This window comes from Loxodonta africana, chromosome 7 (genome assembly GCF_030014295.1).
Source record: "Loxodonta africana isolate mLoxAfr1 chromosome 7, mLoxAfr1.hap2, whole genome shotgun sequence".
Taxonomy (NCBI): Eukaryota; Metazoa; Chordata; class Mammalia; order Proboscidea; family Elephantidae; genus Loxodonta; species Loxodonta africana.
In genome coordinates, this window is record NC_087348.1 from 14419987 (window position 1) to 14492075 (window position 72089).

The window sequence follows — 72089 nt, forward strand, 5'->3', positions numbered from 1 at the left end:
CTTATTTCATTTCTGATGTCTTGAAGCATTGTGTAAATTAGTTTTTTATTTTCTGTATCTGATAATTCCAGGATTGTATCTTCATTTGGGAAAGATTTTGATTCTTTTGTTTGGGGGGTTGTAGAATCTGTCATGGTCTGCTTCTTTATGTGATTTGATATGGACTGCTGTCTCGGAGCCATCACTGACTGGGACGCTGGCTCCAGGCTCCGAAAACAGTTGCTGCTTCCCCATATTTGCTCTTTCTCTGTCTCTAAATCTGTGTTTGTTGTTCAGGTTTCATAGATTGTTATGTGTGTGATCGATTCACTTGTTTTTCCGAGTCTTTGTTGCAAGAGGGATCCGAGGTAGCATCTACCTAGTCCGCCATCTTGGCCCCGCCTCCCGGTGTTTTTTTTTTTTTAGCTTGCCTTTAAGTCATAAATACTCCAGCTCCCCACAACCCTATGCATCTTACCTTGTAAATAAAAAGAAAAAGAAAGAATCTCTTGTAAATAGCTAGTTTAAATGTTTGTTGTTGTGTGCCCTTGAGTCAGTTCTGATTCATACTGTTGCTATAAAACTGCCCTATAGGGTTTCCTAGGCTGAAATCTTTATGGGAGCAGATATTTTTCTTTTGTCCTGTGGAGCAGCTGGTAGGTTCAAACCACTGGCTTTTTTGTTGGCAGTTGAACATTTAACCATTGTGCCAACAGGCCTCCTTCGGTTCACACATTAACTTTTCCTTATTGGTTCCAAAACATATTTGATTTTGTCAACTCCAGGCCTAAACTCATCAAAGAAAGGGAAGGTAAGGAAGAGAATGCCTTTGAAAAGCTGAGAAAGAAAAGTGGGATTCCCGGAGACTAGAAAAATAATGCTGGATCCTGGCGGCAATGGGAGCTTCTGACTTGCTCCTTAGCAGCCCCCATACCTCCTGTGGGGTGGAAAGACAACACAGGGTATGGTTTCTTACATTCTCACATTGTAAATCTAGACCCTAGGCTCTGAATTCTTGTAATTTTGGAAAAATTCCTGTGTTCCAAGTGTGGTACCAGTTCAGCAAGAAGCAGCCAGTTCGCAGGACATATAGGGGCTATGTGAACTGGGACAACAGATTTCTCAGTGGTTACTGTTGTGGGCTGATAACAGGGAATAGCCTCTCCCTTGGTGCTATCTAAGACCCTAGGACCCTTGTGCATGTGTGCATGTAAGTGTAGGTGTTTATGTTGGTTGGACATGGAGCGTGAATGGGCAATAATGACTGAGTGGATTGGACTCTCAAAGAGAGATTTTGATGAAAAATTGTGAATATATACTTCTTGAACACCTGAGTTTGCGGACTGAACATTAAATCCATTTTACACGTTATACACGTTAAACCGTACAAACAGGTGCTGATCTAGCTGAAGCAAAGAGCAAGTATTATTAGTATTATTCCGGACAAGTTGAGTACAAAGTGATATCCCTTCAGGAACCAGAGGCCAACATAAATAATGATCTTACCAAGATTGAGGTGCTTTGGCAAACTCAGGAAGCTAATCCTTACTAGAGCAAAGGCAACAAAAAGCATATAGCCTGTCTCTCCAGCACTGTAATTCGTTATTCTACTACCTGTAACTACTTCACTCACCTCTAGGTGGACAGCCCAGGCTCCCATTTGCACTTTTAAAATGATTTATCGAATACCTAGTAGAGGCGAACCTTTGTGCTGAATTATGTAGAAAACACAAACATGGCAAGAATCTGGGGTTATTCCCACGTAGGTGAAAGAACTACAAAAGTGTGATTTCTAAAGTGAAGGAAGTTGGGGAGAGATTCCTGGGAAACACCTATGTTTAGGACACTGAAGGAGTAAAAGGAATTTTTGAAACAAGCAGAGAAAAATGCAGAAGCCAATGGGAGTGATGAAGACTACAGAAAGAAGGGACAGCCAACAATCCCAAGTGTATCAAAGAGATCAAGGAGAAGGAAGGTGAGTAGGCTTGGAGGGTGGAAGGTAACCGATGGCTTTTAACACAATTTCCTTTGAACTCTGAGGATGAAATTATGTGTCATAAAGTTTGAGAAATCACGGGCAGTGAGTAGAGACATATAGAAGGCAGCTAGAGTTACACTCAACACATTACAGTTTTGTTATTCTTCCTGACAATTACATCTCCACTCTCCCCTGCCTCATACTTCATTCCCTGTCTGTCTCTAAAACCAAAAACATTGCCATCTAGTTAATTCTGACTCATGAGGTGACCCCATGAGCAGTAGAGGTGCTCCCATTGGGTAGGTTCGAACTGCCAACTTTTAGGTTAGTAGTCCAGTGCAAACTGTTTGCACCACCCAAGGACCTCTAAAACCAAAACCAAACCTGTTGCCATCTAGTTGCAACCCTATAGGACAGGGTAAAACTGCCTCGTAGAGTTTCCAAGGAGAGCCTGGTGGATTTGAACTGCTGACCTTTTGGTTAGCAGCCATAGCTTTTAACCACTACACCACCAGGGTTTCCCAAGGACCTCTAGGCATGTTTTATTCTCCCTCCACCCACCTCATTAATAACTGACACAAACTTAGTGTACACGTCCTGAACACATGGATTTGCTGGGAGGAGCAGGGAGCAGATGAGGAGTAAATGGGTGGGCTGGAAACAACAAAACAGGGGACTGGTGAGAGTGATTTTTATTCCTTGCTGACTCTTTTGATTCTTGAGACCTTAGAGAGCCTTCATAGAAGACTTCTTCCTGGTTGACTTACTGAATGAACCCCTACAATATACAAAAGAGGAGGCAAAAAATGTTAGCACCATAGAAAAATTGGTCCATGACATATTGTAAAATGAACTGGTGATCATAAACTGAAACACTAACATTGACGACATAAAGAGTTTAAATGTGACTTACTCTGCCACCCCTAGAAAGTTGTGAAACAGTGTTAACATTTGGTTTGTTGTCATTTTATTTTAATTAAGGACAAATCCTTTGAGTGTTCTGCATGCCTTTCATTTGCTGGTGAGTGAGTAAGGTAGCAACCACAGTTGAGAACATAGGTTGGAGGAGACCATATTGTTTTTCCCTAATTTGGTTCCATTACTGGGGAACAGTGTGGTATTTGGGTATATTCTGCATGTTAGTCAGAGTCTTCTGATTGCTGATCTTTTAGGTAACACGAAGTAGAAGTTAAATCCAGATCTTCTTTGTATAAAGTTGAACACACTGAAGCATTTCGTTGCACATCTTGTTCTGAACTTAAGTTGGACGAATAGGAGAAATATGGGTCTTGTTCAGAGTTTTGGCAGGAGAAAGAAAGAAAATTTGACCGCACATTTTCTGACTGCAAGTCCCTTGGTCTTTGGCCTCTAAATTCCATGTATCCTGGTTTGATGTCTCTTGTTGGCACACTGTCTACTTGCATATGTTCTTTTTGTGTAACTTTGCATTGAAGGTCTTGTTGGAGCTTATCTTGACATTGACTGTCTTGAATTAGACCTTCTTGTAATTGGTGATCCAGGTTATGTCGGGCTAGGGTGTGCTGGGTTTGGGATTCTTGGTATAAAGCTCTCTGCCTTAGAGCTTCTTTCTCGAATAGATCTTGGGATTGCCAATTTAGAGAATTCTGCATTTCAGATTGCCATTCTTTTGCTTTCCAATCTTTGTTTCTCCAGCCTTGAGTTATCCAGTCTTGGGATTGCTGGCAGAAAGTTTGCCAGCCTTGGGTTTTCCAATGTGGAGATTGACTTTTTGAGGATTGCCAGTCTTGGGATTCACGGCTTTGTGATTTCCAATCTTTGCATAGATTTTTTGGAGCTTTCTTCTGTTGAGCTTTCTGTCCTTTGGCTTGCCAGTCTTCGGGCTTTTCCTTTGGGGATTGTTCCCCATCAGCCTGCTGACATTTATCTTGTCGCGTCAGGGATTGTTGATCTTCACCTTGCCCATTTTGGGATTGTTGCTTTGGGGATTGTTCCTCTTGGGCCTGCTGGTCTTCAGCCTGATGATCTGGAGGTTGTTGCATTGTCATTTGCTTATCTATGGCTTGCCCATTTGAAGATTGCTTCCTTGGGGATTGCCAGCCTTTCCTTTGTGGGTCTAGGGATTTCCGCTTTGGGAATAGCCAATTTTTGATTTGCTGGTCTATGGATTTCTGCCTTGGGGATTTCTGGCCTTGGCTTTCCTGGTCTAGGGATTTATGCTTTGGGGATTTCTGGCATTGGTGTTGCAGGCCTAATGATCTCCTCTTTGGGGATTCCAAGCCTTTTTTTTGTTTTCCCAGGGAATGCCACTTTGAGGATTTCCTGACATGGAATTCCTCCTCAAATTTCCATTGTTGAGTCAGTAACATGACTTCTGATCTAATGTCTTGATATAGTAAGTCTTTAAATTGCTGATCCGTGGACTGTACAGCATGGGATGTTGGGGCTTGTACTGAAAGCTCTTGGGATGGCGTGTCTTTGGATGATGTATCTTGGGATAGTGTGTCTTGGGATGGTATGTTTTGGGATGTTGTGTATTGGGATGGAGTGTGTTGGGATGTGGACTCTTCAGATGGTGTGTCTTGGATTGGCATGTATTGGGATGCCAGAATATGGGGCTCCAGGACATGAAATGTTGGGCCTTTATATGGCAAGGCTTGGACTGGCAGAGTTTGGGATAGTGTGTCTTGGAAAAACAAAACTCGCATTGTAGGAACAAGGGGTCTTTCAAATTTCAGGGCTTGGGATTCTGGGACTTGATATGGCAGAGCGTGGGATGGCAAATCTTGAAAAAGCAAAACTTGTGTTGTGGGAACAAGGGGTGCTTCAATTACCCGGGCTTGGGATTCTTGAATTCGAATTGGCAGGGAACGGGATCCCCACTCTTGGAAAAGGAAAACTTGTGTTGTAGGGACAAGGGGCCCTTCAATTTTTAGCATTTGGGATTCTGGGACTTGATAATGCAGGGTATAGCCTGGCAAGTCTTGGAAAAACAAAACTTGGGTTGTGGGAACAAGGGGCCCTTCCATTACCCGGGCTTGGGGTTCTGGGACTCGATACGGCAGGGCATGGGATGGCAAGTCTTGGAAAAGCAAAACTTGTGTTGTGGGAACAAGAGGCCCTTCAATTACCTGGGCCTGAGATTCTTGGATTCGAGTTGACAGGGAAAGGGATGGCATATCTTGAATAAACAAAACTTGTGTTGTAGGGACAAGGGGCCCTTTAATTTTCAGGGCTTGGGATTCTAGGAATCGAGATGACAGGGCATAAGTTGGAAAGCCTTGGGGTGGTAAAACTCGGATTTTTTGGAAATAGGACCGTACAGATTGGGATGGGAAAACTTGGAGCGGCAAAGTTTGGGCCTGGAGCAATTTGATTTGCATTTTTAGGGGTTGTACTATAGCAGGTTGTAGGTCTTTAGCTTCCAGATGTTTAACTGTATAGCTTGGTTGAACATACATAATATTTTCTGCGGGTTTTTTCTCCAATGTGGAAGGCAGAGATCTCAGCTCAGTATCTTCCTCTAAAAGTCCAGAAGGTGGTGATATATTTTCCTGGTGTTCATCTGGCATAGGTGCAGGTGTGTAGCCAATTTCCCTGCCTCCGCTCTCTGGCTGTGACCTGGGTTGAGAGGCTAAAGGACTTCCTGAGACTCTTAACTTGAAGAAAGCATAGCCTCCAAAGAAAAAAGCATGTGTGTTTGTTGTATCATCACTGGAAGACTCTTCTTGAAGCTCAAATTTTAATCGGGCATTTGCTTCTGGGGCAGGCAGTTCATTATTTTGAGTAACATCCGAAGGTAAGAAAAACACAGTCTATAAAACCAAGGAGGAGGGGAGTAAACATTAATATGACAAAATCATCTTCGATGTTCTTTTCTTCTTGTGTTCCTAAATTATTTTTCATCTCTGCCTTAAGACAGTAGATTGAAAATAACATCTAGATTAGGAGGCAGGAAATAAATATCACTTCTGCCCTTACCATCAGCCCATTAGTTTTATTTTAAACATGTTATCACCCCTCATTATCTAAAACATTCAGGACGTGAATTTAAATATGATTATCTGAAATATTTTTTCCATACTCAATATTATACAGCTTCTAAGACATTTTTAAATCCTCCACTCAATATTCACATATTTAGTCTTAATGTATATTTTTTTATTACTTACTAGATAAGCTAGAGGCTGCGTATCAAGGATAATTAGATGTGTGTCTTGCCTATATAGTGCTCACAATTATGGGTGGACCAACATATAGAAAACAGCAATACGATTCAGCAAATGCTATTACAGAAATAGGTACTAAGTATTTTATAGGAACATAGATGATGACATAACTCTGAGAGAGCCAGGAAATGCTTCATAGAGAGGTGACATTTGACCTCCATCTTGATGCATGATGAGGCATTTTTCAGGCAGAAAAGGTAACATGAAGTAAATTAGGAGTCAAAATCAAGGTCCAGGAAACAGTGGAAGCAATGAGTACAAAAAACTACAAGTTTGTGATACGCCATGGTATGATGGCAGATGGTAAGCAGTTAAATATTGTTAGATGGTTTGCTAGGCTAGGAAGTTCAGGTTTTCCCTTGTGGATAAAATGGACCTATCAGAGTTTTTTAAACAGCTAAATGACAGTATCAGGTACAACCTTTAGTCAATCCCTCCAATCCCCCACCCCCTTTTTTTGGAAGGAGTTATTTACAACCCAACCTGCTAATTTTTGACAGCCTGTGCCCTTGATGGGGTCATTTATAGTCAGAATAGACTACCTGCTCCATTTGATGAAGTGATCAGAACTCTGAGTGTTTAAGATTTAATTATGATTACCTAGTTGGTTGGAAAATTCTCACAACTGGACTGATAAACATTATGATAAACAGAGAAAAAAATTGAAGTTATTAATGATTTCATTCTTCTTGGATCAACAATCAGTGCCCATGGAGGCAGCAGACAAGAAATTAAGTGTGTACGGCATTGGTCAAATCTTCTGCAAAAGGCTCGTTTAAAGTTTTAGAAAGCAAAGATATCACTTTGATGACTTAGGTGTGCTTGACCCAAGCCAATTGCATCATATGCATGCAAAAGCTTGACAATGAAAAAGGGAGACAAAAGAAGAAATGATGCATTTGAACTGTGGTGTTGGTAAAGATTATTAAGTATACTTTGGACTGCCAGAATAATGAACAAATGAGCCTTAGAAGAAATACAGCCAACATACACCTTAGAAGCAAGGGTTGTGAGACTTCATCTCACTTACTTTGGACATGTCATCAGCAGGGACCGAGGTGCCATGACAATGGGGAAAGTATTGCATTTTCAACAAATAGTGCTGAAACAACTAGATACGTCTATGGGGAGAGGGGCACACAAAAATGAACTCCATATATACCAGAGATGTAAACATTAAAGCTAAGACTCTAAAACTATTAGAAGAAAATACAAGAGACAATTTTTGTGATTTTGGGGTATGTATAACTTTTTTAGAACACAGAAAGGGCTAACCAAAAAAGGAAAAAATGATAAATTGCACTTCATCAGAATTAAAAACCTCTGCTCTTCGAAAGACACTATTAAGAAATTGAAAAGGCAAGCCATGAACTGGAAAGATATTAGCAATACTTATATCTGAAAAAGTAATACTTATATCTTTGATGAAGATCAAAGATCATAGCCTTCAGTATGGATTATACCTCAACATAAAACAAAAATCGTCACAACTGGACTAATAAGGAACATCATGATAAACAGAGAAAAGATTGAGGTTGTCAAGGATTTCATTTTACTTACATCCATAATCGACACCCCTAGAAGGAGCAGTCAAGAAATCAACTGCCAGAGATCTCTTTAAAGTGTTAAAAAGCAAAGATGTCACCTTGAAGACTAAGGTGTGCCTGACCCAAGCCATGGTGTTTTCAATCGCCTCATATGCGTGTGAAAGCTGGACAATGAATAAGAAAGACCGAAGAAGAATTGATGCCTTTGAATTGTGGTGTTGGCAAAGAATATTGAATATACCATGGACTGCTAAAAGAATGAACCAATCTGTTTTGAAAGAATTACAACCAGAATGCTCCTTAGAAGCAGGGATGGCAAGACAGCATCTTACATACTTTGAAACATGTTGTCAGGAGGGATTGGTGCCTGGAGAAGGACATCGTGCTTGGTAAAGTAGAGGGTCATCGAAAAAGAGGAAGACCCTGAACGAGATGGATCGATATAGTGGCTGCAACGTTGGGCTTAAGCATAGCAACAATTGTGAGGATGGTGCAGAACCAGGCAGTGTTTTCGTTCTGTTGTGCGTATGGTCACTATGAGTCGGAAGTGACCCCATGGCACCTAACAACAACAGTAATATATCTGAAAAAGGGCTTACATTAAGAATCAATTAGGCTGTTACAATTCAATAATGAGAAGATAAACAATCCAATAAAAACTGGCTAAAGCTTTGAACAGGCACATCTCAAAAAAAGATGGACAGTAAACACATGGAAAGATTCTCATCATCATTAGTAATAAGGAAAAGGCAAAGTAAAACTGAGTGAGATACCACTACTCATTCACTAGAATGGCTGAATTAATATGACTGACAATTCCAGGTACTGAGGACAGTATAGAGCAACTGGAACCCTCATATATTGCTGATGAGAATGCAAAATGGTACAGCCACTTTGGAGAACTGTTTACATTTGCTTACAAAGTTAAACATACACTTAGCATATAGCTTAGCAACTGAATCCTAATTACTACACTTTCAGAGAAATGAACACATATATCTACAAAAAGACTTGTATTTAAATGTTCCTAGCAACTGTAATGATAGTAGTCAGAACTGGAAATGTTCCAAATGCCCATTAAGAGGTGAATGTATAAACAAATTGTGGTGGACCCATAAAATGGATGCTATTCAACAATTAAACGGAATGAATTACTGATGGATGAATCTCAAAACCATGTTGCTGAGTAAAAGAAGCCAGACACAGAAGAGGACTTACTTAGGAGTTCAGGTATATGAAATTTCAGGAAGTCAAAACTGATCTATGGTGACACATGATATTGACTGCAAAAGGGCTTAAGGGAACTTTTTGAAGCCGTGGGAATATGCTATATCTTGGTTGTGATGTAGCTAAACAGGTGTATACAATTAGTAAAACGTATTGAACCGTACACTTAAATGAGTGCATTTTATGGTTTGTAAGTTATACTTCAATAAAGTTGTTTGTAAATTTATACTAAGGTGCCCTGGTGGCACAATGGTTAAACGGTTGGCTGGTTACCACAAGGCTAACAATTTGAACCCACCAGCCACTTTCTGCAGATGAAAAGACCTGGTGATCTGCTCTCATAAAGATTACAGCCTAGGAAACCCTGCGAGAAAGCTCTACTCTGTCCTATAGGATTTCTATGAGTCAGAAATGACTCACCAACACATGACAAAGACAACAAGTTTATACTTCAATAATAATAAAAAAGCCTGAAACAGGGCCTGGAACTGGTATTGTGTGAGACTAAACCAAAACCAAACCCATTGTCGTCGAGTCGATTCCAACTCATATAGACCCTGTAGGACAGAGTAGAACAGCCCCATAGAGTTTCCAGGGAGCGCCTGGTGGATTCGAACTGTCGACCTTTTGGTTAGCAGATGTAGGGCTTAATCACTATGCCACCAGGGTTTCTAATGTGAGACTAGAGAGGTTATTTAACCTCTCTGTGCCTTAGTTCCATCATATGTAACACAAAGGTGCTATAAGAGTTTTGTTAAGATTAAGGGAGCCCATGCTAAGTGCTTAGAACAGTGACTGACATACTAAGCATTCAGTAAATATAAGCTCTAACTATTCATTATCGTAAACTGTATTAGTATCACTGTTAATATTTCTTCTTCCTTCTTTTTCTCTGGTGAGGGAATGGTTCCACACTCTCTGATGATACAGATTGAAGTTTCCCATGTCACAGTAACTCAGGTTCCCCTTAAGTCTAGTCTCCTATGTATTTTGGCCAGGAGATAAGGAGCTAAGTCTGAACAGAGATGGCTGTGGATGGCATATAGGGCAAGAAAGGGAAGCATAATGGCCTCTAAAAGCAGGGAGAGCCTTCAATCTTAAGGTCACCCCTCCTTCACTTTCCTGAATTTAGAAGTTCCAATTCAGTGTTGGAGCATGCTTCCCTGCCCATTGATAGGTCAGAGGTCCCTTGGAGTGTCCCAATGGGAATCTACTCTCATATGAACATTGAACGCACCTCAGTTGACTTTGTCCAGTACTTGTTTCTGAAGGTTGTGATGGTCACAGAGATGCTGAACTCTGCTATGCTGGCAATCAGTAAGACTGACAAAATTCCCTGTGAATAATGAAGAGAAAGAAATGGTATTTGGCACGAAAACTGTATCATTTTAAAGGTATATACCAAGGACCCCTACACTCTATGACTAAGTATGGGGAGACCCATACTTCAGATGCTTCTGTAGCCATGAGAGGTTGCATACTTTCCATCACTGTCTTTATAATAAAGCAGGGATAACAAACTCCATGCATATAAGGGCCAGACAATTATCCAAAATGAGTGAAACAGTTGGCAGGCCAGGGAGAGGGAGTAGAGAATAAAGGCATTCATAGGAGACATCCATTACTCAGTTCCAGCTGATCGCTGCCATGTAGGCGTACAGGCCACGGGATAGCTGCTCTTCCCACCCCCCCAGGAAGTTGGATATACGTATTTTTTAATGTGGAAATTTCCAATTATTTATTCACCTGTGTGAGCCCAATAGCACGTATCTACAGACTGGATTTAGCCCACAGATTGCCATTTTTCATGCTCTGCTTTACAGCAATGCTTAGATTAAGAAATCGCCTGGTATAGCAGGGCGTTCAAAAAGTTTAGACTCTAGCAGAAAAAACTGGCTGCAACTTACTGGTTAAGTGTGGCCTTAGGGAAATGTCTGACTCTCTGAATCTCGGTTTCTCCTTTTGTAAAAAAAAAAGACTAATAATATCCAACATGATAGGTTTGCTGTGTGGATTATATCTCTTTAAAAGCATAACACTATGTCTGGCAATAAGAGGCATTGAATAAATGTTAGTTTCTCTCCCTTCATAGATGTTAATGAGATTTCAGCTATCTGGTGGCTTTGCCCTTGTAACACATCCCATACTTGCATATTCCCAATTATTGGTTAAACTGAAATATATGAAGTGCCTACTGCATGCAATTTACTGGCTTCAACCATTGAACAAGATAGAGCTGGTCTCGGTCTTTGTGGCGCTCACATTCACAGTAAGGGAGACGGTCCAAAAAACAAAAAAAACCAAACCAATTGCCGTCGAGTCGATTCCGACTCGTGGCGACCCTATAGGACAGAGTAGAACTGTCCCATGGGGTTTCCAAAGAGTGCCTAGTGGATTCAAACTACCAACCTTTTGGTTAGCAGCCGTAGCCCTTAACCACTATGCTACCAGGGTTTCCAGGTAACAAATAATTGACAGTAACGAATAATTAGGTAATTATTTACTTAATTAAATTTGTTGTAAGCAGTACTATAACAGGGATCTGACTAGGTCTGGGTGGGAAAGGGGAGAGGTGTGGTCAGGAAGGTTCTCCTTAAACAAGTGATGTTTGATCTGAGATTAAAACATCAGGAGGAGTTAATTAGGTAGGTAGGAAGGGGTGGGTGCTGGACTGGGGAGCCTTCCAAGCAGGAGGAAGCTGGCCTTATGATCCTGGGGCAGTGGGTACTGGACACATGTAGAAATTCCAGGAAGTGGCTGGAGTGGGGAGTAAGAAAAATAAGGGCCTGTGATAACAGTAGAAAGATAGGTGCTATAGGGTTTTGCCAAGTCTTTTAAGATCTGGATCTTATGCCTATATTTAACAGAAGCCATTGAGTAATGTGCTCAGATTTGCACTTTTAAATGCAATACACTCTAGCTGCAGTTTAGACAATGAGGATTGATTCTTTGGAACAAAGGTTAGTCCAAGGGACGTCTAAAGCCCACTGCTCTGGCTTTATCATCTTATCTATGACTTTTGGGTTATGACAGGGAATCATGGAGTTATACACGTAAAGTCTAAGAGCAGATTCTCTGATTCTATATACAAGGAACTAATCCTACAACACTCATTCATGGCATGAAGCAGATAAACAGAGTTTCTTATGTCTGGAGATTTAACCCTTCCAGTATACCAGTTTCTTCCTGAGTAAAAATTATAATGCAGCATTGTGCTCTTCTGTCCTGTTTAATTAGGGCAGAATTTTGTCCTTCATATCGGTTTCTGGGTTTTCTTAGCAACCCTTTGTGAGTCTAGAATTCTGAAATTTATCTCAGAACACGAGAGGATTTGAGGCCATCTTCAATGCGTGAGTGTGTGGATTAAACAAGATCACGTATGAAATAACTGATAACTGTTTTCCCTTTCCTCCTTATTGAGGGAGATGATTTCCCAAGATTCCACATCATTTTCATCCAAATAGGCTCCAATCTTCTTAAAATTCTAGGACTCAAGCTTTCAAGACACAGTTGATCGAAATGGAATAAAAGCCCAGGACCTGCTTGGGGAACTAGAGGGAAAGAACTACTGGAATCACTGACATACTTAAACACAATGGCATTGGTTACTTACTAGACAACTGCCTAAAGTCACATCTATAATTATATTTCCTGGTAAAGAATAGATCTTATCTGGTTGAATGAATAAAACTGCTGAATTTATATAAAATGACTTATGTCCTAAATTATTAAAATATTTTACTTTATTAAGTGGCTTAAACACCTCACACTGTATTTTCTATTTATTTAAGTTTTAATTGAACAAGGTTTTGAAATTATTCTGTTCCTCATTAATACAGAAAAGGTAATACTTAATCCAACCAACATCAATAATAACTAATAGCTCAAATCTATTGACTGGTTACACTATGCCAGGTGCTGTTCTTATTCAATCCTCACAACAGCCCAGTGAGGTAGATATTCTTATTATCTCCCTTTTCCAGAAAAGGAAAACTGAGGCCCAGAAAATATTCACCCAAGGTCACAAGCTTATAAGCGACAGAACCAAGATTCAAACCCAGGCGATATGACTCCTGAGTCATCTTAACCGTCCTCTCACGACATGCTTCTCAAATGTCAGGTCAAATACTGAAATAGGCTTAACTGTTGGAACAAAAATTTAGGAGTCATTGCATCACGAACCCAGTTCAGGTTAGATCATACAGATTCATCCCACAAAATAAGACCACTTACAGTCAAAAGTGTTCTACCTATAACGCATATTCCTTCAAGGGAAGGCATCTGGCAGAAATTGTGTCGATCTTTATAGCTGATAATTGTGAGAGTAATCCCAGCTATCGCGACAAAGGAACTGATAACGTTGGTGACCATGGCACCTCGCCCCTGGAAAATAGTTATAAACAAACAAACAAACAAATAAATATCAAACACCTTGTAAGAAATTCCTAGTGCCTTCAAGTCGGAGCCTTGGTGGTACGGTGGTTAAGAGCTTGGCTGCTAACCAAAAGGTCAGCAGTTAGAATCCACCAGCCACTCCTTGGGCCCTATAAGGGCAGTTCTACTCTGTCCTGTAGGGTTGTTATGAGTTGGACTCAACTCAATGGCAACTTTTTTTTTTTTTTTTTAATGGTTCCAGACACCTCTTAGGGATGAATTGCTCTATCAAGTCAATATGCTTGGAAGGCTTGGTGGGTTATGTCATGATTCACCAAAGCCAGGACACAAATCAAGTTTTAGGATGGACCAGAGTACCAAGAAAGGGAGTGAGTAGAGAAGGGAGTTCTCTACAGTTAATACTAAGGAAAGTGTTCAGCCTACCCTGATGTGTTATTGTTCATAAGCTATAAGCAGAATGAGATGGATTGCTACAGTGGCTGCAAACACTGGGCTCAAACAGCAATCGTTATGAGGATGGTGCAGGACTGGGCAACATTTCGTTCCGTTATACATAAGGTCATAGGAGTGACAGCTGACTTCATGGCACCTAACAACAACATCAACAACAAGAAGCAGAATTGTGTGGCAGAAAACATTTTAGCTTTGAAATTAGACCTGATTTCGAGTCCTGGCTTTACTAAGACCTTGTGCAAGTTAACAAAACTCTCGGGATCTCAGTTTCTACCTTTTAAAAATGAGAGTGCAGCTCCTGTCCGGAGGCAGGATAAGAAGTCAGGAAGGGAAAGGAACTGGTTGAATGGACACAAGGAACCCGGAGTAGAAAGGGGGAATGTGCTGTCACATTGTGGGGGCTACAACTAATGTCATAAAACGATACTGTACAAATTTTTGTATGAAAAATTAACTTAAGCTGTAAACTTCCACCTAAAACACAATTAAAAAAACTAAAAAAACAGACAAAAAACCCAATCAAACAAAAAATAAATGAGAGCGATGGCATCTTACTTTAGAAACCAAAAAACAAACAAGCAAGCAAGCAAACAAACAAACCCATTGCTGTGGAGTCAATTCTGACTCACAGTGACCCTATAAAAAAAAAAAAAAAAAGACCCTATAGGACAGATTAAAACTGTCCCATAGGGTTTCCAAGGAGAAGCTGGTGGATTCGAACTGCTGACCTTTTGGTTAACAGCTAAATTCTTAAATTAATAGGGTTTCCAAGGAGAAGCTGGTGGATTCGAACTGCTGACCTTTTGGTTAACAGCTAAATTCTTAAATTTTTTTTATAACTTTAGGTTAGCATCTGTTTATTCATTTGTTTCATAAACATTCAGTGCATACTATGTGTCAGGCAGAAACTGTGGTGGCATAGTAGTTAAGAGCAACAGCTGCTAACCAAGAGGTCTTCAGTTTGAATCTACCAGGTGTTTCTTGGAAACCCTGTGGGGCAGTTCTACTCTGTCGTATAGAGTCGCTATGAGTCAGAATGGACCCAATGGCAACAGGTTTTTTTTTTTTTTTTTTTTTTAATGTGTCAGGCAATGTGCTAGGCCACAGGGACACAAAGATGAACAAGATGGGTGATGTCTGGTCTCCACATGCCTTACATTCTCCAGGAGGACTGAAATAATAACTGAAGAAATCACTAACCTATTTCCAGATGGTAACACATTTGAACTGGGTTTTAAAGATTTCCTTTTTTGACTTCAGTATTCCAATGTAGAAAGTATAAGAACTTCAGATTGTCCCATCCCATTTTCTTTACCTACTCTTACTGTTTTTTTTATTTTGTATGCCTGAGTTCCTTCAAAGGAAGGGGGGAATTTTATTCATTTCTTCATATCCACTCCCAGAATTGCTACTGCTCTTTTAAAGGAAAAACAAAGAAAACCTCACATCTCAATTCAGTGGTTATTTACTCTCCATTTATTGACTGCAGAATGTCTGTCGTGGTGGGAAAAGCAATGATGCATTTACACATCCTGTCCTGTCCAGGAGCAGCTTGAGACTTAGTGTGGCAGGCCTTGGAAGCCCACCTCTAACTTAATGCTTACTCCAAGCGTAGGTCTTTACTGCAAACAGGTATTTTAGCAGAAAATGTACAGGGGTATACAGATACACCATCTCTCTTGATATTCAGTCCTTTGCTCTCTCAAGGCTCTGTTTTGGCTCCACAGGAGCATCATGTTAGCTAGAGTGTCCAGGTCTAATGGCTGATTTTATGTGTCAACTTGGCTAGGCTATGGTTCCCAGTGGTTTTGCCAAACACTAGACTACTTGCTGTTCCATAATGTAATTGAATGCAGTGTAATGTAATTGAATGCAGTGTAATGTAATCATCTTCCATAAAGTAATCTAACGTAATGTGATCAATCAGTTGAAAAGGGAATTGCTTAGGGTGTAGTTTGCCTTTAGACTATAAATTGGTATTTTGGCAAAACTAGCTCTCTTAGCTCTGAGCTTTTCCCATCACCTGACCTACAGATCTTGGGACACAAGCCTGCAAAAGTCTCTAGCCTGCTGACTGACCTACAGATTTTGGATTTTCGAGCCACCACAATTGTGCGAGCCAATCCCTTGAAGTGAATCTCTCTCTCTCTCTCTCTCTATACACATCTCATTGGTTCTGTTTCTCTAGAGAACCCTGACTAAGCACTAGGTAAGCAACCTCTCACGTGTATCATGCTTTGCAATTTACGAAGAACATGCTCAGCCTAAGTCTCAGCAGATTCTCACTACAGTTTTGTGATGTAGACAGGGCACTTTTTATCCCTACTTTGTAGATGAAAGAGGTTTTGGAATTAAACAGTAGTGAGAAATCCTGCAGTTAATGGAAGAACTGTGTCTCCAAGCCAGGACTTCTGATGCTCAGTTCAGCATTCCTGCCACTCTGCATCCTGACTGCCTCCAACTGCATAGCTCTCATGGAGTCAGGGAGAAGCCCACTTTGACTTAGTGTACTTATCATCTCTGAAAGGAAGTCAACACAGAGAAAAGAGCCTTTGGGTCTTCATATGCGCTGTCTGCATTTATTGCACAGGTTGAGAGAGAGATGGGTGCATTCTTCCCCTGAGAGCTTCACTATGGCTTGTAGCTGTGCCCTGAGGACATTCATTGGAAGGGGTCAGGAGGACAGAGTTAAAATGGCTTTGAGAAAAAGCACAATTCTCCAGGGCCTTAAAAAAAATTAGAGTTGTTAGAGGGGAGTACTAACATTTAAGTGTCATCATGCCTTTTACATATGTTCTCATGAAATCCTTAAAATAACCACTAGAAGGAGGTACTTTCCCCTTCAACTTGCCATAGCAATGAGTGGTAGCCCTGATTCAACCTTAGATTCATCTTTCCTTTATACCTTGGGTAGGCCCCAAAGGAAAGCCTCTGCTGGTGAGGGTGGGGGGTCACTGGGATCCCAGGATGAGTTTTCATTAGAGCAGGGCTTCTTAACCTTGGAACTGTAGCCATTTTGAGCCAGATACTTATTTGTTGTGGGGGTTGTCCTGTGCACTGTGGGATGTTTAGAAGCATCTCTGGTTGTGACAACCAAAAATGTCTTCAGGCCTTGTTGAACATTCCTTAAGGGGAAAAATCACCCCCATTGATTTAGAAGGATGTAGAGTGTTTCCAATAAGGAAGTATTTCACTCTACTTGGCCAGGGAAATGGGAACAAGTAAAACGTATTGGGGCTAAGGAGATGGTGATCTTGACAAATACAGATGGCTTCGATTGCAAATTTGATGAATAAAGCTTTTCCTGGGAGACCTTTTATTAATAAAGGCTTTACACACAGAGTTGATCTAAAGCAAGTGGATTTTAAATTATGCAGACATCACACATGTGACTTACCAGCCATTTTTGTGTCTTCCTGATTCCAGTGAAAGATCCTGCCAGAATAAACTGTCAAGAAGACAAGAGATTAAAGTTAATGAGTGATGTGTTTGATTATCTTGCAACAACAACATAAAGTGCCTAGTATCACCCACAGTAAATGAGAACCCTGTCACCCAAAGCAGAGTTACTTCATTTTATTAAGGTTCTGGGAATGGGAAACCTTCCTGTGGGAATGGGCATTGGATCTTGGGCATGTCTGAGTCTTGGAGTCTGAGGATCTCAAGGAGATGATGCAGAGAGTTTAAAGTCAGTTTTGATACCTCCCTCTACTTCCCTTCCCAAATCGGACCACCATGTTCTATCAGTTCTACCTCTGAGTCACTCCAAAGCTGTCCATCTCTCTCTATGTCCACTGCTGCCTCTCTAGTCCAGGACATCATCTCCCCTCTCTTGAATTATTGCAGTCTCCTCCCAATTGATGCTCCCCATGGCTGATGTTATCATCATTGACTTGTGTCTCACTCAGAAAACAGAATGACATTTTAAAAGAACAAACCTTCAAATGTCATTACCCTCTTGAAAAACTGGTAGTGGGTTCCCTTTGCCCTTGTATTAAAGTTTCACATTCTTAATATGACCACATGGGCTGGCATGACCTGACCATATTTTTTTGGCTTAATTTTATACCCCTACCGTAGACTCATTGGTTTTCTTTTTGTTGTTCTTTCCCACATCAAGCCCTCCCTGTGCTCATGCTTTGCCCTTGCCTGTGATGCCTCATATGCATGTGAAAGCTGGACAATGAATAAAGAAGACTGCAGAAGAATTGATGCTTTTGAATTATGGTGTTGTGAAGAATACTGAATATATCACGGACTGCCAGAAGAACGAGCAAGTCTGCCTTAGAAGAAGTACAGTCAGAGTGCTCCTTTGGAGGCAAGGATGGTGAGACTTCGTCTCATGTACTTTGGATGTTATCAGGCAGGCCCAGTCCCTGGAAAAGGACATCATGCTTGGTAAGGTACATAGTGAAAAAGAGGAGGACCCTTGACGAGATGGATTAACACAGTGGCTGCAACAATGGGCTCAAACATAGCAATGATTGTGAGGATGGTGCAGGACCCGGCAGTGTTTTGTTCTGTTGTGCATGGGATTGCTATGAGTTGGAACTGACTCACTGGCCCCTAACAATACGAAGGATGCTTCCACTTCACTCAGGAACACCTATGCCTAAAATGTTTCCCTGATTCCCCAGGCTAGGTGAATCCCTCATTCAGCCCTCACATGGTACCTGGAGCTTTTCTCTTAAAGCACTTAGCACAAGTGCAAAAATATCTGTCTGAGTTATTTTTACTTTCTCATTTTTTGTCTCCCCAGTAGATGGCAAACCATGTGAGAGCAATTCACCACTTCTTGTAGACAGGGCCTTGTTTACCAGCACCCCAGACATCTAAGAGCCTACCTGTCATGGATTGAATTGTGTCTCCCCAAAATATCTGTCAACTTGGCTAGTCTGTGATTTCTAGTATTGCGTGATTGTCCACCATTTTATCATCTGATGTGATGTTCCTATGTGTTGTAAATCATATCTCTCCGATGTTAATGAGATGGGATTATCGGCAGTTATGTTAATGAGACAGGACTCAATCTACAAGATTAGATTGTGTTTTTTGGTCAATCTCTTTTGAGATGTAAAAGAAGTGAGTAGAGAGACACGGGGACCTCCTACCACCAAGAAACAAGAGCCAGGAGAATAGCGCATCCTTTGGACCCAGAGTCTCTGTGCTGAGACACTCCTTGACTAGGGAAGATTGATGACAAGGACCTTCTCCCAGAGCTGACAGAGAGAGAAAGCCTTCCCCTGGTGCTGACACCCTGAATTCATACTTCTAGCCTCCTAGAATTTCTACAGTGGGGCATATACAGCTTGGAAACCATACTTGGTATTGTATTATTTATATTTGGACAGTAAAAACCTACCAGTTGTTTTGGAAATGAAAATTATAGAAAATGCATGGAATTTTTATATATGTCAAAAGAGCACATGGGTTTTTGATAGTCAAAGAGGAAATGGTCTCATGTATTTATCGCCTTGTCCATTCGTTATTGATTGATTGATTCATGCCTACTAGGTTCTGAGAATACAACAGACACTTAAAAAGACAACATCCTTGCCCTCTTGAGAGTGTACGTTCTAGTGGAGGAAGCTCTAATGGGTCTACCCTTAAAATATTATGGGACAATATCAGAGGTCAAGGTTGTGAGTATTGGATAGAAATAGCACTGTACTAAGAATTGTATTTATGACTCTATGACTAAGTAGCTGAGTGACACTGGTGCAGTTGTCTCAGGGCTAAGAAAAAGGTTGAGCTTTAATAATCTGAAAATTCACCTTAAGCTATGACACTCTGTGCTAGCTACATATGGTTAAGTTTTTCAACTTCCCTCAAACTCAGTTTCCTTATTTGCGAAGAGGAAATTAGGATATTTGCCCATTTTTTTCTCCTAGATTGGTAGTGAGTAGCAAAGGCCTTAACTATACACATAAAGGCTTCGGAAGCTTTTAAACACTGTCCATCTAAGAGGAGTTATTATAAGGATGATGACAGTACAGTGGCCAAAAGGAGTTGCTTCTTTAGCCAGGGAGGGGGTTAGCTTTTAGTCTCCTTGGGGAACCATATTCATAGAACTGATTATCCCAGAACTTGAGGCATTTCAAACCAGTCTTTACAGCAATTTCTGAAAAGCTCCTAATTGGCAGTACTCACGGTGAATGCTCCCCAGAATGGATATCCTGCGAGGAAAACGAGGGGAAATCTTTGGGAGAATTTGGCAAAATTAAATGTAATTATAAATCCGAGGCCTGCAATGATCAGAGCGAGCAGAATCTGGACAGCCTGTGAGGAGAGGAATGGGTACATGAGCTCACAAGCTCCCCGGCCCCACTGGGTGCCCCAAGTCCCTCAGGCATGTACTTCCCTGCCTCTTTTACCCACACTTGCTCCTCTACTGGGAGCTTTTCTCTTCCATTTACCAATCTCTAGGATAGTCAGTTGGAGCCCTGGTGGCACAGTAATTAAGAGCTCAGCCCCTAACCAAAAGGTAAACTCTTTGAATCCACCAGCTGCTCCTTGCTCCTTGGAAACCTGATGGGGCAGTTCTACAATGTCCTATAGGGTTGCTATGAGCCAGAACAGACTCTATGGCAACGAGTTTGGTTTTTGGTTAGGATAGTCAATAAAGAGCCCTGGTTGAGCAATGGTTAAGCTCTTGGCTGCTAACCAAAATGTTGGAGGTTTGAACCCACCCAGCAGCTCTGTGGAAGAAAAGATCTGGTGATCTGCTTCCATAAAGATTATTGCCTAGGAAACCTCATAGGGCAGTTCTACTTTGTCCTACACGGTCACTAGGATTGGGAGTCAACTCCACGGCATACAACAACAACATAATGGTCAGGCGTCTCCTTTCAAATATCTCTTCCCCATTGTGCTTGCCTGGGTCACTGAGATTCATATGCTTCACTCTTGACCCTCACAACTTACTACGTTCTCTGGTATTACCAAGTTTTCTTGCATTAGACAGATTTGAGTGCTTGTCTGACTCTACCCCTAGATTGTAAGCTTCTTGAGAACAGGGGCTACAAAGTATTACCTTTACATTTTTTTCCCTTCTGTATCATCAGCACCCTATTATTATCCTCACCCCCCCCCCCCCATTGTACACATTCAACATATGCTTTTGGAACTGAAGCTCAGCCCCACTCTCTAAAAGTTTACGACATTCACTGATGTAGAGTGAGGAAGCCTGGGTGAGGATGCGTCTTATTTCCCCTTCATCCAAGGACCTGGGTAGAGATGAAAGTAACCCAGTGGGCTTATCAACCTGCCAGGAGTTGAAAATCATGGTGATCTTGCAGGGTCAGTGGCTCTTCTCCTCCAGCATTCTAGGTGTTGTTCCCAGACCATACTTCTGTGGTACCGCACCATAAGCAGTGCTTTTACTGTTTTACTAAGGACGGAGGCTGTGTACACAGCTCTCTCCCCAGTATGTTTATGACAGAATGCATTTTGTGCGTGTGTCTAGATTGTGGTTCACTGTGGAGGTTTAAAAATCATTTTCAAAGAACACTCAGCACTTGTAATAGTGTAACGGGGAAGTTTAACTTTTCCTTTAATGGCTTCTAAGCTCTAAGTGGGTGCCAACACACCCTGAGGTCACTTCCTCACTGAGGTATTTGGAAAAATCACACTAGCTTCCTGCTTTACCTCTATTAGGATTCAAAGACTGATACTAACTCCTCATCAAACAGCCCTTGTATTTCCTCGGGGATAGAGGATTATTAATTAGAGTTAAATATTCTATTTCTCAGAGTTAAATAAGCCCTCAGAGGCATTTCTAAAATATGAGGAAAAAGTATGTGTCTTTCTAATTGAACTTTTATTTCTCTAGCTCGTCAAAATCTAGGAGAATAGTATCATTGGCTATATGTTGCTGAGATCTAAGTTCCTTGTCCAAGCAAATGACTCAGAAGCACTTATGATTAGTCAAGGTCCCTGGGTGGTGCAAATGGTCTGCACTTGACTGCTAACCCAAATGATGGCAGTTTGAACCCACCCAGTGGTACCACAGAAGAACAGGCCTGGCAATCTGCTTCCATTAAGATTACAGCCAAGATGGAGCAGTCTACTGTATAACACATGGGGTCACTATGGGTTGGAATCAACCTGACAGCAACTAACAACAATGTGATTAGTCCGGAAGGATACATTGCTGGTGAAAGATGAAGGGAAAGAAAAACAACAGCAGAATCAACATAGTCTCTGAAAAGCATTGTGCAGTGGTATCTCTGCAGACGTACATGGAGAGATAACTTATTTTCTCTGTACATCCCACCTCCTGGAAGATATCACGGATTGGAGAAGACTTACCCCCAAGACTTGTGGCTCTCCCTTCAAGAAATCTAGCAGTGAGCTGTGAGGTCTGTAGGGAAATCCAGTCAATACAGTTTCCCTTGGTTGTACCATGATGGCATGGGTTTCTTTTTTGGCCTGAGTTGATGACTCCATGATTCAATGCCAAAACTTTATTAAAAGAATGAGTTGGTGAACATTAGAGCCCAAATCATGGCCTGCTTCTTCATCAGTGTCACATGGAGTCCTTAGCAAAGCATCCTTAGTGATCACTCTGCTTGGTGCTAGAAACACAGAATCATAATCATTGAGTCATAAAGTGTTAGAATTCTTGGGCATACTCAGCCCCCTATCTTCCTGGTGAAGGACCCAGTTGTCCAGCAGAGTTACCCTTCCATCAATTTGTATCTAGATGGTATACACAAAAATAAACCTCAATACCGAATGTTCATAAGATAAAAAGGAACTAAAATTTATTGAATATCCACTATGTTCCAGGCACTGTAGAAGGTGTTTTTGTTTGACATGTACGCACATTTAATCCTTTAACAATTCCGTGGTGCTGAAGCTGATACAGAAAGATTAAGTTGCTTGAGGCCACATACTAAGGGACAGGGAAAGAGTAAAACTGTGCTTGTCTGTTTCCAATATCTGTGTTGTATCCATTCAACCATGCTTCCAGCTGCCTTCAAAAAGAAAATTTCCCACTTTTAGGTGGCGAACTGTTTCACTTATTGTTTAACCAAGTTCCTTTGTAGTATAAAAATTGTTAAGAATTTGAAGAATTTGAAACAAAACAAGGTGTGGAACAAGTCCATATTTAAATTCTAAGCAGAACTGGCAGACCATCAGAATCATGTAGGGATGTGTTGAAAACATGCTGAGTGTCAATAAAAGAAAATGCACCCTGGACTGTGCTGATAGTAACTGAGGCCACATACTGCAACCAAAACCGCTGACATCGCCATGCATTCTGATAGCACGGTCATTGAGGAATCCCAGCGTTCTAAGCATATTCCAACTTGACATGTTATTTACTTCTTGTTGCTGTTGTCGTTAGCTGTCATCAAGTTGTACGGCAACCCCATGCACAGTGGAATTAAATGATGACTGGTCCTGCACCACCCCCACGATTGGTTGTGTGATTCATGGGTTTCATTGGCTATTTTTGTCAGAAGTAGGTCTCTAGGCCTTTTTTCCTAGTCTGCCTTAGTCTGAAGTCCCATCGAAACTTAATCAGCGTCATAGCAACACACCAGCTTCCACTGACAGAAAGATGGTGGCTGTGCATGAGGTGTGTTGGCCAGGAATTGAACCGGGGTCTCCTGAATGGAAGGTGAGAATTCTACCACTGAACCACCCATGGCTCATAGTTCATTACTTACATTACGCTTTAATTACATTTTAGAAAATCAGATGGGCGTTTGGGTTGACTAATTACATTTTTTTTTCCCTTTAAAATGTGGGAAAGAGATGTCTTCATACAGAATGCCTGATTTTTTAGAAATGAATTATTGATGTTAAGCAGGAGAAGCTTAGAATTCTATTCACCTTGGCTATTTCAAATTGCATCCTCATTTAATCCTTTCAAGTAGGTTATAATTGCCAGCCTCTGCCTTTCTCCCCCTATGCCTGACTTCCAAGCTCCTCAAAGATGAAACTTCTCACATTGCAATCTATAGATTCAGGCCAGAAGGCAGAAACTAAGCTATTCCATGGAGAGGTAAGATGGCAGAGGCCCCATGGGACAATTATAAGCTGGGAGATACTATATGAGTGGAAAAAGTACTTCCTCTTGCTTTGACCCTGCAGTAGACCTCCTTTCCTCAAGTCTGACAAGTGATGCTGAGCACTTAGTATGTGCCAACACTGGTCTAGATAAAGTGATTAGTTTCAGCTTGCTATGCCTATTACCATGTCATCCTCCCAACAACCCTGGGAGGTGGATATTATTACCATCCCCATTTTAAAGATGAGAAAACTGAGGACCATGATTACTGCTGGAAAGTGGTGGAGCTGGAATTTGGACTTGGCCTTTGTTTACGTTTTTTTTTTTTCTTTTTATTGTGCTTTAAGTGAAAGTTTGTGATTCAAGTCAGTTTCTCATACAGAAACTTACACACACATTGTTAAAAAAAAAAATGTTATGTGACCCTAATTGCTCTCCCTACAATGTGACAGCACGCTCCTTCTCTCTACCTGTATTTCCTGTGTCCATTCAACCAGCACCTGTCCCCTTTTGCCTTCTCATCTTGCCTCCAGACAGGAGCTGTTTACGTTTTTTTTTTTTTTTCTTTTTATTGTACTTTAAGTGAAAGTTTGCGATTCAAGTCAGTTTCTCATACAGAAACTTATACACACATTGTTATGTGACCCTAATTGCTCTCCCTACAATGTGACAGCACGCTCCTTCTCTCTACCAACCAGCACCTGTCCCCTTTTGCCTTCTCATCTTGCCTCCAGACAGGAGCTGCCCATAAAAAAAAAAAAAAAAAAAAAATTTTTTTTTTTAATCTACTTAAGCCAAGGAGCACACTCTTCACCGATATCATTTTATGTCTTATAGTCAAGTCTAATCTTTGTATGAAGAGTTGGCTTCCAGAATGGTTTTAGTTCTGGGCTAACAGAGAGTCTGAGGGCTGTGTCTTCTGGGATCCCTCCAGTCTCAGTCAGACCATTAAGTCTGATCTTTTTACTAGAGTTTGAGTTCTGCACCCCCTTTTCTCCTGCTCTGTCAGGGATTCTGTGTTGTGTTCCCTGTCAGTGTGGTCATCAGTGCTACCAGGCGCCATTTAGTTCTTCTCGTCTCAAACTGATGGAGCCTCCGGTTTATGTGGCACTTCCTGTCTCTTAGGCTCATATTTTCCTTATGTTTTTGGTATTCTTCATTCTCATTTGCTCCTGGTGCATTGAGACCAAATGATGCATCTTAGATGGCCGCTTCCTAGCTTTTAAGACCCCAGGCACTACTCACCAAAGTGGGATGCAGAACCTTTTCTTGATAAACTTTGTTGTGTCCATTGACCCAGATGTCTCCTGAAACCATGGCCCCCAGACCTCCGTCCCTGCTACTCTGTCTCTGGAAGTGTTCGTTTGTATTCAGGAAACTTCTTAGCTTTTGGTTTAGTCCACTGTGTTACTCTTGCCTTCACCTAAAATAATTCTTGTCTACTATTTAGTTAGTGAATACCTCTCTCCCTCCCTCCCTACCCTCATAACCATGAAGAAGTGTTTTCTGCTGTGTTTAAACCTTTTCTTAAGTTCTTATAATAATGGTCTCATACAATATTTGTCCTTTTGCATTTGACTAATGTCACTCAGCATGATGCCTTCCAGATTCATCCATGTTATGAGATGTTTCTCGGATTCATCGCTGTTCTTTATCATTGCGTAGTATTTCATTGTGTGAACATACCATAATTTATCTGTTCATACACTGATGTCACCTAGGTTGTTTCCATCTTTTTGCTATTGTGGGCAGTGCTGCAATGAACATGGGTGTGCATATGTCTATTTGTGTGATGGCTCTTATTTCTTGAGGCTATACTCCAAGGAGTGGGATTACTGGATCATACGGTTTCCAAAGAGGATGTGGAACCAGGAATATCATTGCTGATGTCAGGTGGATCCTGGCTGAAAGCAGAGAATACCAGAAGGATGTTTACCTGTGTTTTATTGATTATGCAAAGGCATTTGACTGTGTGGATCATAACAAACTATGGATAACACTGCGAGGAATGGGAATTCCAGAACACTTAATTGTACTCATGAGGAACCTTTACATAGATCAAGAGGCAGTTGATCCGACAGAATAAGGGGATACTGATCGGTTTAAAGTCAGGAAAGGTGTGCGGCAGGGTTGTGTTCTTTCACCATACCTATTTAATCTATATGCTGAGCAAATAATACGAGAAGGTGGAGTATATGAAGAAGAATGGGGCATCAGGATTGGAGGAAGACTCGTTAACAACCTGCGTTATGCAGATGACACAATCTTGCTTGCTGAAAGTGAAGAGGACTTGAAGCACTTACTAATGAAGATCAAAGACCACAGCCTTCAGTATGGATTACACCTCAACATAAAGAAAACAAAATTCCTCACAACTGGACCAATGAGCAACATCATGATAAGTGGAGAAAAGATTGAAGTTGTCAAGGATTTCATTTTACTTGGATCTACAATCAACAGCCATGGAAGCAGCAGTCAAGGAATCAAAAGACGCATTGCACTGGGCAAATCTGCTGCAAAGGACCTCTTCAAAGTGTTGAAGAGCAAAGATGTCACCCTGAAGACTAAGGTGCACCTGACCCAAGCCATGGTATTTTCAATCGCATCATATGCATGTGAAAGGTGGACAATGAATAAGGAAGACCGAAGAAGAGTTGACGCCTTTGAATTGTGGTGTTGGTGAAGAATATTGAATATACCATGGACTGCCAAAAAAAAAAACGAACAAGCAAGGATGGCGAGACTGCGTCTTACATACTTTGGACATGTTGTCAGGAGGGATCAGTCCCTGGAGAAGGACATCAAGCTTGGCAGGGTACAGGGTCAGCAGAAAAGAGGAAGACCCTCAACGAGGTGGATTGATACAGTGGCTGCAACAATGAGCTCAAGCATAACGATTGTAAGGATGGCACAGGACCAGGCAGTGTTTCGTTCTGTTGTGCATAGGGTTGCTATGAGTCGGAGCTGACTCGACGGTACCTAACAACAACAACAACAACAACAACAACAACAACAACATGGTGCTTCTATTTCTAGCTTTTTAAGGAAGTGCCAAATCGATCTCCCCAAAGTGGTTTTACCATTTTACATTCCCACTAGCAATGTACAAATGTTCCAGTCTCTCTACAACCTCTCCAGCATTTATTATTTTGTGTTATTTGGATTAATGCTAGCCTTGTTGGGATGAGATGGTATCTCATTGTAGTTTTGATTTGCATTTCTCTAATGGCTAATGATTTTGTGAGCATTTCCTCATGTATCTGTCAGCCACCCGAGTATCTTCTTTGGTGAAGTGCCTCTTCGTATCCTTTGACCATGTTTTAATTGGGTTGTCTTTTTGTTGTTGAGGTTTTGCAGTATCTTGTAGATTTTAGAGATTAGACCCTGATTTGATTTGTTGCAGCCCCAAATTTCTTCCTTGTCTGTAGGTTGTGTTTTTACTCTTTTGTTGAAGTCTTTGGATGACCAGAAGTGTTAGATTTTTAGGAGCTCCCAGTCTAGTTTCTGTTCTGGTGTTTGCGCATTGTTAGTAATATTTTATACTGTTTATGCCATGTATTAGGGCTCCTAGCTTTGACCCTACTTTTTCTTCTATGATCTTTATCATTTTAGATTTTATATTTAGATCTTTGATCCATTTTTAGTTTTTGTGCATAGTGTGAGGTATGGGTCTTGTTTCATTTTTTTGCAGATGGATATCCAGTTATGCCCACACCATATGTTAAAGAGACTGACTGGGCCTTTGTCAAATATCAGCTGACCATAGGTGGATGATTTTACATCTGGGTTCTCAATTCTGTTCCATTGATCTATGTATCTGTTGTTGTGACAGTACCAGGCTGTTTTGACTAAGTTGGTGGTATAATAGGTTCTAAAATCAGGTAGTGTGAGGCCTCCCACTTCGTTCTTCTTTTTCAGTAATGCTTTACTTATCTGGGGCCTTTTTCCTTTCGTATGAAGTTGGTGATTTGTTTCTCCATCTCATTAAAAATGCCATTGGAATTTGGATTGTGATTGCATTGTATGTATAGATAGCTTTGGGTAGAATAGACATTTTCGCACTGCTGAGTCTTCTATCCACGAGCGATGTATGTTTTTCCACTTACGTAGTTCTCTTTTGCTGTAGTGTCTTGTAGCTTTCTTTGTATAAGTCTTTTACATCTCTGGTTAGATTTACTCCCAAGTATTTTATCTTCTTGGGGGCTGTTGTAAATGGTATTGATTTGGTGATTTCCTTTTCGAAGTTCTGTTTGTTGGTGTAGAGGAATTCAACTGATTTTTAAATGTTTATCTTGTATCCTGATACTTTTTGCTGAAATCTATTAGTTCTCCTAGTTTTCTTGTGGATTCTTTGGGGTTTTCTGTGTATCAACATCATCTGAAAATAGAGATACTTTTACTTTTTCCTTTCCAATTTGGCTGCCCTTTATTTCTTTTTCTAGCCTAATTGTTGTGGTACGATGTGTTCCAGCACAATGTTGAATAAGAGTGGTGATAAAGAGCATTCTTGTCTGGTTCCCGTTCTTATGAGAAATGCTTTCAGATTCTCTCCATTTTGGATGATGTTGGCTGTTGCCTTTATGTAAAGGCCTTTTATTAGGTGGAGGAATTTCCCTTCTATTCCTATTTTGCTGAGAGTTTTTGTCATGAATTGGTGTTGGAATTTGTCAACTGCCTGTTCTGCATGAAGTGATAAGATCATGTGGTTCTTGTCTTCTGTTTTATTTATGTGATGGATGACATTGACTGTTTTTCTAATGTTGAACCATCCCTACATACCTGGTATGAATCCCACTTGGTCATGGTAAATTATTTTTTCGATATGTTGTTGAATTCTATTGGCTAGAATTTTGTTGAGGATTTTTCATCTAACTTCATGAGGGATATATATAGGTCTGTAATTTTCTTTTTTTGTGGAGTCTTTACCTGGTTTTGGTATCAGGAATATGGTGGCTTCACAGAATGAGTTTGGGAGTATTCTGTCCTTTTCTATGCTCTGAAATACCTTTAGTAGTAGTGGTGTTAAGTCTTCTCTGAAAGTTTGGTAGAATTCTCCAGTGAAGCCATCAGGGCCAGGGCTTTTTTTTGTTGTTGTTGTTGGGACTTTTTAAAATTACCTTTTCAATCTCTTTGTTTGTTATAGGTTTATTTAGTTGTTCTACCTCTGTTTGTTTTAGTTTAGGTAGGTAGTGTGTTTCTAGAAATTTGTCCGTTTCCTCTAACCAAAAAAAATTCATTGCCTTTGAGTCAATTCCGACTCATAGTGACCCTATAGGGCAGAATAGAACTGCCCCATAGAGTTTCCGAGGAGTTCCTGGTGGATTTGAACTGCTGACCTTTTGGTTAGGAGCCATAGCTCTTAACCACTACACCACCAGGGTTTCCCCATTTCCTCTAGGTTTTCAAATTTGTTAGAGTACAGTTTTTCATAGTATTCTGTTATGATTCTTTTAATTTCAGTTGGATCTGTTGTGATATTGCCCATCTCATTTCTTATTCCAGTTATTTGAGTTATTTGCTTCCTCTTCTGTGTTTCTTTTGTCAGTTTGGCCAATTGTTTATAAATTTTGTTGATCTTTTCAAATAATCAGGTTTTGGTCTTATTAACTCAATTGTTTTTCTATTCTGTATTTCATTTAATTCTGCTCTAATTTTTATTATTTGTTTTCTTCTGGTGCCTGAGGGCTTCTTTTGCTGCTCTCTTTCTATTTGTTCAAGTTGTAGGGTTAATGCTTTGGTTTTGGCCCTTTCTTCTTTTTTGGATGTGTGCGTTTATTGCTATAAATTGACCTCAGAGTATGACTTTTGCTATGTCCCACAGGTTCTGGTAGGATGTGTTTACATTATCATTTGATTCTGTAAATTTCTTTATTCTGTCCTTAATTTCTTCTAATCCCAGTAGTTTTTGACGAAGGTGTTGTTCAGTTTCCATGTGTTTGATTTTTTCCCTTGTTTTTTTCTGTTATTGATTTCTACTTTTATGACTTTATCTTCAGAAAAGATGCTTTGTAGTATTTTGATACTTTGACTTCTATTAAAGCTTGCTTTACGTGGACTTGGCCTTTTTGTTCCAGAGCTGTGGTGATGCTGTGGTTAGGCATTCAGCTACTAACCAAAAGGTTGGCAGTGCGAATCCACCAGCTGTTCCTTGGAAACACTATGTGGCAGTTCCACTCTGTCCTATATGGTCGCTATGAGTCGGAATCGACTCGACAGCAACAGGTTTTTTTTTTTTCTTGTTCCAGATTCCATGCTCTCATCCAGAGAGTATAAGTTTTCCTTTGCCATGTAACTAATTACTACAAATTTAGTGGCTTAAAATAACAAGAATTTATCATCTCACAGTTTTCATGAGCCAGGAGTTAAGGCATGGCTTAGGTAGGTGCCTTTGCTCAAGATCTCACAAGGCTAAAATCAAGGTGTCATCCGGGCTGCATTTTCATTTGGAGGCTCAACTGGGAAGAACCCACTTCCAGGCTCTTTTAAGTTGTTGGCAGATTCTTTTTCTTGCGACTCTGTGACTGTGGGTCCCAACATTTTGCTGGCTGGAGGCTACCTTCAGATCCTAGAAACTACCCTCAGTTCCTTGATTTCTCAACTTGGCTGCTTACTTCATCAGTCCATCCAGGGCAATTTCTCATTCTGGCTGGCTAAGATGAGAGGAAGGATTGGAGAGCATGTGAGGAGGACATGAGCATGTGTGGACCAGCCACTGCTTCTGGGTTACCCCCTTGGGGAGGGGGCACCTGCACTTCTTTTATCAAGAATGAGAGCTCTGAATTCTGGTATGTATGTTAACTATGTGGAGTTGGTTAAAATCATTCACTCCTTTTCTTGCAATGAGTTTATTAGATCTTCCTGTTAATGAATGGCTCTTGCCTAGCTGGATTCCTAAACTGAATGTGTAGCAAGGCAAAGGAAGGTGTCAAGAATGACTCCCAATTTTCTGACTCTTGAAACTGAGTGGATGGTGGTGACATTTGTGGGCAAATGAGTAACAACCAGACTGGGGGTTGGGAAGCATAAAACGCAGTGATTTGGTGAATTAGATATTCTGAAGGATTTTTCTACTAATAGCAAAAATTAGACAAAAAAAAAAATGGATCCTGGATAAAATATAAAACTTATTGCACTTCTTGGCTCATGGGAAAAAGGGATATTTTCAAGGTCCTTCTATCTCAGTTTTTGGAGTCTGTGGGTGGCACAAAGCAGTTAAGTGCTTTATGACTAAAGTTTGGTGGTTTGAACTCACAGAGAGGCACCTTGGAAGACAGGCCCGGCAACCTGCTTCCAAAGAGTCAGAGCCTTAGAAACTCTATGGAGCAGTTCTATTTTGCACGTATGGGGTCACCATGAGTCAGAATCAACTTGGCAACTAACAGCAGCTCCCAGTTTAAAATACACACACACACACACAGACACACACACACTGAAATAGGAGCTAAAAACCTCAGCAAGGACTGGTAAGTGAGTGCCCTAATGGAGCTTAGTAAGAGTAGGCATGCAATGAACAAATAGAATACATACTGTGTCAGCTGGTGGTAAGTGCTATGATGAAAAATATAAGCAAGCAAAGGTAAAAGAAAGTTACAGTTTTAAGTAGGTTGGCGGGGGAAAATTTCACTGAGGCTGAGTTTTGAAGAACTAAAAGAAATGAGACAGAAAGGAGTCATATAATTTTTTAAAACATATATATACACTTTTTTTAGGTTGTGTTTTAAGTCAATCAAACTTTTTTTAATTGTGCTTTAAGTGAAAGTTTACAAATCAAATCATTCTATCATACAAAAATTTATATATGCCCTGCTATATACTCCTAGTTGCTCTCCCTCTAATGAGACAGCATGCTCCTTCTCTCCACCCTGTATTTCCGTGTCCATTCAGCCAGCTCCTGTCCCCCTCTGGCTTCTTATCTCCACTCCAGATAGGAGCTGCCCACATAGTCTCATGTGTCTACTTGAGCCAAGAAGCTCACTCCTCACCAGTATCATTTTCTATTGTATAATCCAGTCCAATCCCTGTCTGAAGAGTTGGCTTTGGGAATGATTCCTTTCTTGGGCTAACAGAAGGTCTGGGAACATGACTTCCGGGATCCTTCCAGTCTCAGTCAGACCATTAACAAAACATTTTTAATTAAGATTTTCTTGCAATCCCTAAGATATTTGAACAACATGAGTGTGAAAATGATACAGAAATGGGGTCTGCATAACCACTATGACTTCATCCGTTCACACCAGGAACAAAGAGCCCAAAAGAGAGCATATTTTCTCTTCGTCACTTTCTGCACAGTTTACGTGTAAACCAAACCCGTTCCTGTCGAATCGATTCCGACTCAAAGCTTACCCAGAAGAGCTGATACAGTTTATGGCCATTTTCGAAGACTGACTAGTAAAATTTTACTGACCTGGGCTTTTAGGAAATTATTTGCAAGAGAAATAAAATGATTCATGTTGAACAAATACAAAACAAAGTGTGTGTGTTTTTAAATTTTCTTAGTCTCCAAAGTAGCTGAGATTTCAGGAATGTCTCGGCACGCTTTGCAACAGCACTGGTGTTCTGTTTGTCCCTCTGACACCAACAGTTGCTCATATCCATGACCTTGAAGAACACTTTTTGACGTATTGTGTATGCTTTTGGGACTGAAGCAGGAAAAATGCACTCTGGAAAAGATAAAATGTGTTAGTGGATCTTTAACTCTGATTTTAGAGCCTTTTTTATATTGTATATTTATAATGCCTTCCCCTCAGATTTTGCATAACAATAGCTCTTCCAGCTTAACCATCACGTACAATTACACCAATATTAGTTTGAATGAATATCATCCCCCAGCCTGCTAATAATTTTTCCTTTTTCTAATAAAATCCAAGTTGAATTATAACTTATTGAATCCCTTTACAAATTCTGTATAATCGGATTTGACAACATTTTGCTATAGCTTTGAGAAGAAACAAAAGTATGTTAAAATTATAATACCAAGAACTATGAGGAGAGCACAAAAAGCATAAATAGAGATGTCCTAGTAAAATCTAATCACATTAGCCAGGACACTTTGCTATGGAGACTTTCAAGGGAGGAAGGTAGCTGTGTTCCGACAAGATTCAGGGAATGCAAGTTCTCAATCTCAGCCCATTAGTTTGCATCATTAATTCCCCCTGTGACTTTGGGAAAGCCTTAGTTTTCTCAAAAGGGGTTGAAACAGGAGATTTCTAAGTCGACTAACTTCATATTCAGTAGTTCTCCACTGGTCTGCTTCCCAGTAGGCACCAGCTGCTCTCAGCTGACCAATGTATCATCACGAAGCAGCCTGTTTATTCAACTCATTTCCCACTGTAAAAGTCACCTTCCACATGGTCATGACCAACAACTGAGTCCTCTTTCTGCCACTTCTTGGGCCTGGATCATCATAGCTCAGACCTTGGGACACAGCAGGTATCATCTGACATGTCAATATACTCACACCAGGGTTGCTGGAGTGGACCTGTTTCCACCAAAGGAGAGATGCATATACAGCTAGTAAGAGTTCCAGCACAGTGAAGACAAGCATCACCACCAGCAAACCCTGTAAAACAGGGCATGAATAGTTGGTGCCTGACATAAGCCAGCTCTTGTGCTTGACTGACAGGAGACTGGGGGATGAAGGTAGCAATGGAGAGAATAAGGGTCAAAGAAAATCATTCAGTACCCTTTTCTGCTTTCTCTTTTGAATCTCTTAGCAGAAGAGATTAAAGGGAATAAGAGACAAAGGCAGTCCCCAGGTTACTAACGAGATCCTTTCCTAAATCTGTGTTTAAGTCGAATTTGCAGGTAAGTCAGAACAGGTACATACGGTTCTTATTTAGTGTCAGTTAGTCCAATGTTTGTATATAGTATATATTTTACCTTTCTGTGCATATAAAGGAAAACCTGGTGTAGTGGTTAAGTGCTACAGCTGCTAACCAAAGGGTCGGCAGTTCGAATCTACCAGGTGCTCCTTGGAAACTCTATGGGGCAGTTCTACTCTGTCCTATAAGAGTCACTATGAGTTGGAGTCGACTTGATGGCACCGGGTTTGGTTTGGTTTTTTGGTGCATATAAAACACTGAAACACGTCCAAACCACACAATGTTTTCATGAGTGTCACAAAATAGTATATGCATGCGTAAATATGAATCATTGTATGTATTTGACTCAAATTTTTAATATAATAGTTTTTATGGCAGTCTGTTCTTAAGTACAAGTTGTCTGTCGAATGACCATAACCTGGGGACTGCTTGTATTGCCTTTGTGTCCCCTGCCCCTACTAGGAGGAGTCACAGAGGAAAATTTTTCTCCTTAAAGGGCCACAGGTCTATGGTTTTAAAATCACGAGTCTGTATACAAAGAGAGGATTGACTAAGCCAGGATTGTCACCATCAACAGGTGGTGACCATCAAGGTTGGGGAAAGAGTGGCACAAAGAATGCTGCTCAGGGATGTTAGCATTTCTGCTAGGAGCTGAATCCCTTGGTGAGCCATCTCCCATCCCCCTTTCAGTCTCTGCCACTCCTACTGGGCCAAAATATAATCATTTTGTGTTTGGGTTTAAGATTCATCCTCTGTGCTTCACTTAATTAGCATACACAGGCATGCACTTGATGGAACTAAGCATTGAGTGGTTTATCCTCGTCCCAAATTCAGACCCACGCTCTGTTCTCACTGACAATCAGAAGACAAGCATCTCTAAAGGGAAGGGGCTTCTCACCCCAGCAAAGCGACCCAGAGGAGATAATCACAAAGCTAAATAAAATACAAATAAAGAGACGGTATTTCTGCCTATGTTGAGGAGATAATGTCTGTTCAACCATCGGGGAACCTAGAGAGTTAAACCTGCTGAGGTTGGAATATTTGCTACTTAAGAAAGACTACCTTTTTTTTTTTTTGAAGAAAGACTACTGAAGGGAATAGATTTCCCACTGCCTTTATTTTATTTTTGACTTTACACAACACACTCCCCATATCATAAGCCCAGCTAAGAGATCTCATTCAGTCATATATATTTGTGTTTTCTGTCTGCCTCCAGTATTCAGAACAACAGAAATAGCAACATCTAAAAAAGCAAAGATTATGCAAAGGAGGCATGCTGAGATTTCACATGACAGGATGTTCAGTCTGGAAATACTTACTGTTAGACTGGCACTGGCCAAGAGACAGTCCTTGGCTTCATATACTGAATAGTAGTAGTCTGAGTAAGGCAATGATGAAAGATTCTCTGAGTCACACTGCTGAGAGGCAGTCCCCAGGGCTACCAGGCTGTCAGTGAGGAGGATGAACCCTGTTCCAGCAGCTACAGAGCTCAATGCATTTGAGGTCAGGCTGCTCATGGCCTGGAAGAGAAAGTCTGCATTGGGCCCTCATCACCGACACAGCCCTACAGCCATTATCCCTCTGTCCATTGCACTGCAACAGTGCTTTCCTGCATCTGCTTCTCCCTTTAATTTATGCACTCATAGGGGGCACAGATTTTTTATTCATCCTTCTATCCCTTCTCACTGTCTATTGTGTCACCTGATATAATTACTAAATGTGTGTTGAATGAGAGAATGTATGAATAATTTTCTTCTTGGGGACAGGAGTTCTGTCTCCTTCACTCTTTTACCAGGCTGGGAACACCAGGCAAGCATATACCTTCAATTTCCTTAGATGGTAGGGCCAGATGTGTGTGGGTTAGGACTCAGTGGCTCTCTCCTTCACCCTCTTAAAAACCCTCTTAGAAACAAGGAATTACCAGACCATAGCTACTTCCCCCACAAACAGTGGGTGTGGGAAGGGAGGGAGCAACAGAGGCCTTTGTTCTTCTCCATAGCAACCATTCACTTTGCCTCTGCCACACACCCACAAAGGCGACTCAAGGAAAAGCCACATCCTGACACAGGAAGTTCCCAAGGTCATGGATGAAGACACATAGAAGGTGTATGAGACTGGTATGTGCTCGTAATGCTTGAAGCTGCCGTGTAATCCTAAGGACTAGGACACCAGGTTTTGAAGAGTTAACAGTGTAAGTGACAGCATGGGACGGGGTCAGAGCTCTGGACCTGGAAGCAGAAAACCTGGACTGCAGTCTCAGCTCTGTCCCTGACCCCTTCTGCATGCTTGAACAACTTCCTCCCGACTCTGAGCTTCAGTTTCCTCCTTTATAAAATGTGTAAGACAAACATTCTGATCTCTTAAGTGGCTTCCCAACTCCCCTGAATATACAGATAAGGAAAACCATGTTTGGGATGAGCTGACAATCATGTGGGCTCCACATGTGGGACTCATGACAACATGCGGGCTCCGTTGCCCATGTGGCAGCTCTGAGCGAAGGCACTCCCCTGTCCCAATCAGGCTGCTTTTCCTTTGGTGACCCAGCTCTTCAAGCCATGTAGGTATAGGACAAGAGAGAAGAGGACAGGGCAACTACCATCCCTAACACAGTTTACTTCCAATGATGCTCAAACAGAGAAGAGCATGTCCTGGGAACCTGGCACAGAGCCTGGAAAATCAGTGTCTTTGCAAAGGAATCCTCTTATTCTGGGAGAGCCCTTTCCCCAAAATGTAGACTATGACCCAGAAGACGGTATGATGGGTTGTGTTCTCATAGGTTTGATCCTTTTATAGGTAGGTATTCTAACTTCTCTAGCTTGCGTCTGTCTTTTTTTCTGAAGCGGCTCCTGCTTTATGTAAGGAGAAAACATAGATTAGGTTCCCCAGGAGGGACCAAAGGTCATTTTCTAGAACCTTTAAGGCAATAGAATGATTCTAAGGATTTTGAGGAAATCAAAAGAGATATTGGCAGTGACCTGAGCAGTACCACCTGCCTTCAGCTCTTCTGTCAGTGTTGACATCACAGATTTGCCTCTCCTACTACCATTCCATGTACTCTCTAGAAACCTTTGCAGACAAGAATACACATTTGCTTACCCTCATTCTTCCACCATCTTACTTTCCCCTTAGTTTTTCTTGGTCACCCCAATTACCAAGGATAGTTTTTTGGATGGTGATAGTCTCTTCCAGTCCAAATGAAGATGCCAACATCATCTCTTGGGCAGTAAAGGAACTCCCACCATACTCCTTACCACCTTATTCAGTGGTCAAGGTAACAGGTTGAAAAGAGTCTAAGATAAAACCCAAATCCACTGTGGTCAATTCCAACTCATAGCAACCCTATAGGACAGAGTAGAACTGCTCCATAGGGTTTCCAAGGCCCTAAATCTTGACAGAAGCTGACTGCCACATCTTTCTCCTGCGGAATGGCTGGTGGGTTTGAACTGCTGACATTTTGATTAGCAGCCAAGTGCTTAACCACTGTGCAACCAGGGCTCCTTGAGTCTACGATACATAAAAGACTTAGTTTCACCCTAAGTAGCGTGTCCTTTGTCCTTGTCTCTGGACAAATAATCCTTAGAGTAAGGGCGGGGGGGGGGGGTGTGGCTTGGTCTGGGACTTCCAGGCCACACCTAAGGATTTGTGCTTGAGAGGGGGGCTGGCCAGACCCGAAAGGACTCAGTTGGAAGGCCCGTAACAACTAGCCTCAGAAAGCACGATTTAGCCTATCATGCAAGACTGGCCAAGAAAGCCCAGAATACTAAGGTTCAGAGAACATCCAGATTGGTGAAAGGAGGGTGGTGTTCCCTCTCTAAGACATAGCAGCTCCACACTGGGAACCTTCCAGATCTTGCTCATGGATCTCTTCCTCATGATGATCCTGATTTATATCCTTTACTATAATAAAACTAGTAGTTACAATAGCTTCCATGAGCTCTGTGAGTTGTTCCAGTGAATGAACACACCCAAGGATGGTGTGTTCTGACCTACCCCTGGGTGGCTAGGGGCAGAGAAAGAGAGAGCGTCTTGTGGGTGGCTGGTATCATAAATGATGGAGAAGTGGGAAAGCAGGGATATAATCTATCTCCAACTCCTGGGAATGGGCTTTATGCTGATTCTCACCCATGAAGCTATCTATCATTGTAGTATATTTGAAAATTTCTAATGCTTAAACAACTTAAGTAAACTCCCTCCAAACTTAGAATATGATACAGAAGTACCTACAGAAGGCAAGAAATCTGGGCTATACAACTAGTTCTACCATGGGCCAGCAGCAGTCCTTGGTCTCCCTCACCTGCTCTGAGCCTCATTTCCCTAAACTGTAAAATGGAGATTTTTTTTGGCTAGAAAAGTTAACTCTGAAAAAAGGAGATTTGATGGTTTTCATACTTACAAAGTCCTCAGCTGATTTTTTCCCAGAGATAATTGAGAGGGATCCAGTAATGACAAACTGGTCAGAAAAGAGAGAAATGGTCAGTTCAATTGTTTTGTGGAAATGTGGCTACCATGTTACGGTCAATCATTCAGTCAATAAGTATTGTTGAAAAACTTTAAGGGAGCTAACACTGCAAGAATGGTGTGGGTCCATAGTGACAAAAAAAAAAAAAAGTGACAGGAAGGCTCAATTTCTGCCCTCAGGGTTCTCTCATTGATTTTGAAGAATGGGCAGGCACAGAGAGGAGAAAGATCTATGTAGTACAAATCCTAGGACCTGAGGAGGCCAGGAAAGAAGGTGTATGAGGAAGGGAAGAGAGGTGCTAAATTACAGTGTTGACAGAGACGAGGATGAGATAGGCCAATGACTTGAAGGGATAGAAAGATGGGAGCAGCCAACAGAAGCACTTGAGGCAAGGATTCTGAAATGGCTAAGGCACAGAAACACATGGGCTTCAAGCTACTGATGTAGGTGGCCTGGGCCATTCTGGAAGCTGAGGAAAACTGGAAAGGCAAGATCAGATGTGAGAAGTCTTCCATCACAAAGCCCCAGAAGTCAGTATTTAATCCCAATGGTATTAAGAATCTAGCTTGTGGTGGGAGGCTGTTCTGAGAAGCTGAAACACCAGTTATACTTGTACCTTAGGGTTTGGTTAGGTCCAAAGAGAGTTTCGTGTTGCCAGCATGAACTAATTCTAGCTTTCATAAGACAATGTGTGTTAGAAAATTCAAGGATAAATTATGTTTTAGGGGCAGGAGCAGAGTCTCTGTGTGTGATCTCACGGAGGTGGTGCCTTGGTATAATTTATCTGCCCAGAATTTCTTTTTTTTTCCTTTGTATAAGATATTACATGGGAAAGAATTGTACCTTTTGTGGGAGGGAGTGAGGTGGCTCAGACTACTTAAAAAAAAAAATGCTCTAGGCTGATCTTCATAAACCATTGAGCAGAAGGCAACTAAAAGGGTTTTCCAAGTACTCAGAATTGCCCCTTAGCACATAGTAAGAGTGCCCCTGTTTCCTCACGAATCCTACCATCACTAATTCTTTGCAAACCAGTGATATCTATTGATTAGAAATTGTTTAGAAATGACCTCACTTTCTATCTACCAGATGGATTATTTTTAAAATAGAATGAATCCAAAGGCCTCATGCAAAAATCAAGGTACTTTTCCAGAGGCATGTGGAACAGAGCCAGGTAAGAAATGCTGTACCGATATGATATGTCCACTATATTACCTTCCTCTCTTGCCTCTGGCCTCCCACCAACCCCTTTCTTGGCTGCTCATGCAAGAAGACAGATCCAGCCCTTCTTCTCCTCTTCCTGCACAGGAGAGACATAATGTGGGATGATAACAGAGGGAAAGTCTAAGGCCTTGGCCTTCTTTTTCTGTGTTCCAACCTCTTAGGGACTTAGTTACTCCATGACAAAGCACCAAGTTAGCATTTATAAAGCAGGTTCCCTCTTGGAGACCACACTCTACTTACACACAGAGATCCTACAAATGGGTACCCAGACATCAAAATGGTAGAAACTTCTGGCTTGAAGTGGGAAGCGTAAGGAGCAGAAGCCAAAATTGCTCCCAAACTTGAAATCACCAGGCAAGATAGGATCTGGATAGTCTGCAAGACAAATTAGGTGGGGAAAGGGATTTTTAAGAATTGGTTCAGTTCACCTCCCCAAGACAACTATTTTTACTGTCATAAAAATCCTAAAGGGATGTATTTTGGTATGCAAAGTTTTCTTTCAGGTGCTTTTGAATATGCCCTGGATATGACCTGTATGCTGTTCATGGTAAAAAATCATCAGGGCTCTTCTTATTTTAAGACCTCCTTTTAGCAGTAAGCTGGTTCGATCACTGAGTAATGGCATTTGTTCTTGCTCATGGAGAGCCCGAACACTATTTTTCACAGCTCCTCAAGTCTATTACAGTGGCTCCAGCCCCATTCCCCTTCCTGTGCTCCTGGGAACACTTGAATTTTTCCTCTACATCCCAACAGAAAGCTGGGAAGTACAGATATTTTTCCTACCACTCCCAAGATAAAAGTTAGACACGTGGACATAGAACCTATTCTGCTCAGCCTCATTGGCTCTACAGATCAAATGCCTGATTCTGACAGAAACCTAAGGTAAACCTCAAAATAAAATCACTGTACAACTAAGCACCCACTTAGCATGCATAAAGCAGTTCTCCATGCATTATGTCATGTGTATATCACAGTAAACCACAAAGCAAGCAAAGAAAGGACTTTTATCCAGCTATAGTTGATGAAACTGAATCAGGGAAGAGGTGCTGTTAAAAGAAGAACTCTTGCTTCCAGATCCAGGTTTCTTCATTTAGTTTTCACTTATCCATTTCATTAGATGAAATATAGACAGTGGTGAGCTTTTCATTATTGTTGTTGACAGGACCCAGGGCATGACTCAGGAGCTGAGAGGACAGGGCATTGGAATGATCATCAACATGGGTACTGAAATAGCCAAGGTTTATGATAGGAACTCTACCGGAGGGAGAGTCAGTGATCTAGGGGTCAACATCTTCAAGGAATACGATAGAATGACCCGGAGAAGTGAAAGCGGAGGAAGTGAGTTATACAGTAGGATCACATGAGGTTCTAAAGTAGGTGGTTTTAGGGATGAAGAAAAACTGATCTGGAAGTATCTGTGAGAAACAAAGAGAATACCAACCTCACCTCCACGCCCAGAGCTGAGAGTTGCAGTAGAACCAGTCCCCTCAGGAGGTAGCTGGATTTCTGACTGCACAACAGATGAAGGGGCTTTGAGAAAAGAATTTGAAGTCAAGTTACGGTGTTAACCGAACCTGAATTCCAGAGGATATATTTGGGTAGATTTCCAAAGATGGAACAGGTAGGAATTGATTCTTAAAAGAGGATGTTCAGAACAATGTGGGGATTATAGTCCTGGATATAAGGGATGATAATCTAGAGCACTTGGGAGCTTTGTAGTGACTCAGGGAGTAAAAGTATGATGAGTCCAGATTGTCTCATCTCAAAGGGTTTGAAAAAAATGAGGTCCAAATAAGGTCTAGCTGAATCATACCGAGTAAAATTTTATGGTTAGTTCCAAAATCTCTTCTATACTAAAGGCAGATTAGGAGAAACTTAATTGAGTAGCATCCAGGTGAAAAAACACATAATGACTTTAATTAGTTTACAGAAAGGCCTAAGGAGGATATAGTCTTTCTATAAAGTCCCATTTTATGTTCCAACCAGCCTGGAGTCAGCTAAGGAAAAAACAAAACAAAATAAAACAAAATATTCTCCCAGGTCCATTGTAGATTTGTAGTCTGGATACATTCACAATCTAGTCCCTCAGTTTTCTTCCTGTAAGGAGATGGATTTACCCCAAGAACTGTGGCCTCTTTTTGCAGATCACTCTTCAGATTATCCTCTTTTTGGTAGGTATGTCCATGTTTCTCTCTCTGGGGAATATTGATGTCCTTTGGAATGAAGGTGTTAAAGGTCCCCTTGGTCTTGGGCTGTGGTAGCATGATGCTGATGTTGCTGGAAGAGACAGTGAACTCAGTTAGGACCCACGGTTTTCACTGAAAGTCATAAGCCTCCTAGGGACTTTTCAGAAACTTAATAAGGTGCTTTCCCATTATCCAAGGGATGACTTGTGTATTAGGAACAAAACAGAACGTGGGGAGCAGTAGAAACCTTGGAATGCTAGCATGCTTGCCAAATCTGTCCACTGTAGACAAGAATGCCACTGGAAGAAAACTGGAAAATTTTAGGAGAATCTCATAACTGAGAGGCAAACATTTCCCACAGAACTTGCTTTGCAGCCCTAGTGTATCTGCCTCTCTCCCTGCAGCAGCCCCTACTTCCAGCTTCCCTTCCCTGCTCCCTGTATCTCCTCCTCACCTGTGGCACATTCCCACACCATGTTCCCCAGGACTGTGCATGTATACTCCTTGTATACTGCCTAGTCCTCTACCCTAGCCTTAATTTTCTTTCCGTTAAGATGTTGAGTGAATCCTATTCCAGCTCTCTTTCCAATATAGGGCCTTTCCTACCCAGAGTGCCACCTTCTTTATACTGACTTAATGATTATTAATCTGAACATTTATTGAACTCCTGCTGAATTCCAGGCTCTAGGCCATAGTAGCTCTAGTTCTTACAACAACTCTGCAAGTGAAAAGTTATTAAACCCATTTTACACAACAGAAACTCTGGACTAATAAGTTCAAGTGACTTTTGTTTTTGAAATACAGTCATGTGTCACTTAATATCCAGGATAAAAAAAAAAAAGAATACGTCCTGTGAAATAGGATGTTATGTGATTTCGATGTTGTGCAAACACCCTATTATATGCAGGCAGTCTTGTACAATCCATAGTTGTAAAAACCTCATGGGAGCCTTCCAGACAAAGCCTGAGAGCTGTGTCCATTGGATACAGGAGGCCAGCCTTGCTAAGCGTGCAGCCTGGAAGGGGCTGTGCTGGCAGCCTCACTGGGACTTTGTGCACAGCCAGGCTGGGGGCTGTGGGGTGGAGAGGTGAGGCAGAGGAGCCGCTGACAGGCACTGTCCTTCGCCAGGAGTGACCGTCTGCAAGGCTGCTGGGCAGGTGAATGAAGCCAGGAAGAAGGGTAGGGGGAGGAGGCAGAAGGGGAGGCACTGAGGGATTGGAATGTGCGCTGGAGCCCTGCTGCCTGTTCACTCTGGGGGTTTGGGATCTTTAAAACCATTAGGGGAAAATAACAAACAAAAATAGAACGGCTATCTCTTAAAACAAACAAAAACCTTATGGGACCACGGAGATATACGGGGTCAGAGTATTGCCTAAATAGACAGCACATGACTGTAGTTACACAAAGCACTCAGCTTGGGGCATAGGAAGTGCTTAATAAATAATAAATATAATTATAATTAGCCTGTGTTTGCATACTGGGAAGTACCTGAAATGGGTCGCTGTGGCCCAGAAGCTTGTGATATTTTCTTCTATACCACATGACTTCTCCTCATACCCCTCTTTCTTCCTTCCTAACATTGCAATCTCCAGTGGTAATGTAGAGCAGTGGTCTGCTGTCCAGCAAGGTAGCTGGGCCTCTGTGGTGTCAGCAGCAGGGCTTAGTCACTGGGATGGTCCCCAGATATGTTTTCAGCACAACATTCTCCCTTCTGAGAGCCACAGTTTGGATAATGGCTTGAGGTCACCTGAAGGTGCCAGAGTTCTGCTCCCTGTCACTTCACCTCAATGTTGTCAGATGGTTCCAGGCTCTTTTAGGAGCCATGGTGGCACAGTGGTTCAGCACTTGGCTGCTAACCGAAAGGTCAGTGGTTAGAACCCACCAGCACTATGCAGAAGAAAGATGTGGCAGTCTGCTTCCATAAATAGTATAGCTTTGGAAACCCTATGGGGCAGTTCTACTCTGACCTATAGGGCCGCTGTGAATCAGAATCAACCTGACAGCAACGTGTTCCAGGCTCTCTGAAATGGAGTATATGACATATACAGGTTGGAAATGGCACACAAAATTTCATTACTAGTGAAAGAGAGTCCAATGACTGTGCCCTCTAGTTGCACATCTGGACATGTCTTACAGTCCAGTTCTATACTTATGTTTCATTTCCTCCAATTACTACTAAACTCACTGTGCTAATTAACCAATTGCCTTCCGGTTGATCATGACTCATGGCGATTCCATGCGTGTCAGAGTAGAACTGTATTCAATAGGGTTTTCAATGGCTAGCTTTTCAGAAGTAGATCACCAGGCCATTCTCCCAAGGAGCCTCTGAATGAACTCAAACCTCCAGCCTTTCGGTTAGCAGCCAAACACTTAACCGTTGGCACCACCCAGGGACTTCTTAAACTCACCATAGGCAAATTATTTTAGTCACCTCATAGGTTTGTGATGAGGATAAGACAAGATGATGCATGTAGTGGGTTCAATATAGAGCAGGGCACATGATAAACTCAATATGTATCAGCTGTATCTAAAACTCATTAGAATGTCATCCCTGATATTTACTAGCTAGCCAGGAACAGATTATTTCTGCCGATTCATCCTCAGTTTCATAACATATAAAAGAAGGACAATAATACTATCATGAAGGACTCATGAGGATTTGAATAGATGAGTGCCTTTTCTTGCAACTCTCTGAGTTTTATCAGGTGCTCCTCAATGCTAAACAAGTATTAGTGACCTCTACCTAAATCTATCTATGCCTTGGTCAAGTTTCCCAAGTGATTTGAGTATTTTATCTGAAGCGTTATTAAAACTAAAGGTCTCCTTATAGTCTTGAGGGGGCAGATCAGTCCATTAGCATAATATAGCTCATAAAGACAGTGTTCTGCATCCGAGTTTGGTGAGTAGTCTCTGGGTCTTAAAAGCTTGTGAGCAGCCATCTAAGATACAACTATTGATATCTACTCATCTGGAACTAAAGGGAAAGAAGGAGACCAAAGATTCAAAGAAGAAACTAGTCTACAGACCAATCATCGACATGAATAACATCATCTTCCTTCAGACCAGAAGAACTAGATGGTGCCCAGCTACCACTACTGACTGTTCCAACCAGAGACTCAATAGATGGTCCTGGATAGAATGGGAGAAAAATGTAGAGCAAAACTCAAATTCCTAAAAAAAGTGCACACTTACTGGACTGGTAGAGACTAGATGAACTCCAGAGACTGTTGCCCTGGGATACTCTTTAATCTTGGAACTCAAACCACTAGCAGAGGTCACCTTTCAGCCAAGTGACAGATTGACCCATAAAATAAATAATATCACCTGTGAATACTGTAATTCTCAAAATAATTGTCTAGGTGAAACCAAATGGTAAACATTTACCCTAGGCCAAAGACGAGAAGGCAAGGGGGGACAGGGAAGCTTGATTAATGGAAATAGAACAACCAAAATGGAAATAACGAGACGGCTGATATATTGTGAAGAATGTAACCAACGTCACTGAACAACATGTATAGAAATTGTTAAATGAGAACTTAATTTCCTGTGTAAACTTTTACCAAAAAATGCAATAAAATATTTAAAAAAATATATAAAGTTCTCCTTGTTAAAGGAGCTAATTTTCATTTCTTGGAATTTTGAAATCTGGGCAGAACTATGGGTGAGGTGTCCCAAACCAGGGGAGGAATAGTGTTAACACTGAGTTCCCGTAGTAGAGTTGGGGCAAGGCTGTCTTGGATGGTTCTAGGTCACTTCTGTTGAGAATCCCAGCACATCTTTAAAGCTAGAGAAATGGAAAAAGTATCAGACTTGAAGAGATTCTAGGTTTCAAGTTTAAACAGTAGTTCCAGATAAAATAATAATTGTTAACTTTTATTGAGTAAAAAAAAAAAAAATTACTAATTAACTCTATTAAGAGCTTGCATGGGGTCCCATTTAAGCTACCCAATGGCTATCAGAGATAAGAGCTGTTGCTATTTGAATTCGGAAGGTTAGAAAAATGAAGCTTAGAGAGGTTAATAGTTTGCATCAGATTGGTATACCCAGCAAGTAGTGGAGGCAAGATTTGAAACCAGCCAGTCTGACATCATAGCTCTTCTATATCCCCTACACGTTTGGGGATGGCTGTCTAGCTATGTCTGATCCTCAGTTTCTGCATGCCTCCTCCCCTACAGCTGAAACTCACTGGCTCTTCCCTAGGAACATTGTGACCTTAGGGAGTGTGAATTGAAGGTCTCTATCTCCACAATTATCCCCATATTGTGGTAACATAGCTTCTGCCTTGCTCCTTGTGGTTTAATAGCCCAAATCTGCCAACAGGACCTCTCATTCTTTCCAGCCTTATTAACCAGTTTTGCTAGTTCTGGATTTCTTCCTGTATTTTTCAGTTCTTATACATAAGGACTACAGGATATATTTGATTCCCAGCCTGAAGGTAAGAACTGCAAGACTGGTGACAACCTACTCTGATACCATGTATATGTGTTTTGTTTTATTATTTTCTAATTCTTGGTTTAAAAGAGTACATAAAGTAGCAAATTCAATCAAAAAGGGAACAAAATTTAAGAAGAAAACAAACAAAAAAATTCCTTAAATCCCACCTACCATGCAATTCCAAAAGGTCAGCAGTTCGAATCCATTAGGCACTCCTTGGAAACTCTGTGGGGCAGTTCTACTCTGTCCTATAGGGTCACTAGGAGTCAGAACCGACTTGACGGCAACAGAATTTTTCTTTCTTTTTTTTTTTTTTGCCATGCAGTAACTATGGTTTCATGCACGTCCTTTAAATTCTTTTGTTTTTCTTCTCTCTCATTTTGTTTCTCTCCTCTGTCTTTTTAAATGTTCATACCCGTTGCCATCAAGTCATTTCCAATTCATAGCAATGCTATAGGGAAGAGTAGAGCTGCCTCACAGGGTTTCCAAGGCTGTAATGTTTGTGGAAGCAGAGTACCACTTCTTTCTACTGCGGAGAGGCTGGTGCATTTGAACTGCCAACCTTTTGGTTAGCAGCTGAATGCTTAACCACTGTACCACCAAGGGGTCCTTATCTATGTTCATATGCGTTCATAATTCTACATAAACGGAGTCTTTCTATTCATGCCACTTAGCAGTATTCTTTTTGCACTCAACATTATTTTGTGAACATCTTTGACATGAAAACCCAAATAAAAAATACATATCTATATAACTTACTGTATAATTTATATTATATTATTATGTTAGTACTATATTGTATTAATTTCTATATAAATTAAATATATTAAATACTTATATTTAATAAAAACCCTAACTTTAAAAACTGAATGGTATATTCCAATGAATGGATATTTCAAGATTCATTTAACCAGTCACATATTCATGGTTATTTGTGTTGTTTCTATATTTTTACCATTATGACCAGTGCTCTGATGAACATCTTTGTACCCCTGTGGTGCATTGCTTGTCCAATAATCTCCTTAGATCAATGCATAGAAGTCGATTTACTGAGTTTAAATATGATACTTAAATTTTTGACACATTTCTACTTTTCAGTAGATTATCTCTGGTTTCATAGGAAGTTTCCAGTCTAGTGCCATTATCTCCGCCAAATACAACAGGCTGATGCTTTGTCCCTCCACATTTACCTAGTAAATACAAACTTGGAGTGGTCCACACTTTTTCAAGATAGTTCTAAAAAATCTCCCACTTTGGAGACAAATTGTGAACTGGAGGCCCACAGCTCTGCACATAGCAGTTTTCTCCATTACAGAATGAGAACAGAGTTGTGGGTCCTGATTCAGGACTTAATGTAGTTGCACAGTTTCTGTTGAGAGCACTCTATGTGTTAGAATGAGTGACACACCATGGAAATGCAGAGAATTGAAAATCATTACCTCAAAACTTTAAGGAAACCCAAAGGTTGTTTCAGAATCCCTTGGTGGTGTCAACGGTAAACATGCTTGTCTCCTAACTGAAAGGTTGGCAGTTTGAGTCCACCCAGAAGCACCTCAGAAGAAAGGGTTTGTGATCTACTTCTGAAAAATCAGCCACTGAAAACCCTATGGAGCACAGTTCTACTCTGACATACCTGGGGTGGCCATGAGTCGGAATCAACTTGACAGCAACTAGTTAAGGTTGTTTCACCCATGCTATTATTTGGAAAATAAGTAAACTGAAGCCCAAATTGGGGAATGACTCACCAACTTATGAGGAGGTCAGTAGCCAAGACAGGATGAGAATCTTGGTATACCAGCTGTCTATTCAAAAGCACATAATCTCTCCAAGAGTCATAAGCCAAGTCAAGGTGCCTACCTGTGCTTGCAGGCCAGTCCTATGTATTATGGCTGGTGGCCCAGCTCACCCCGGGGCTCTCAGCCAGAACCTCCCACTGGCTGTTCCTGACAGCACACCCTCTCTGCTCTGCTCTCCAACCTCTAAGACTTCCTGTCCCTTTATCACACAGGATATGAATTTTGCTGTACTTACAGATGGTTGAATTATGAAATGTGCCTCTGCTTCCTCTTTCTAAATTTTGATTGTCTGGAAAAATGACATGAGATAGAAGTAACATAAGAGGAAGAGCTACACACAGAGGAGTGAGTCGCACACTCCCAGGGTAGAATTATTTCCCACCAATTCCTATCTGGAGCAAGGTAAGTCATCTAGCTCCTATTAGTCTGAGTTTTCCATATTCGAGAGGGGTTGATAATAATTCCACTACAGCTGTTGGGAGAATTAAAGAGAAAGGATGTAAAGAGCCTGCACAATGTAGGCACTCAAGAAACAATAAATATCGATAATTATATTAATTTTGCATTTGGAAGAATTTATTTATTTTCCCATTCCCCAGGGTCTTGGCAAACAGAAAACAATGTGAGGGGACTCACTGTCTATTTATTACATCTTTTGGCTGCCACTTTATTCCATCTCTGGCTTCATAGCTTCTTAACCTCATGCTTACTGTCTAGGCATATCTTGGGAGGATACCAGTGGATTGGAGGTGGGGGCAGAGCCTCAGACTCTGGGCAGTATGGATTACTGAGGGGATACTGTTGCCACTTTCACATTCCTTGTAAGGTTCTTTGGAGAACAGCCTTTGGTCAGAATGGGAGGGATTAGGAAGCCTCTGGGAACTGCAGCCTGGACTAGCAAATGGTGGTACCATGTGCTCCAAATACTCTCAATTTGGCTACTGAGAGACAAGCAAACGTAAACCAAAACCAAACCCACTACCATCAAGCCAATTCCGACTCAGAGCGACGCTATAGGACAGAGTAGAACCACCCCATAGAGTTTCCAAGGAGCACCTGGTGGATTTGAACTGCTGACCTCTTGGTTAGCAGCTGTAGTACTCAACCACTACACCACCAGGGTTTCCAAACATAAACCAGGGAGGTTTTAATAGCTCATAATGCATTTGGACAGAATTTTAGTTCAATCCTTTTATTCTCCAAATGAGGCTGATATTGCTGAAGAAAACTGCCCATGATTGCACATTAAGTCAGTAGAAGAAGGAGGAATAGAATCCAAGTCTCTTGCTACCCAGTCTTGGGGTTGCCCGGTGGCAACTGTCTGCCATTTTGTTGCCATCTTAACTTTCACAACATTATGGTCATGTAAAAAAATCTCCATGGTCCAGACCTGCCTCTGGGTCTGTAACCTGCTTTGACCAATTGCCAAAGAAGGATGTTGGTCATAAGAGCTTCTCTCATACCTCTTCTGAGTCTGAGAAGGAATTTATGGCAAAATCAGTTAGATATCCAGTCTGTCTTGTCATGCATATACAGAATAATAACAAAATACCTTCAGAGTTATTGTGGGGATTAAGTCAGATAACATATACTTGTTTTCAACATAGAGTCTGACACATATTAATGTTCTGGAAAACCTGTATTCCTTGTCCAGCATCTTCTTCTACCCTTTTTCTAGAAAAGTGTATTTTACGTATAGATTCATCTCCGGTCTCTCTACTTAATCCTTCTCCATTTCCTCTAAACCTATCCTCATCTGCATTGACTAAGGTTCCTATGCAGCACAAATGGTTTGCACTTGACTACTGACATAAAAGTTGGTTGTTTGAACCAGGGCTTCCAACTGGTTTGTTTTAGTTTGACTCCCTGCTGAGAATTTGCATCTCCACCCAGATATACTGAATCAGAATCTACGTTTTAACTTATAAATCCCAGATGATTCATAAGACACACGTAAGAATCACCTGGGTCACACCACTATTACTAAGCACTAATAAAAAAACAGAAAATAACAAATGTTGGAGAGGCTGTGGGAAGATTAGAACTCTTAGGCAATGCTGGTACAACCCTTTTGGAAAATGATATGGCACTTCCATAAAAGCTAGAAATAGAAATATCACACAATCCAGCAGTCTGACTCTGAGGAATATATCCTAGAGAAATAAAAGCCATCACACGAATAAACATATATACATCCATGTTCATCGCAACATCATTCACAATAGCAAAAATATGGAAACAACCTAAGTGCGTATCAACAGATGAATGGAGAAAAAAACTATGGTACATACACACGATGGAATACTACATAATGATAATGAACAATGATGAATCTGCAAAACATCTCACAACGTGGATGAATTCAGAAGACATTATGCTGAGTGAAATAAATCAGTCACAAAAGGACAAATATTGTAAGACCACTGTTATAAAAACTCATGAAAAGTTTGACACATAGAAAGAAACAATATTTCATGGTTATGAGGGAGGAGCGGAGAGAGAAAAACACTAAATAGACAATAGATAAGTGGTAACTTTGGTGAAAGGTAAGACAATACACAATACTGGGGAAGCCAGCACAACTTGTCCAAGGCAAGGTCATGGAAGCTCCATAGACACATATAAACTCCCTTAGGGACCCAGTTACTGGGCTGAGGGCTAGGGACCATGGTCTCGGGGAACATCTAGCTCAACTGGCATAGAATAGTTTATAAGGAAAATATAAATACATCCTACTTTGGTCAGTTGCATCTGAGGTCTTCCAAGCTTGTGAGCGGCCATCTAAGATACTCCACTGATCCCACCCTGTCTGGAGCAAGGGAGAATGAAGAAAACCAAAAATACAAAGGAAAGATTAGTCCAAAGGACTAACGAACCCCAAGTATGACAGCTTCCACCAGACTGAGTCCAGCACAACTAGATGGTGCCCGGTTACCACCACCAACTGCTCTTACAGGGATCACAATAGAGGGTCCTGGCCAGAGCTAGAGAAAAATGTAGAATAAAATTCAAACTCAAAAAAAGACCAGACTTACTGGTCTGACAAAGAATGGAGAAACCTCAACAGTATGGCCCACAGACACCCTTTTAACTAGTACTGAAGTCACTCCTGAGTTTCACCCGTTAGTCAAAGATTAGACAGGCCTAAAAAACAAACAATAATACTTGTAGTTCAATCACGTATATGAAACAAAACGGGCACAGCTGCCCAGGGGCAAGGATGAGAAGGCAGGAGGAGATGGGAAAGCTGGATGAATGGAAATGGGGAACCAAAGGTCGAGAAGGGGAGAGTGTTGACATGTCATGGGGGTGGCAACCAATGTTACAAAACTATATGTGTATTAATTGTTTAATGAGAAACAACTTTTCTCAGTAAACATTTACTTAAAGCACACATACACACACGCACAAAGAATTGCTTGGGAATCTTGTTAAAATGTAGATTCTGATTCAGTATATCTGGGGTGGAAAAGCAAATTATCATCAGGGAGTCAAAATGGAATGAACTGATTCAAAACCCTGGTTTGAACCCACCCAGTGGCATGGAAGAAAGGTCTGGCAATCTGCTTCCATAAAGATTACAGCCAAGAAAACCTGGTGGAGCAGCTCTACTCTGTACCACACGGGGCTGCCGTGAGTTGGGACTGACTGGGCAGCAACAGGCTTGGTTTTTTAGGTTTGGTGCCTTGAATGGAATATTCTCAGCCTTTTTCAAAAGTGTCCTCCTGGTGCTCTAGACTGGCAAGTGAATCATGGTGCTAAGCTTGCCTCAAGGGTACAGTCTAGGGATATCCCAATTCCCCATCTTCCCTACCCCCAAGTGACTATGAAGTTACACAAATGGAAATGCTTCTTAGAGCTCAGAGGACTGGCCTTAAGGAGGTGACTGGGATATTTTCTCTACAAGCAGGGGATGACTGAGCTGAGGCAACTCCTCAGGGAGAGTATACTGACTAGGGCCAGCGTTCAGGGTCTGACTGTCCAAGGAGCAGGGACAGGCTGCCCAGTATGCAAGGTAAGCACCCACCACTTGTCCGTCAGTTTGTCATACTATGGTGGCTTGTGTGTTGCTGTGAAGCTGGAAGCTATGCCACTGGTATTTCAAATATCAGCAGGGTTGCCCATGGTGGACACATTTCAGCGAAGCATCCAGAATAAAACAGACTAGGTAGAAGGACCTGGCAATCTATTCTAAAAAAGCTGGCCAGATAAAACCTTATGAATAATTTAACAGTGGAATATTGTCTGATAAGCAAAGACGTCACTTTAAGGACTAAAGTGAGCCTGACCAGAGCCACGGTATTTTCAATTGCCTCATTTGTATGTAAGAGCTGGACAACGAATAAGGAAAACAGAAGAATTGATGCCTTTGAATCATGGTGTTGGTGAAGAATATTGAATATACCGTGGACTGCCAGAAGAATGAACAGATCTGTCTTGGAAGAGGTACAGCCAGGATGCTCCTTAGAAGCGAGAATGGTAAGACTTCATCTTATACTTTGGACATGTTATTAGGAGGGAACAGTCCCTGGAGAAGGACATCATGCTTGGTAAAGTAGAGGGCCAGCAAAAAAGAAGAAGACCCTCATGAGACGGACTGACACAGTGGCTGCAACAACGGGCTCAAACACAGCAATGATTGTGAGGATGGCACAGGACCGGGCAGTGTTTCATTCTGTTGTGCAGAGGGTTGCTATTGACTTAAAAGCACCTAACAACATCAACAAGGTAAATTTACTTGGTAATCTGCCCTTGTCAGGGATTGTAAATTTGAAAAGAGGCTTTGATTCTATAGGAAGGTGCTGTGAGGGTGGGAGAGAGACAAATGCCAGCCATACCTAGAAGCAGAACATTTGATGTGAAAAAATGTGAAATTGTTCCCTTCAGATGGTCTGTGTAGCAAAGCAAGCACCGCGCTTACCTTGCTTTTGGATAATACTCCCCTGCCAGGGAGAGATTCCTCAGGGCACATCTCACTGCCTGTATTGGTGTTTGATTTTGGTTATTTACTCGTGGGATTTTCTCCCTGCTTCTCAGAATCTCATACCAGGACAGCAGAATTAAAGCTAAAGGGACTTTTCTCCAACTTCAGAATTTTAAAGGTGGGGAAACTAAAGCCCAGAGGTTACTCAGGGAATTAACTGAGGTATCTGTAGCCCTAGCACAGGTAATTTCCTATCTAGGTCTGTGGTGTCCCCTATAATTGCATTTGAAGGCAATTAATTGCCTGTACCTGTGAGGCACTTAAGCTCAGTGCCACTGTAAGACATTTTGATGCAGTTATAGATTAAAGCATTTTTGAGGCCCTGAGACTATAGTTTCCTTTAGTGAGCTCTGCACCATGCCTCTGTCAGTTTGTCATACCGTAGTGGCTTGCATATTGCTGTAAGGCTGGAAGCTAGGCCACTGGTATTTCAAATACCAGCAGGGTCACCCATGGTAGACAGGTTTCAGTGGAGCTTCCAGACTAAGACAGACTAGGAAGAAGGGCCTGATGATCTACTTTCAAAAATTAGCCAGAGAAGACCTTATCATTTGGAAGAATTCTATATTTCATTTTCACGCATACACACATCTCTATATTATATAAAATGATAATGGCATTTTATTGGTGCAACCACTTTGGAAATTGATTTGGCACTTCCTTAAAAAGCTAGAAACAGAAGCACCGTATGATCCAGCAATCCCACTCCTTGAATATATCCTAGAGAAATAAGAGCCATCACACAAATAGACATATGCACAGCCATGTTCATTGCAGCATTCTTCACAATACCAAAAAGATGGAAACAACCCAGGTGCCTATCAACAGATGAATGGATAAACAAACTGTGGTATATTCACACAATGAAATACTATGCAATGATAAAGAACAGTGATGAATCCAAGAAACATCTCATAACATGGATGAATCTGGAAGGCATTATGCTGAGTGAAATTAGTGAGTCGCACAAGGACAAATACCATCCACCAGTGTCGCACAAGGACAAATACCATATGAGACCATTATTATAAGAACTCAAGAAAACGTTTAAACACAGAAGAAAACATTCTTTGATGGTTACGAGGGTGGACGTCTAGGTCAATTGGCATAGCAAAGTTTATTAAGAAAATGTTCTGCATCCCACTTTGGTAGTGGCGTCTGGGGTCTTAAAAGCTAGTGGGTGGCCATCTAAGATGTATCAATTGGTCCCAACCCACTTGAAGCAAAAGACAATGAAGAGCTCCAGAGACACAAGGAAAATATGAGCCCAAGAGACAAAAGGGGCCACATAAACCAGAGACTCCATCAGCCTGTGTCATGGATTGAATTATGTCCCCCGCAAAAATATGTGTGTCAACTGGGTTAGGCCACATGTGGTTGTCCTCCACTTTGTGATTATAATTTTGTGTTGAAAGGATTAGGGTGGGAATGTAACACCACCCTTACTTAGGTCGCCTCTCTGATCCAAGGTAAAGGGAGTTTCCCTGGGATGTGGCCTGCAAGCAGAGAGTTGGAGAACTCATACCACCAAGAAAGCAGCACAGGGAGCAGGGCACGCCCTTCGGACCCGGGGTCCCTGTGCCTGAGAAGCTCCTCGACCAGGCGAAAATTGAGAACAAGACCTTCCTCCAGAGCAGACAGAGAGAGAAAGCCTTCCCCTGGACCCGATGCTCTGAATTTGGACTTGTAACCTACTAGACTGTGAGAAAATAAATTTCTCTTTGTTAAAGCCATCCACTTGTGGTATTTCTATTATGGCATGGACTGAGATAGCCTGCGACCAGAAGAACTAAATGGTGCCTGGCTACCACAAATGACCACTCTGACAGGGAACACAATAGAGTCTCTGATAGAGCAGTAGAAAAGTAGGATGGAGAACTCAAATTCTAGTATAAAGACCAGACTTAATGGTCTGACTGAGACTGGAGGAACCCCAGAAGACATGGGTCCCGAACTCTCTGTTAACCCAGAACTAAAACCATTCCCAAAGTCAACTCTTCAGACAAGAATAGACTGGACTATAAGACATAAAATGATACTCCCGGAGAATGTACTCCTCAGCTCAAGTAGACACATAAGACTAAATGGGCAGAAAAGGATAGGAGCTGGTTGAATGGACACAGGAAATCCAGGGTGGAAAGGAGGAATGTGAGGTTACATTACAGGGATAGCAAGTAGGGTCGCATTACAATGTATGTATAACTTTTTGTATGAGAAATTAACTTGAGCCGTAAACTTTCACCTAAAGCACAATTAAAAAAAATGATAATGGCATTTTATAAGCAAAACCTGGTCTATCAAGTTTTTCCTATAATTTCAGTTAGCCATTAATTTGAAGCATCAAGGAAAATATTTCTAGGAGATTAGAAAAAACTGAATGTTTTTATCTCCATCCAACTGATTCTGAACAGCTGAAACTGACAGATGACTATAAACTTTGGATAAAGCTTGTTCTAAACAACTCAACCTTCCCATTTAGAATACTACTTTTCCGTCTTCAATTTGCATAGTAAAACTTCCTTCTTAAAAAAAACGCAGTTAAAAAGTCCCCCACTTTCCCCTTCTCGTCCCTGAAAGTGAATACAGAGCGAATTTCCTCACTGAGATGTTTCGTTACCTGGCTAGATTCAGCTTTTTATTTATTTAGACTTTATTCATAAGCTCTAGTGATTTCTATTTTATTCTTTGACACAAGTGTTAAATCTTATCAGAAAATAGGATTAAAAAGCTTATGAAGTTTCTGACTCCATACACATGGGATTTGAGATTCTTAATTCTGGTTAAAATTTAAAAAAATTATTTTATTGATTTGAATGTCATCTCATCTTTAAGCAGCACTCAGACAAAACCCTTTTATCACCAAACAATGGTAAAAAGATTAATTCTTGCTATTGAATATGCAATTAGATTTTTTTATTAGGGATACCTCATATTTATTTTTTAAATTTCCATTTAATCATTTTGCTTTATTGAAATTCTGTTTATTTATGGTGACTTTTTATTTTAACAAGTGATTGTTGGAATTAGTTGCTGGTCAGTCAATTTCAACTCGTGGCAACCCCACATGTGAGGAGCAGAACTGCTCCATGGGTTTTCAAGGCTCTGTCCTTTCGGAAGCAAATCGTCAGGCCTGTCTTTCCAGGCACCCTTGGGTGGATTCCAACTACCAAACTTTCAGCTAGTAGTTGAGTGCTTAACCATTTGCGCCACTCAGGAACTCTTTTATTTAAATTACATTTATTTATGGTTACTTTTTATTTTAACAAATGATACTAGAAAATAATATCCAGTAATGACATTTTATTTGTAAACCCCTTGCCATAGAATCGAATCTGACTCATAGTGACCCTATAGGACAGGGTAGAACTGCCTCATAGGGTTCCAAACCTGTAATCTTTACAGAAGCAGCTGCCACATCTTTCTTCCATGGAGCGGCTGATCGGTTTGAACAATCAACCTTTTGGTTAGCGCTGAGCACTTAACTGCTGTGCCACCAAAACCTACTGCCTTCAAGTCGTTTCCAACTCATAGTGACTCCAAAGGGTTTCCAAAGCTGTAAACCTCCATGGAAGCAGGCTGCCACAACTTCCTGCAGGGGAGCTGCTGGTGCTTTCCAGCTTCCCAACCTTTTGGTTTGCAGTTGAATGCTTTAACCACTGCGCCACCAGGGCTCTTTACTTTCAAAGGCATTTATTTAAGTAGGAGAAAAATGTGTTAGTTAAAATAAGCAAATAATATTATGACTGGTTTACAGTTACGATTCTCTAGTTAAAGAATTTTGGGGTAGAGTGCTTTTTTCTAAGATAGCACACTTAAAAAACAACCTCTGTGATTCTTTAAGGAGCACCCCATGGTGTTAAGGAATATGATCACTCACACTTCCTAAAGCATGAGTGTGTGTGATGTGGAGAACACAAAAATAATTAGCTCTTTTCCTCCTATCTGGCTTCTCAAAATCTTCGTAACTTGGACTTAAGTGATTAAAAGAATACAAAGAAAAGCTTATTTTTTCTCTGCTACTTTCCTTTCTAAACATCCTCAGTGGGATTCATTCTTTTCTACTTCTTGTTTGAAATCTAGGGTAAGTTCCCGTCAGCTAATAAAGAGATATCCGGTCCCTTCAATAGTTAAAATGTACAGATTTACGTAAGACCCAAAAATCCAAGCTCAGTTTAAAGGTAAGACTTTGTCTTTTCCTCAGTTTGGGGCTGTTTCAGAAGCAGTGAGCGCTCTCTCCTCTATTTTTCTCTAACCCTCCTCCCTAGCTTGCTAAGAGAGGTTTCTGATCTTTACAGCGTCAACAGCATGCGGGTGGAGAGGTGAGGGGCAGAAGAAGTCTTCCTTGATCAGTATTTTTCCAAGTTGATGTCAGTACTACCCAGGCTGGTAGGTATGGAAGGCATCTGTCATTCTGTCACTGCGACCTGTTGCCTGTGATTCCCCTCACTGTTGTTGCTGGGTGCCCTTGAGTTGACTATGACTCATGGTGACCCCATGTGTGTCAGAGTAGAACTGCTCCATAGGGTTTTTAAGGCTGTGACCTTTCAGCAGCAGGTCACCAGGCCTGTCCACTGAAGCACTGCTGGGTAGGCTCAAATTGCCATTTTGGCTGGTAAGTCAAGTGCTTAGCTGTTTGTGTCACCAGTAGTCTACCGGAAAATCTCCAGCCTTATGGCCAAGGTCTCCTTGCTCTCTCCAGGTGTCCTTTTGGAGCAAGCTATAAGACCATCCAGATGGAGCCTCTTTCACATGGCCTACATATAGAAGTATGAGCCATTCCAATACAACCTCCTCTTCTTGTTCAGCTGCAGTAGACAGATCCACTCTAGGTGGTTCCCATGATCCCCACCTCCCAGTATTCAGGCTTTTGTGGGATTGCCTCACCTTGAACGTAGGCAAGACCTGTGACTTGCTTCAAACCAATAGATTATGGCATACATGACAGAAAGTATATGGTGACATGTATGTAATTACATGGTTATGTTACTTAAGATTGTACCATCTGCCTTACTGGTGTCTCTTTATCTCCTTTGCTGGCTTTGAGGAAGCAGTCAGTCATTTTGGGGAACCTCATTAGGCAAGGAACTCCAGGCAGCCTTTAGAAGCTGAGGGTGGCCTCTCATCAATAGACTTCGAGGACCTCTGTCAACAGCCTGCAACAAAACGAGCCCCTTAGTCCTACAACTGGAAGGGGCTGGCTTCTGTCACCAATTTGGTAAGCTTGGAAGTGGGTCCTTCCCCACTTAAGCCTCCATTGACACTGAAGCCCTGGCCAACACCTTGATTACAGCCTTGTGAGACCCTGAAGCAAAGAACCTAGCTAAATCATGGCCAGAGTCCTGGCCCATAGAAACTGCGAGATAATAAAAGTGTGCTGTTTTAACTAAGCTTGTGGTAATTTATTATTTTTGTGGTAATTTATTATACAGTTTGATAACTAATACATTGGCCATCAGAGCAGTGACCCCAGACACAACATCTTTGGGTTCCTCAGAGTGTGTTCCATACAGTCTACCATCTTCCCTAAAAGGTGGAGGATATACAGCAAGCTTTTCACAGGGTCTCACTGGTGTCCCTCTCTCCGAGATAGAGATGAGGCGGAAGTTCCTCCTTCCTTCTCTTACAGTTGAAGGAGGGAAAACTCTCCACAGAACTTCAACAGTTGTTTTACAATGAAATTATTCAGTAAACTATTCAAATGACATCCTGTTTCTGATGAAATTCTCTTACTTCTATCAAGGTCTTTTAAACTTCTTTTATAGGCTGAGAAAAGCCATTTTTGGTTATTTCCTTTGTAATTTCTGCTCTGGTGAATGGCATTTCGCTTTGTAAATTGCGAGCAATTGCCATCTACATGGCAAAGCAAGAATGGAGTGCTAAGAGTGGTACCCCCAGAGGCAGGCAGAGAATTTTAAAACAGTAATAAAACTTCCATCTGCCTCTTATCACCTATATGTAGGCAATTCTAAACAATATTGATAATATACCCTGGAGTGGGAGTGGGTGGGATCTTTTGTTGGTCTAAATTCTGATCTACACAATTGCCTGTGCCAGGGACGTATCCCTCCCACTTCCTGGCTTTGGGCATGGCCATGCCACTGTGTCATGTACTGTCTTTGTACCTCAGATAAAACTGAGCAGTCTCCTGCTTATGTACTGCTTATGTCCAGATGGACAGCTAAGCCTCTAGCCCCTACAATGCCTTGTAGGACTGAGTTAGAAAACGCTGCCTTTTCTCAAGACACTTTGCTGCCATCTACTGGTAAATTGTTACAAAAAGTACACAAATCCATGATGGTTACAAAATTGATCTTTGACAAAGAAGCAAAGTCAATTCAAAGGAGACAGAAGGGCCTTCTCAACAAATGATGCCGGAAGGCCTGGACATCCATATCCAAAAATATGAAAGCAGACATAGAGCTTATATCTTTCCCCAAAATTAACTCAAAATGGATCAGAGTCCTAAATGTAAAAAAGGAAAAGCGTGCAACTTCTGGAAGAAGTTCTAGGTGAACTTGGGTTTGGCAATGACTTTTTAGATACTACACCAAAAGCACAATGTATAAAAGGTAAAATTGATAAGTTCGACTTCATAAACATTTAAAAATTTCTGTTCTGCGAGAGACACTGTTAAGAGAATGAAAAGACAAGTCATAAACTTGGAAGAAAATATTTGCAAAACATATCTGATAACCAAGGTATACAAAAAACTCTTTAAACTCAACAGTAAGGAAAAAAATTTACAAAATTAGCAAAAGATATGAGTAGAAACCTCACCAAAGAAGATATAGAGGTGACAAATGAACATATGAAAAAATGCTCAACATCATATGTCATTATGGAATTGCAAATAAAAACTGTAATGAGATACCACTACATATAAACCAAAACCAGGCCCATTGCCTTAGACTTTATTCCAACTCATAACGACCCTGTAGGACAGAATAGAACTGGCCCATAGGGTTTCCAAGGAACAGCTGATAGATTTGAACTGCCGACATTTTGGTTAGCAGCTGAGCTCTTAACCACTGCACCACCAGGAATCCACCACTATGTATATTAACCAAAAACCAAATCCATTGCTGCCAAGTAAATTCCAACTCATAGCGACCCTATAGGACAGAGGGTCCTCCATTGGGTTTCCAAGGCAGTAATCTTTATGGAAACAGACTGCCACATCATTGTCCCGTGGAGGGCTGGTGGATTTGAACCATTGACCTTTCACTTAGCAGCTGAGCACTTAACCACTGCACCACTAGGGTTCCTTTCTATATATATTAAAAAAAAAAAAACCCAGTGCTGTTGAGTCAATTCTGACTCATAGCGACCCTATAGGACAGAGTAGAATTGCCCCATAGAGTTTCCAAGGAGTGCCTGGGGGATTCGAACTGCCGACCCTTTCGTTAGCAACCGTAGCACTTAACCATTAATATGGTTAAAATCCAGAACACTGACAACATCAAATGTTGGCTAGGATGTGGAGCAACAGGAACTTTCATTCATTGTTGGTGGGTGTGCAAAAACTTTAGCTGCTTTGGAAGACAGTTTGACAGTTTCTTACACAGCTAAACATAGGCTGACCATTAGATCCAGCAGTCACACTCCTAGGTATTTATCCAAGTGAGATGAAAACACACGTCTAGATAAAAACCTGCACGTGAATTTTTATAACAGCTTTGTTCATAATTGCCAAAGCTTAGAAATAACCAAGACGCCCAGCAATAGGTGAAAGAACAAACTGTGATACATCCATACAGTGGAATATTTTTCAGCAATATGAAGAAATGAACTATCTAGCCACAAAAAGACCTGGAGGAACCTTAAATGCATACCGCTAAGTAAAAGAAGCCAGTTCCAAAAAAAAAAAAAGACGTACTATATGATTCCAATTATAAAACATTCTGGAAAAGGCAAAACTGTGTAGTTGTTGTTAGGTACCCTTGAGTCAGTTCTGACTTACGGTGACCCTGTGTATGATAGAATGAAACACTTCCTGGTCCTGTACCATCCTCAAAGTCATTGCTGTATTTGAGCTTATTGTTGCATCTACTGTGTCAATCCATTTCATTGACAGTCTTCCTCTTTTTCACTGACCCTCTACCAGAGACTGATCCCTCCTGGTAATACGTTCAAAGTACGTGTGAAGAAGTCTCACCATTCTTGTTTCTAAGAAGCATTCTGGCAGTACTTTTTCTGTGACAGATTTGTTCATTCTTCTGGCAGTCCATGGTATAGTCAATACTCTTCATCAACATCATAATTCAAAGGCATCCATTCTTCTTCAGTCTTCCTTATTCATTGTCCATCTTTCCCATGCATATGGGATGATTGAAAATACCATGGCTTGGGTCAGGCACACTTTAGTCCTCAAAGTGACATCTTTGCTTTTCAACGCTTTAAAGAGATCTTTTGCAGTGAAAAGATCAGTGATTGCCAGTGGTGAGGATGACTAGGTGCACACAGGGCAATTTTAAGGCTGGGAAACTGCTCTGTATGATATTATAATGGTAAATACTTGACGCTACACTTTTTCTCAAAATCCATTGGACTATATAACACAGAGTAAACAATAATGTCAACTATGACCTTTAGTTAATAAGAAGGTGTCAACACTGGTTCATCAATTGTAACAAATGTACTCTTGGAATGCAAGATGTTAACGGAAGAAACAAGGTCGGGAGGGGGAGGTCTGTACTTTCTGCACCATTTTTCTGTAAACCTAGAACTGCTCTAAAATGTAAAGTGAATGTAATAAAATATAAATGAATATGTTGTTGTTTTGTGTCATCAAGTTGATTCCAATTCATGGCAACCAATATATACACATCCGATTATATATATATATCTCCAAAGTGAATAGGTCCTCTCAGATGTGTCATGTGTGTGTGCACAGTTGTCAGAAAGAAGATGGAACATTTAGCATTACCACACCACAAGATATATATTAACCAAAAGCCAAACCCATTGCCATCAAGTCGATTCCAACTCACAACAACCCTACAGGACAGAGTAGAACTGCTCTCTGAAGACAGTAAAGGTGTCAGACTGTGGAAGAGTGGGCTAGCTCTACAGTCTAGGAAAGCAAGGCAGGGAAAGATAGAGGAAGAGGAAACTTACAAGTGCTACTGATCAAATTACTGTGTCAGGCGCTGTTCTAAGTGTTTGCTATACAATGTTCTCATGGAGCAGCATTATATGTCTAACTACCCCCATAGTTTGGCAGATGAGGAACAGGAGGCCCCGAGAAGTTAATGTACTTGCCAAAGATCAATTTTTGTGCTTGAGGAAGTAAATGCAGAGGCTTTGGAGGGGAAGTGCTTAGACTTTGGGTCTGAAGGGTTGGTTAGGCAGCTGTGCCCTCTCTGAACTTTCAAAGCCCCTGAGTTCCAGGACACATAAGGGCATCAGCAGACTGCTGGGAAAGGAGCTTGTGGCAGTGTCAGGTCAGTAGCCTTAATGGAGGCCCCAGCTGGCAGTAAGCTTCAGACTAAGACTTGCTCATGCCAGCAGCCTCTCTGCCTTTGATCCTGGGGGCTTGCAGCTGGGTGGTTTTCCTTTTCAGCAAGCAGATGTGGGGGCTTCCTTTGCTTCGGTTCTTAGACAGGCAGACAAACAATCTCCTATGTCAGCTGCAACTCTACCATCAGCGCCCAGCCTGGAAGTCGCAGAAAAAGGCACTTACTAACCTCCTGATTGCTGTATCAGTCTGAGACTTAGGTCTTCACCTCCCAAGTTTGGGAAAACATTCATATTTGCATAAGGAACCCTAGTGTCACAGTGGCTAAGTGCTCAGCTGCTAACCAAAACATGGGTGGTCTGCTTCCGTAAAGATTACCAAAAAACCTGTTGCCATTGAGTCCATTCCAACTCATAGCAGCCCTATAGGACAGAGTAGAACTTCCCTGTAGGGTTTCCAAGGAGTGGCTGGTGGATTTGAACTGCCAATCTTTTGTTTAGCAGTCAAGTTTCTAACCACTGCATCACCAGGGCTCCTCTGTAAAGATGACAGCCTTGAAAACAAAATGGGGCAGTTCTACTCTGTCCTCTAGGGTTGCTATGAGTCAAAATTGAGTTGACAGCACACAACAACAACAACAAACTTGTGGTTGGGGCGGGGCAGGAGGGAAGTGGAAAACCAGTTATATATAACTATTTGGGAAATGGAAACTTGATATATTTTTATGAGTTTTGTCTTCAATTACTTTCAGTTTGAGAAGAAATCTACTGGTTGATTAACGTAAAGTATCTCTGAAAGCTTTCCTTCCCATCAGTTCTGGAGGGACCAGTACCCCAGCCCTTTAGACTCATGCTCATGCCATCTGGTCTTGAAAATAGAGCTCACTATTGTTTGAAGGCCATACTGAATTGCAAAGAGAGAAAAGATGAAGACAGAAGGTCAAAGTATGTCCCATTTTTGTTTCCCCATCCAGGATGTCACATTAGGTCTAGTTGTCAGGTCTCTTTAGGCTCCTTTAGGCTGTGACAGTTTCTCAGACTTTCCCTGTTTTTCATGACTTTGGCAATTTTGAGGAGTATTTGTCAGGCATTTCGTAGAATGTCCCTTAATTGGAGGTTACGTGATATTTTTCACACGTTTAGACTGAGGTTTTGGGGAAAAAGATCACAGAGGTAAGAAGCCATTCTTATCACATCATATCAATGGTACATGCTCTCAACATAACTTACGACCATTGAGGTTAGCATTAATCACCTGGCTCAGGTAGTGTATGTCAGGCGTATTTACTGTAAAGTTACTGTTTTTCTCCTCTTTCTATACTGCAGAGCCCTGGTGATGCAGTGGTTAAGCGTTGAGCTTGCTAATCAAAAGGTCTCAGCAATTGGAATCTACCAGACACTCCTTGGAAACTCTCTGCCCTATAGGGTCTCTATGAGTTGGAATCGACTCGATGGCAGTGGGTTTGGTTTGGTCTACACCGTACTCAGAAGCAGATTATCCGATAGGCAAGGTAAGCATAGTGCCTGCCTCTCTTACCAGATAGTCTGCAATGAATAATTTCACATTTTTTCACCACATCAAAGGTTCTGCTTCTATGTGTGGCTGGCATCTGTCTTTCTCCCAACCCCACAGCACCTTGCTATAGAATCAAAACCTCTTTTCAAATTTACAATCCCTGATAGGGATGGATTACCCAGTAAACAAGGTAAGCACAGGCTTACTTGTGCTTACTTACTAATCTGTAGCTCCAATTTCACATGGGTTTCACCACATCTCTGCTTTTGTTCACAAGAGATTAATAAGTAAGCATAAGTAAGCCTGGGCTTACCTTGGTTACTGGGTAATCTGCCTCTGACTATGTACTCTTCTGAAGGAAGTCACTATTCTTACCCCTGCTTAAGGGGTGGGAAGTTATGATCCACCTCCTTAAAGGCCAAAAGGAGATAAAAGAAACAAAACACTTTAAGGTCAAGTTGATTCCAATTCATGGAAATCCCATGTGTTATACAGGAAGTGCTTCATAGGGTTTTCTTGGCTGTAATCTTTTTTTTTTTTTATGGTTTAAGTGGAAAGGTGTTTATTATCACTGATCGTCGATGTTAAGTACTGTTGAGTTGATTTCAACTCATAGTGACAACATGTGACAGAGTAGAACTGCCCCATAGGGTTTTTTAGGCTGTATTCTTTATTTTTCTTTGTTTTTTTTATTCTTTATAGGAGAAGAGCACCAGGTCTTTTTGCCCATGGAGCAGCTGGGTGAGTTCTTGGCTGTAGTCTCCACAGAAGCAGATTGCCAAGTCTTTTTTTCTGTGATGCTGTTGGGTGGGTTTGAGCTGCCAACCATTAGGTTAGCAGTTGAGTGCAAACTGTGTGCCACCCAGGGAACTTCCCTGAGGGCAGTCTATTTTGGAATTCTTTGCACAGGCAATTTAGCTGTTCTCATTTATTTATTTAATCATTTATTTATTAATAAACATTATTAACTATTGTATCAATATGGGTTCGTGAATACTTACTTATATTTTTGCTCAAATTGTTCCAGCTTTGGGAGCTCTTTCAGGTGGCTCCTGTGTCCCTTTGACATACCCCCATCGTTATGTTTCTTTTTGACTATTTCTTCATTTCCTGGCATTACAAGATGCCCCAAGCCCATCTTTTATGTTTTCTGCCACAACACTAAAAAATACTGTATTTTTATGCAAATAACCCATTTGTCACATGCTTTTTTGTCAACCATGCAACCCCCTCATCTATTATTTTCCTAAACATGCTATGCACATCATATGTGTGGACAAGTTGATTCTGTGGATGCGTTATTTGCAAAAAATACGTGAACTAATTCTCCAAGGAGCCCTAGTTCATTTAATTGGAGGATGGTGTTAGAAACCAAGATCTAGACACTGGATGTGCTAGCTGCTACTGGGTTATTGTTGTAAATGTAAAAGGCACTCACTAACAGGAAAATGTTCTTAGCTTAGGTCACGAAACAAAATTGACTAACATTTTACATGTGACACTTTTAGACCAAAATAGTTCAGAGAGGTTAAAAGTAAAAAGACATATACACAAAGACATCAAGGAAATGCTAACACAGAGGTCAGAATCTTCACAATAGAGTCCTTCTTGATTTAAAGCAACGCCTATGGTTCTCCTCTGCCACTGAGCAAAGACAAGGAGGATTTTCCCTCTTCTGAATGTTTCTCCTTGCTCTTAAAATCCAAAGTTGGCTCCAAATACACAAAGTTGAGCCCCCAACACCCACTTTTTAAAAAAATCTACATTTTTTATTGTCCTTTAAGTGAAAGCTTACAAATTAAGTCAGTCTCTCCTACAAAAACTTATACACACCTTGCTATGTACCCCTAGCTGCTCTCTCCCTCTAATGTGACAGCACACTCCTCCTATCCACCCTGTATTCCCCATGTCCATTCAATCAGCTCCCGTTCCCCTCTGCCTTCTCATCTTGCCTCTAGACAGGAGCTGCCCACATAGTCTCATGTGTCTACTTGAGCTAAGGAGCTCACTCCTCACCACTACCATTTTCTGTCTTATAAAAAGATCAAAAACCAAACCTGTTGCCATCAAGTTGATTCCGACTCATAGCAACCCTATAGGACAGAGTAGAACTTCCTTATAGGGTTTCCAAGGAGCACCTGGTGGATTTGAACTGCTGACCTTTTGGTTAGCAGCTGTAGCACTTAACCACTACACCACCAGGGTTTCCATTCTGTTTTATAGTCCACTCCAATCCCTGTCTGAAGAGTTGGCTTTGGGAATGGTTCCAGTCTTGGGCTAAAAAAGGGTCTGGGGGCCATGACCTCTGGGGTCTCTCCAGTTTCAATCAAACCATTAAGTCTGGTCTTTTTATAAGAATTTGAGGTCTGCATCTTACTGTTCTCCTGCTCCGTCAGGGATTCCGTGTTGTGTCTCCTGTCAGAGCAGTTGTTGGTGGTAGCTGGGTACCACCTAGATATTGACTTCTCAGGCTGATGGAGTCTCTGGTTTATGTGGCCCTTTTTATCTCTTTGGTGTTCATTCTCCTTTGCTCCAGCTAGGTTGAGACCAATTGATGCATCATAGATGGCCACTTGCTAGCGTTTAAGACCCCAGACGCCACTCACCAAAGTGGGATGCAGAATGTTTTCTTAATATATTTAGTTATGCCAATTGACCTAGATGTCCCCTGAAACCATGATCCCCAGACCACCATCCCTGCTACTCTGGTCTTCGATGTATTTGGTTGTATTCGGGAAACTTCTTAGCTTTTGGTTTAGTCCAGTTGTGCTGACCTCCCCTGTACTGTCTCTAACACCCATTTCTACCTTTCCCGAACCTCATAACTCTTTCCATTTCCCACATACTCTATTCCCAGGTATAAGGATTCTTTCAGTTTCTTAAATGAACCATGCTCTTTGCTTTTGAAGTTGATAAGGACAGCTATTTCCTTGATGGTAAAGCAATAGATATTTTTCTCCCTTTCAAATGACTGACTCTGACTTTCTTTTGTTTTTTGGCTCTTCTTCAGGAAACCCTTCTCTGTCTGCATACTAAATTAAGTCCCCCGTTACACATAGGAAGCCCTGGTGGTACAGTAGTTAAAAGCTTGGCCACCAACCAAAAGGTTGGCAGTTTGAATTCAAGAGCCGCTCCTTGGAAACCCTATGAGGCAGCTCTACTCTGTCCTACAGAGTCACTATAGTAAGAATCCGCTAGAAGGCAGAGTTGGGTAATTTTTTGTTGTTGTTTTGGTAGTGTAATAGTTAAGTGCTTGGCAGCTAACCAAAAGTCAGTGGTTGGAACCCACTAGCCACTTGTGGGAAAAAAAAAAAAGTTGGCAGTGGCTTCTGTAAAGATTACAGCCTCAGGAACTATATGGAGCGGTTCTCTTCTGTCCTGTGGGGTCTCTATGAGTCAGAATCAACTTGACAGCACTGGTTTTGTTTCTTTGTTTTTTGCTTATATATTCTGTCCCCGGGTGGCCCACGCAGTTTTTTGATCGCCTGCTAACCTAAAGCTTGGCAGTCTGAACCCACCCAGCAGCACCACGGAGGAAAGGCCTGGTGATCTGCTTCCATAAAGATTGCAGCCAAGAAAACCCTGTGAAGCAGTTCTACTCTGTAACACATGGGGTTACCAAGAATTGGCATCAACTTGATGACAATGGGGGTTATATATTCCTATAACCCTGCCCTTCTTAACATTCTTCTTTTCTGGTAATTCCTTGCTTAGCATCCATTATCCCCATTTGAGCATAATCTCAACTAGTGAGCCCTTAGCTGTGTGCCTGGTACATGGAAGATATTCCAGACATTTTGGTTAATTGTTTTTACCTCATCTGGCTCTGGACTGCCTGAGCAGTGACCCCAGGAAATGTCTTGATGCATTTGTTAATGCATACTTTCATACCTTTTACCTTACCTGTCAGCATTTTCTTCTCTGCTTCATCTAAGGCTCATTTAGAGAGGTAAAACTGCCTTCCACCACTTGTCTGTCAGTTTGTCATACTGTGGTGGCTTGTTTGTTGCTAAGATGCTGGAAGCTATGCCACGAGTATTTCAAATATCAGCAGGGTCACCCATGATGGACAGGGTTCAGCAGAGTAAGATAGAGTAGGAAAAAAGGCCTGGAGACCTACTTCCAAAAACTGGCCAATGAATATGTTTTGGAGCACAACAGATTATTGTCTGATATAGTGCTGGAAGATGAGCCCCTAGGTTGGAAAGCACTCAGAATACATGATGGGTGAAATGGACTCCAGCACATCAACAGTCATGAAGATGGCCTAAGCCTGGGCAATATTTTATTCTGTTGTACATGGGGTCGCCATGAGTCGGAGCCAACTTGATGGCGACTAACAACAACAAAATTGCCTTAAACCTCACTCTGGACCTAGTGGACTAGAGTAGTTGAGAATCTCCAGGACAGGACACCTACTAGATGCAGGGCACATTTGTACCCATAGTCTCTTATACTTCAACCTGCTGTAGTCAGGCCAGGAGGAATCAATGCCACCAGGAAGTTTAAATGAAATTTCAACTCCTTCCCTCAGCCAGTGTCAATAGCTGCTCACTCTTGTGGCTTGCCAGACCCTGTACCCAGTTCTAGCTTGTACTTTTAAACATGCAAGCTCTGGTAGGCAGAATAATGCACCCATCCCTCTACCACCAAATGTTCATGTCCTGATCCCCTAAATTTGTAAATATATTGCCTTACATCATGGCTAAAGAGACTTTGCAGATGCGATTAAGTTAAGGATCTTGAGATGGGGAGATTATCCTAGATTATCCAGGTGGGCCCAATATTATCACAAGGGTCCATGCAAGAGGGAGGTAAGAAAGTCAGCAGGAGCCCTGGTGGCACAGAAGTTAAGTGCTCTACTGCTTACCAAAATGTTGGCGATTCGAACCAGGGTCAGTTTAAGCCATGCGAAAGCCCTAAACATTGATAATCTGTGACGCCCCCTCCCTTGTATTTCAACAGGATATGTGAGTTTTATATATATATATGTATATATATATATGTATATATATATATATATGTATGTATGTGTGTGTGAGTCTTCTCTATCTGTGATGTAATTTCTTTCTAAAAGCGACATGTCAATGAAGGTGTTGAAGTGGTAGGAGCCTCATAGTTTAAACAATCTTGTGCGTGGATGCCCTCGTGACCCTGTGTGAACTTTATTTCTGTCCAGCACATTCTCACACACTGGAGCTGGTATCAGTCTCATTTAGTGCCCTGCTAGTTCCCTTCCATTGTGGTGCTCACTGTTCCTTGCGCCCTGTCTGCTTGGAAAACCTGGTCGCGCAGTGGTTAAGAGTCAGGCTGCTAACCAAAAGGTCAACAGTTCAAATCTACCAGGCGGCCCGTGGAAATCCTATGGGGCAGTTCTACTCAATCGTATAGGGCTGCTATGAGTGGGAATAGACTTGACAACAATGAGTTTGGTTTCTTTGGCTTTAAGGAAACCCAAAGAGTTCCTGGGTGGCATTTAGTGGATTTGGTTTTTTTTTTTTTTTTCTTCTGTCTGGTTGGTATCTAAGAGTTTTTGCTTTGGACAACTGCTACCCCTGTTTTGTTGCTGCCCTAAGAATGTGCTTACATTGCTTATTGGGTCATCCATCCGTTTTTGAACCCACAAGCTGCTCCATGCGAGAAAAGACCTTGCGATCTGCTCCTGCAAAGATTACAGCCTAGGAAACCCTATAAAAAAAACCAAACCTGTTGCCATTGAGTCGTTTCTGACTCATAGTGACCCTACAGGACAGAGTAGAATGGCCCTACAGGGTTTCCAAGGAGCAGCTGGCAGATTCCAACTGCTGACCTTTTGATTAGCAGCCTGAACTCTTAACCACTGTGCCACCAGGGCTCCTATGCGGCAGTTCTTTCCTGTCCTATACGGTTGCTATGAGTTGGAATCGACTCGACGGCACACAACAACAGGTGACTCAGAGAAGATGAGTGACAATAGAAGCAGAGATCAGAGAGAAAAGGAGATTGGAAGATGTTACACTGCTGGGTTTGAGGATGGGGGATGGGACTATGGGCTAAAGAATGAAGAAGACCTCTTAAAGCTGGAAAAGGCGAGAAAACAGATTCTTTCCCAAGGCCTCCAGGAAAATGCAGCCCTACCAACACCATGTTTTTAAACTTCCAACCTCCAGAACTGTAAGATAATTTCGTGTTGTTTTAAGCCATCAGGTATGTGGTAATTCGTTATAGCAGCAATATGTCTTCCTTGTCTGACTTCCTATCTTTTAGACAGCCAGTCTGAGGAGAACTGCCAGTTTAAGTACCCATAACAGAGAGCCTCAAGAATGGCTTAATTTCCTTCTTTTCCTCTTTTCATTCTCTACCCTTCATTTCTAGGGCTCAGAGTAAAGTAATTAGATGATTTCCATCTGAATTGCAATAGGAACTGGGGAAACATTGGTCTCTGACACAGTAAACAAATCTTTGTTTATCTCAGCTATAGAAAACTGGCAATAAGCTGAGGAATCACCAATAATACATAATAGACTGTGACACATTTCAGTATTTTGCATTTGATTGTATAAAAGAAATGTACTAATATGGTGACTAGTATTAATCACGGGTAAGTATACTGCCTACTACTGCGACTTCGTTTTCTTTTACTTATGTTCTAAATTCAAATAATGTTCCTTGTCACTCTTACTCTCTTATAAAGATGAGTTTTTTTTTTAAATGAATGAAGATGCATTTGAAAACAGATTTGCCACAGCCTCTTTTATGTACTCTGTACAGGTTGAATATATGGCCTTTGGCAGATAGTTTATCCATTCAGCATTCATTCAACAAATATTGAGGGACTCTTAAGTGCAGCCATAGTATATGTGAGCAGAATCAGATGTTTTTGATTTATCCCTCTAGACCTATTGTGAGTTCCTATCCCAAGGGAGTTACCATTCATAATTAATTATTTTATTCAGGCAATGTTGATTAAGTTCCTGGTATGTGTGGCACTATGCTGGACTCTAGAGGTACTGATGAATAGACATTGTCCTTGTCTTTGAGCAGAAAGGTGGGACAAATCAGTTAAACATGAGAAGAAGGCTTCATGGCAAAGGTGACATTTGAGCTGTGCTTTCAAGGAAGCTTGCTGTACATGCTTTTACCTGTTGCCCTGGAGTCAATACTGCCTCATAGAGACCCTACAGGACAGAGTAGAACTGCTGCATAGGGTTTCCAAGGAGCAGCTGGTAGATTTGAACTGCTGTCCTTTTTGGTTAGCAGCAGTAGCAGGCTGTAGTTCTTAACCACTGGGCCACCAGGGCCCCATATGCACTTAGGCAGGGGGATCAGTGTGAACAAAGGCTAGGGCTGTGAAACCATCTGGTCTGTTGTGGGGCCTGGAAGCATTTCATTATGATGCTATAACTGTGAGAAGCGAGAGATTAATCTGGAAGAATCAAGATCCTGGGTGTGGAGGGCTTTGAATGCCTCCTGGTGGCAGTGGGCTTTGCCAGGGAGGAAAAAGAGATCCACGGGAGGTTTTAAGCAGTGCGGTGATAAAATCTCATTTGTATTTCCAAGATTTCCTGTAATAATAAGTGTGCAAGGGTCAGAAGAGACAAGGAAATGTCAGACAATGCAAACTAAAAAGACGAGTGATGCAATGTTAATATCAGATAATAAAAAGCCCAAGAAAAAATTTCAAACAGGACAAAAGAGCTCATTTGTAATGATGGTATCATTAAGAATTTTTATGAACCAAATCGTAATATAAAAATATATTAATAAAATTTTACCTTGAAATATGAGAAACTAACAAAAACATAATTGTCAGAATTTTTAATAACTATTTTACAAATTCTGAGAAATGTAAGCAAAAAACTCTTACATAAAATACTTGGATTAACCAATATAAAGGAAATATACCTTTTAAGCACACTTGGTACACTGACAAGACTCCTTGGTGGTGTAGTGGTTAAGTGGTACAGCTGCTAACCAAAGGGCCAGCAGTTAGAATCCGCCAGGCGCTCCTTGGAAACTCTATGGGGCAGTTCTAATCTGTCCTATAGGGTCTCTATGAGTCTACATTGATTCGACGGCAACAGGTTTGGTTTGCTTTGGAACACTGACAAGAACTGTTCACATATTCATCCCAAAGAAACATTAATTAAGTTAAAGGATAAAAATCCATGTAACCTTCACAAATCACAATGCAATAAGATCAGAAGTTAATAACACAATTATTTGTTATCGCAATAAGAAGCTCAAGGCCCCATGAAAATTTATATGTATTTTATCTGACAACAGGCAGGCAAAAAATCTAAAGTGAGTATATTTTATTCACGTGGCAACAAAAATATAAATAATTCATTTATCTTGAAACATGAAGGACTTTCTTGAGGAAAAACACATTTTTATTAAGGAACTTAAAAGACTTAACTACGTTAACA

General features: G+C 41.3%; 2 protein-coding genes across 5 annotated transcripts; both read right to left on the minus strand.

Annotated features, from left to right (window-relative positions):
• Window positions 1–3638: 3638 nt before the first annotated feature.
• On the minus strand, window positions 3639–22235 carry MS4A14 (membrane spanning 4-domains A14). The gene is given in 6 exon segments (XM_010599204.3): window positions 3639–3701; window positions 3703–5751; window positions 10177–10275; window positions 13173–13322; window positions 19938–20066; window positions 22098–22235. Coding segments are annotated over 6 exon segments (2628 nt in total).
• A 5304-nt stretch (window positions 22236–27539) lies between these two features.
• Window positions 27540–47937, minus strand: MS4A7 (membrane spanning 4-domains A7). 4 transcript variants are annotated; one of them, XM_023559705.2, is made up of 7 exons: window positions 46101–46177; window positions 41427–41586; window positions 39550–39684; window positions 38023–38079; window positions 34949–35149; window positions 33266–33367; window positions 27544–32468 (listed from the first exon to the last, which is right to left on the minus strand). In XM_023559705.2, the coding sequence occupies exons 2-7, from the start codon at window positions 41571–41573 to the stop codon at window positions 32394–32396; spliced, it is 717 nt and encodes a 238-aa protein (XP_023415473.1). In that variant the 5' UTR covers window positions 41574–41586; window positions 46101–46177; the 3' UTR covers window positions 27544–32393. The 4 variants fall into 4 exon arrangements, with proteins under 4 accessions (XP_023415474.1, XP_023415473.1, XP_023415472.1 ...); XM_023559704.2 differs by lacking the exon at window positions 46101–46177 and adding an exon at window positions 47787–47937 and having other exon boundaries at window positions 27545–32468; XM_003419374.3 differs by lacking the exon at window positions 46101–46177 and adding an exon at window positions 47675–47935 and having other exon boundaries at window positions 27548–32468.
• Window positions 47938–72089: the final 24152 nt, after the last annotated feature.

Excerpts from the sequence above, each read along its gene's own strand:
- MS4A7 (XM_023559705.2), bottom strand. The coding sequence starts at position 41,573 with ATGCTACCACAGCCCAAGACCAAGGGGACCTTTAACACCTTCATTCCA. Across the intron at positions 39,685-41,426 it reads AAGAGGCCACAGTTCTTGGG|ACTATCCAGATCCTATCTTG; the intron begins GTAAATCCATCT and ends TTTGTCTTGCAG. Across the intron at positions 32,469-33,265 it reads TCCACTCCAGCAACCCTGGT|AGTGCATTTTTCCTGCTTCA; the intron begins GTGAGTATATTG and ends TATCTTTTCCAG.